The following is a 72,089-nucleotide window of genomic DNA, read 5'->3' as shown; positions in this document are numbered from 1 at the left end:
AAACCCTAAACCCTAAACCCTAAACCCTAAACCCTAAACCCTAAACCCTAAACCCTAAACCCTAAACCCTAAACCCTAAACCCTAAACCCTAAACCCTAAACCCTAAACCCTAAACCCTAAACCCTAAACCCTAAACCCTAAACCCTAAACCCTAAACCCTAAACCCTAAACCCTAAACCCTAAACCCTAAACCCTAAACCCTAAACCCTAAACCCTAAACCCTAAACCCTAAACCCTAAACCCTAAACCCTAAACCCTAAACCCTAAACCCTAAACCCTAAACCCTAAACCCTAAACCCTAAACCCTAAACCCTAAACCCTAAACCCTAAACCCTAAACCCTAAACCCTAAACCCTAAACCCTAAACCCTAAACCCTAAACCCTAAACCCTAAACCCTAAACCCTAAACCCTAAACCCTAAACCCTAAACCCTAAACCCTAAACCCTAAACCCTAAACCCTAAACCCTAAACCCTAAACCCTAAACCCTAAACCCTAAACCCTAAACCCTAAACCCTAAACCCTAAACCCTAAACCCTAAACCCTAAACCCTAAACCCTAAACCCTAAACCCTAAACCCTAAACCCTAAACCCTAAACCCTAAACCCTAAACCCTAAACCCTAAACCCTAAACCCTAAACCCTAAACCCTAAACCCTAAACCCTAAACCCTAAACCCTAAACCCTAAACCCTAAACCCTAAACCCTAAACCCTAAACCCTAAACCCTAAACCCTAAACCCTAAACCCTAAACCCTAAACCCTAAACCCTAAACCCTAAACCCTAAACCCTAAACCCTAAACCCTAAACCCTAAACCCTAAACCCTAAACCCTAAACCCTAAACCCTAAACCCTAAACCCTAAACCCTAAACCCTAAACCCTAAACCCTAAACCCTAAACCCTAAACCCTAAACCCTAAACCCTAAACCCTAAACCCTAAACCCTAAACCCTAAACCCTAAACCCTAAACCCTAAACCCTAAACCCTAAACCCTAAACCCTAAACCCTAAACCCTAAACCCTAAACCCTAAACCCTAAACCCTAAACCCTAAACCCTAAACCCTAAACCCTAAACCCTAAACCCTAAACCCTAAACCCTAAACCCTAAACCCTAAACCCTAAACCCTAAACCCTAAACCCTAAACCCTAAACCCTAAACCCTAAACCCTAAACCCTAAACCCTAAACCCTAAACCCTAAACCCTAAACCCTAAACCCTAAACCCTAAACCCTAAACCCTAAACCCTAAACCCTAAACCCTAAACCCTAAACCCTAAACCCTAAACCCTAAACCCTAAACCCTAAACCCTAAACCCTAAACCCTAAACCCTAAACCCTAAACCCTAAACCCTAAACCCTAAACCCTAAACCCTAAACCCTAAACCCTAAACCCTAAACCCTAAACCCTAAACCCTAAACCCTAAACCCTAAACCCTAAACCCTAAACCCTAAACCCTAAACCCTAAACCCTAAACCCTAAACCCTAAACCCTAAACCCTAAACCCTAAACCCTAAACCCTAAACCCTAAACCCTAAACCCTAAACCCTAAACCCTAAACCCTAAACCCTAAACCCTAAACCCTAAACCCTAAACCCTAAACCCTAAACCCTAAACCCTAAACCCCAAAACCCCAAAACCCAAAACCCTAAACCCTAAACCCTAAACCCTAAACCCTAAACCCTAAACCCTAAACCCTAAACCCTAAACCCTAAACCCTAAACCCTAAACCCTAAACCCTAAACCCTAAACCCTAAACCCTAAACCCTAAACCCTAAACCCTAAACCCTAAACCCTAAACCCTAAACCCTAAACCCTAAACCCTAAACCCTAAACCCTAAACCCTAAACCCTAAACCCTAAACCCTAAACCCTAAAACCTAAACCCTAAACCCTAAACCCTAAAACCCTAAACCCTAAACCCTAAACCCTAAAACCCTAAACCCTTTAAACCCTAAAACCCTAAACCCTAAACCCTAAACCCTAAAACCCTAAACCCTAAACCCTAAACCCTTTAAACCCTAAACCCTAAACCCTAAACCCTAAACCCTAAACCCTAAATACTATAATGTTAAAATCTATACTAAATAGGAAGAAGGAGTACAATTTTATTTATTGAATCAAGTAAATTTACTTAAATGAAGTTATATGAATGAAATTAACTTAAATCAAATTATGTAAATTTAATTAAATTGAACTGAAATAAATTTACTAAATATAAATTAAATTAATCGAAGTAAATTATCTGAAAGTGTGGAATAAACTAAAATTTAGTAAAATTGAACGAAATTAACAAAAATTATCTAAAATCAATTGAAATTTTAATGAATTTATTTTAATTTTATAAAATAAAGTAAACGAAATTATTTTATTATTTTCGGATTGGAACCAAATCATTATGATTTCACTATTTGAAAAATTGAATATTTGGATTTTCGGATCTAGATCATAAGGTATTTGGTTTTAGAACAACGAAAAACTTCTATGTTCATCGCTAATCTTAATAATAGGTTAACAAGGTCTGACCAAATTTAAAAAACTTTTTCAACTCATCTTGTACGAGAAGAACCAATGTATATGGGCCAATCAACTGGAGTAGTCTCACCATGAAATCATTGAAAATTTAAACAAAATAAGCAAATTTATATTAAAAATTCATAAACTAGGTATAGGGAAAACTTAACTCCGAAATAAGCACGAAATTTCCAAAGTTGTGGTTTAGGTCTGTTCACTAAAAGTCAAGCACTTTGTTAGTTGTTACTAATAGCGAGCAAAGGAAGCGATGGTTTAACAGGGTCAAACCTTAGTTCATTGTTAGTTTTAGCAAACAAATATTTGATTCTTGAACAATTTATAAAACACAATTTTTGTTCGCTATTATTAACAGCAAACAAAGTATTTGATTTTTATTGACTTTTTGCTTTGTTCATTGTTAGTAACAGCGAAATAAACCAAATCATGGCTTTGGGAATTTCGTGCTTATTTTGGGAAATAAGTTCCCCATTGACTAGTTTAAGAATTTAATTCAAATTTTCAAAATAATTTCATTTAAGAATTGAGCTCATGTCTTGTAATTACAAATCAAATAGCAAAAATGTGAAACAAAAGTAAGCAAAATAAAAAAAAATGAGCTTTAGGTAAACTTAATCTTACAAATATGCGTCTAATGACAATAGGAGGGACAAAAAAAATTAAAAACTTGTTTGTTCGCAGTTAGTAACTGTGAACAAACGTAATTTTCATTTTTTTGTCTCTTCTAACAGTATGATATTGTCTCCCTTTTGTTCGCAACTATTAACTGTGAACAAACAATTTGACTTTTTTTTTCCAATTTTTTTGTTCGTTTTTAGTAACTGCGAACTAAACTAACCTTAGGCTCAGATATAGAGACACTTATTTTTTGAATTAGTTTTACCCGAAACTCTTTTTTAATTTTTTTTTTTGTTAATTTTGCTTTTTTGTTTCACATTTTCTCTTATAGCTGACTCATAAGCCCATGTCTTGTAATGGGCTCAAGTAGAAAATTCGAAAAAAATAAGATTATTTAACAACTTAATTCCAAAAATAAGCTTTGTGAAAACTTATTTCCCAAAATAAGCGTCCGTACATCCAAGCCTAGCCTCGGGTTAAATCACTGTTAGTAACAGCGAAAGATCCCAAAAAAAAATAAAAGGCTAAAGTCGTTGTTAGTAACAGTGACTTTAGCCAATTATTATTATTTTTTTTATGAACTAAAGTAGCTGTCGTTAATTAGAAAAATAGCCGTTATGAACTTGAAAATAGCCGTTGTAATGATGTTCTATAAATAGCTCCATCATTTCGCATACTTCATTATATCCATTCTACATCATTCTTCTTCATTTCAATCAATTTTTAAAGGTAACATAAGGTATTATGTTAGTTTTACTCTGAATTTATAAATGTTAATATTATTTTTGAAAGTTCACTTACGTTACTATATTATATGTATTATGTAGATGTAAAAGGAGCATTGTATTGAAGAGCTTTGTGATTGTGGTTATGAAGTTGAGATTAATACAGATTGGAGCGACTTCGATCCAGGGCGTGAATTTGTTGCTTGCCCTTTCTACTTGGTTGACGGATTAGGATGCACATACTTTAGATGGATTGCTCCGGAGGGTACAAAATGGCAGAGAGACTTAATAATACGGCTTGAAAAGGAAAAAAAAGAGCTTAAAGATGAGGTATTTAATCTAAAGAGACAAATGGATGATATGGCACATAGGAAAGAAGAGATTGAAAGGATTATGAGAAAGTTTAAGAAGCCTTCTTAGTTAGCGACGGTAGTTTAACTTAACGAATGAAGTATGTAATTTGATATGGATTTGTTGAACATGATTGAAATTGTGTTGAATGTTCGGTAGCAACATCCTTATTTGAATATGATTGTCTGTTTGTTTTTGATTAAATTCATACTGCATTCTTGGCGGAATGATTCATCGCCGAAAAGTCTGAGTACGTAACATCATTTCATTCATAATAAACGTGTGATAATACAATAAAAATATATACATCTACATATATGTTACAATTTACACACAAAAGACCAAATGTTACAAATAATGAGTATGTACAAATGTTCAATATATACAAACAGTATTCTAATGCTAATCCTCCTTCTGTACCCTGTCTAACTGTGACGGTTTACGACGCCTCCTACGATAGTAAGAGGCCGTCGCATGACGCTCGGGTAGGAGAGGTGATTGATAATGTGATGATGTGGCACCCTGTGATGACCCGACACCGTAGTCTGGGCACGTTAAGTCAACCTCCTCAAGATGAACGTCGGGGTGATGAGGATATGACTCGTACTCGTACATAGTGGTGTGGGGCGCAGTCACTTCCGAAATGAAGTGTTGAAACTGCGTGCCTAGGAGTATGCCTTGGGCAATCTTCTGTACGGGCTCCTTTTGGGAGGAGCTGATGACTGATGAATGCCTTGTGCCTGCAGTAAGACTTAAGTATTAATGAAATGTATAACGTGTAAGTTCTATGGATAATAATCAATGTTGAAGAATACTTATAAAGTGTGTCATCGTCGGTGCTGCGGGAGCGTACTGGGCTGTCGCCATGATACCTCGTGGTGTCATCCATCGACGAGTGATGGAGAGGAACCACGGCATGTAATCCGCCATAGTAGGTGCGCCTACAGCGTCGATCGACACACCTTGGGCCAGCAACTCTAGCCTGTGCTCCCAACGAGCGACATGGCGCCAGTTGACCTATAGTCAGTTCTTGGGATCCCGACCCTTGCGAGAGTGGTGGAGCTCCGCCTCTGTGTCACATGGCGGCGGGATGCCCTATACCATCCCAAATTGGCGCAGTACGCGCTTAGGGAGATGCACTTCGACTATGTCGAAGCAGATCAGAGGTACAGATGCTCTCCACGCCCCTAACAATATGCCCAAGTGCTGAGCCAATGCAACGTATGCCTCAGTGGGGTAAGGGTCCCATCGAAAATAAACGTGAAAATTCGATTAATAAAATACGCAATGTGATAGTTACAAAACAAGTTGTAGTGAAGTTGTTACCTGGTCAGCTCGTAGTAGATCGAGTTGATCGCGGTAGAACCCCACGCCCGATCCAGTGTGGGTCCTTGTTCGTCTTTCAAAGGACCACCACGATCCATATGGCACATGCGGGGGAGGAAGCACTGGTGGCGCAAATGCACCATGTCCCACACTCCTCATCGGTTGACCAATGAGAATGTGCTCCCACGCCCAAAGCTATGAATTACCATTATAAGTAAGTAAAAGAAACACAAAAATATATAATAAATGAAACAAAACGGTAACATGTAAACTTAGTATTACCTGCAGAATAATCAGGGGCCCAACGATCTCCTTCACGTTCTTCCGTGAAGCTTCACAAAGTCTCCTGTACAGATACACTAGGGCTGCCGAACCCCAGCTGTACTCGGAGATGACCTCCTATGGCGCATCAAGCAACGTCAAGTACAATAGTTGTACCCGGTTGCCAGTCTTTTCGGAGAACAAGACAGCACCAATTAGATAAAAGAGATACGCCCTAGTGTATCTCTCAACGGTGGCGTCATCAGCACCTTCAGGGAGGTGCGAGAAGTTTTGTGCAAGCCATGTTATGCGCAGGCTACTCCCTTTGGTTACCTCTGCCGGAGGTCGGACTCCTAATAGTCTATGAACTTTCTCTTGCCAGCTTTCGAATTGGCGTCCATCGATGCACACGGCATGTCCCTTGATGGGAAGCTATGTAAGCACAGCTACGTCAAGTAATGTGACGGTAGCCTCACCTATAGGTAGGTGGAAGGTATGAGTCTCCTGGCGCCACCGCTCGACTAAAGCCGTGACTAGCGCCCGATCGACTCTCCCGCACGCGATTAGGTGAAAGTCATGCAACCTCGCAAGCTGAAGGTACGGGACGATCCGTGCGTCAATCACCCACAAAGCTGAATCGGGATGCCTGGTGTATATGATCTCTGTGTCGGACACCTAAATCCAAATATTATGTTAGCTTCAAGTTAAAGTATTATGAAGTACTAAATTCAAAAGGGGTAAGTTTAATAACCTGTACATCCCATAGCACACTGCTCCTATGATTCGCTGCATTGTAAGGACACTAGGGTCGAGAGGGCCTAGAGCTGCTGGATCCATCTCTGCTGCAATTCAACAATAACTAAGCAGTACTCAAATTGTTTACTTATGTTATTTATTTGTTTGATAATCTTTACGTTTATATACTCAAATACAGGTACTGTTTACCTTGACGTGCAAGTTCTAGTGTTGTGACCGTCACTACCACACCGTCGACAAGCGTTGCGTCTCCGCGATCCTTCGTCCATTTCGTTTGTGATCCTTCTGGACTTAGGTCTTCCTAATCCATGAATGTGATCTGGATCGTGTAGCACCTCAACACTGGTGTATTGAGGCTATGACCTCTTATCAATCAACGGCAAGAATATGGATTCATATGTGTTAACATATCTCTGGGTCGTGTAGCAGGAGTCCACAAAACGCTCGTAGGATAAGTGTCGTTTAATACATACGGCAAGAACATGAGAACAAGGTAAGTGATATATGGAGGGTTTGTTACAAGTGCATTTCATCTCTCTCATATCTACACTTTGTATTTTACCACCCTTGGCAGATCCTCTATTACCACGTCCAGTCTTAACTTGGAAAAGGCCTCGTCTGTAGTTAAATGCGACGATCTCATGGTAGTTTGCCTTCTCGGTGTTACGGGTGATAATCCTAGTGGCGTGTGAAGTGTATTTATTTCCCCTAATTAGCCACACGTTCGCATTCTCGCGTCTTTTAACAAAGTAATTATTTACACAATAGAAGGTGAACTCCACAAGAGTAGTTATGGGCAAGAAACGTACACCCTTCATCACGTTATTGAACACTTCGGCCAAGTTGGTATTAGTAACACCATACCTATATCCTCCATCATGACATATTGACCATTTACACATATCACCAACTTGATCAATCCAAAAAAGAGCCTCTCGATTAGCAACACCAATGGCCTTCAATCCCTTGATCACCTTATGTGGTTGTCTTTGCTCTGCAGTCCGTCCAAACATCTTCTTCAACTTCACATTACCCATTTGACAGTTGAAGTTACTTAACAAATGCCGCAAGCAAAACCTATGATGGGCGTTCGGAGGTTGCCATCCCGGCTCCTCCATGGTTGCTAGAATGCGCGCATGTCTATCAGAAATAACGCATAACCTTGGACTATGCATCACATGCTTACGAACACATGCCATAAACCAAGACCACGCGGCTATGCATTCTTTTTCGAGCAAAGCAAAGGCAAGCGGGAAGATTCCCTTGTTCCCATCTTGGGCAATCGCAGTCAACAACGTATGGCGATACTTACCATACAAATGTGTTCCGTCAATGGCAATAACGGGTTTGCAATACTTGAATCCCTCAATACTAGGTTGGAAAGCCCAAAACATGCGTTGGAAAGTTCTAATACTAGGACGGACATACACACCGACATCATTATCTTCCTTACAGAACCACTCAACTACGGTTCCGGGGTTTGAAACCTGCAGTGCCTTCAAGAATCGTGGAAGAAGAGGATAAGAATCTTCCCATGTACCATAGATGGAGAGAAGGGCTTGCTATTTAGCACACCATGCCCGCTTATAGGTCACTTTGACACCAAATTGGTCTTTTACCATTTGACGCACGACAGAGACCTTAATTGATGGGTCTTGAGCAACACAACTTCTAATAAGATTGTTAATCACGGAAGATGTCAAATGAATGAGTCCAGCTGACACATTTTTAGTACTTAATACACAACCCTCATGCTTCCCTTTATATGTAACAATCTCCCATGATGGTGAATAGGAGCTCTTCCTAGCCCTAAGCCTCCAACCACACCCTCTCTTACACTTCAACGTGAGCATAATTTGATTTGAAGTCTCAGTTCGGTACTCAACGTTCCTACAAATGTGATACAATCTAACCGCGTCTAACAAGGCATCCTTGTTATCAAACATCATACCCTTTTGAAACTCTCCTTCGTCGGTGTAGGTTGTATCACAATCCCAAGACCTCCAAGAGTTGTCCTCAATGTGTTCATTTAGAGGGGGAACCAGTGCATAGGGTGTAGGAGCTACGATTGTTGGAATGTTTCCTAAGGTCATGTCATTAGCTAGAGCCTCCTCGTCAACACCCAAATCGTCCTCAGAAGGAGCTTCAACGAATTCATTACTCTCACTATTAACAGCATCCCAAGGCTCATTTGTATCTTCTAAGTTAAAAGTATCATCATTTGAGACTTAAAATTGAAGTTGATTGCGTTCATTAGAAGGATAAGAGGAAGATGGCATAAAGGGATTTTGGGTTTCTTGGGTAGGGAAGGGCGTATGAGAAGGAGCAAAAGAAGTTATATTCATGAATGCATTTGTTTCCACAACATTGATATCTTCATTCCCTAGGGGTACCTCTTCTACATATAACTCTAAAGAAGGACTAGGGTAGACCTTGAATACTCCCACACTGCATCTATAGCCTCCTCATCCTCAACCGGAAAAGCTAACAAATCTCCACTCAGATTGCACTTAAAACTTAAATTAATAGTACTTCTTGTAGTGTCAATGCCAATCTTAGAGCATATAAAATGTTTAAATTCATTCAAATCCATGTATGAGTTGCATGCAAACAGTTTACGTCTTCCACCAACATACTTAACATTGTTACTAGTTGATCGAATTGAACCATTCCAAAAGCATACAATAGTCATACGAAATGAATCCATTTCTACAACAACACATACAAAATCAACATCACCATCATGTTCATAAATAGATGACCATTATACATTTTCAATTCAACAAAAAATTTACGAACAAACTTTTAATTATGAAGATCAAGGTAAATAAAAACTACATTCGACATATTCGTAGAGATTAAGTGTAAATGACCACTATACATGACAAACATTTTAAAATCAACACCAAATAAAAATTTTATAATAAAAACGTACCTCAATTAGTTGTAGATCAACAAAAATTAGTAAATTGCAAGTTTGTGAACCTACATTAATGTGAAAGGTGATTAAAATTCAACAAACCCTAATATTCCGAAAATGTAAAAAAAAACAAAAAAAAATACCTTAGGTCGATGTAGGAAGATGACAGAACTAATTAGTGGTACAAACTTGGAGTTTGATGAGTTTAGTTGAAGAATTAAGTTGATTACAAAAGTGGAATGAAGAAGGAGAACTCGTAAGTATTGCAAATGAAAAAACAAATCGTGAACTAAAATGAGGAAGAAGAAAGCTGAAAAAATAAAAGGACTTAAGTCGCTGTTAGTAACAGCGACTTAAGGAGTTGGCTGGTCAACTTCTTAAGTCGCTGTTACTAACAGCGACTTTAGCCTTTTATTTTTATTAATTTTTTTTTCTCTTTCGCTGTTACTAACAGCGACTTATACCAAACCTAGGTTTGGATGTACGGACGCTTATTTTGGGAATTAAGTTTTCACGGAACTTATTTTGGGAAAAAAGTTGTTCAATTGTCTTATTTTTTTCAAATTTTCGCTCAAGTATCAGAGTTGACCCATTATATTAGATGGGCCTGCCTGCATGAAGGGGACTTTTAACGTTTTTAATTCTTTCTCTTTGTTCACGCGTTTGTCGCTCAACAGAAAGTTCACTACAGCTTCAAGGGTTGAATTCCGACATCCGATTGTTAGGAATTGAGGTCTCTAATAGCGAGTCTACATGAGAAGCGCAACAGCAAGAGGTGGCGTTGTCGGTGGTGATAGGAATTGCGGTGTTGTTGTCTATATTAGTGGCCACGGTGTTAAGGCAAGGCCACCTATAATCACAGTGAATGAGATTACAGTCGCTTCAACGTCTCCCATGACGCCTCTCTATCCGTCATGGCCTCAAGTACGCCTTCAGCTTTGCGTTTTTGGATTACAGAGGTCAAATTGTTGGAGAGGCTCCCATTCCCGCTGGCAAAATATATGCCGACCTGACTGTTATGGTTATTGAATCCACAACACAGACCCTCCCTATGAAATCTATTTATTTTCAGTTATGACAAACACGTTTTATTATTGCTCTCGTATTACAATAATTTTAATGTTGTTGTAAAATAGGATATTCGGAATAATTTAAGTTTAATTATAGTATGGTTTTATATATACCGGAGGTAATTTAGTTGATACAATACGTCGCCAAAGTGACCTCTTTTGTTGAAATTAAATCATTAAACAGTATAAAAGGATGGTTCATATAAAATATATTATTATCGATCGGCTTAAAAGACGGTCCATAATTATATACTTGTGTGAATTTTTTAATTTTCAGGTTGTGATAAACGTGTGATAATTATAAGGATTACATATAATTATTTAGTCGTCCCAAATGAAGGTTTTATAGTCGACGTGTTATTTATTATCATTGTTTAATTACTGAAACATGATGTCACTAAGAAGTTAGTATTTTCATCCAAATATGGAATATTAATGGAAAATCGACAGCTTGTAATAAGATGTTACTATATTAAACTTATTATTATTAATTTAAGAATTAAAGTATGTGAGCTTATTATGTTAATTCTTTTGTTCTCTATCAGCCATGTCTAACCCTGCTAATATTACTTCCAACATCAATTCAGTTCCTATGTTGAATGGCTCAAATTTTAAAGAATGGAATGAAAATCTTTCGATTGTTGTAGGAGTTATGGATCTCGACCTTGCGTTAAGGGTTGACTCTCCCGCACCAGTTACTGATTTGAGTACCTCTGATCAAAAGAGGGAGTTTGAAAGGTGGGAGAGATCAAATCGCATTTGTATGATGATTATCAAAAGGGCCATTCCTGAAGCATTCAGGGGTACAATGTCTGATGACATAACTACAGCTAAAGCTTTCCTTACAGATATTGAAAAGAGGTTTGTAAAAAATGAAAAGGCTGAAATTGATACAATTTTGACGAATTTAATTTCAATGAGATTTAAAGGTAATGGTAATATCAGGGAGTACATAATGGAAATGTCTCATCTAGTTTCAAAACTAAAGACACTGAACCTAGAAATTTCCGAGGATCTAATAGTGTACTTGGTTTTGATATCTCTTCTTGCAAGTTTTAATCAGTTTAAGGTGAGCTATAATTGTCAAAAAGAGACCTGGTCTCCGAATTAGCTCATCTCCCATTGCGTATAGGAAGAGGAAAGGTTAAAGCTAGAAAAGACTGAAAGTGCTCATCTCACCTTTACCTCGAAATCTAAAAGTCATAAAAGAAAGAAGCTGCAGATAAGGATTCTCAAAAGAAACAATAAAAGAAAAAATCAACCGATGTTGAAAATAAGGGTAGTTTCTTTTGTGGAAATCTTAATCACATGAAGAAGCAATGCAACAATTATCACGCTTAGTGTGCTAAGAAAGGTATGCTTCTTAGTTTGGTTTGTTCTGAGGTTAATTTTGTTTCTGTACCTAGACACACATGGTGGATAGATTTTGGTGCAACCACTCACATCAGTGTGTCTTTGCAGGGTTGCCTGAGTTGCCAAAAACCAACTGATGGTGAAAGATACATCTATGTGGGAGACGGAAAAACGGTTGAAGTACAAGCAATTGAAAAGTTTAGATTATTGTTAAAGACTGGATTTTATTTGGATCTTAATGAAACTTTTGTTGTACTGTCTTTTCGACGAAATTTAATTTTAGTTTCTGCTTTGGACAAATTTGGTTTTTCTTGTTCGTTTGGAAATGAAATTTTTAGTTTGTTTCATGATTCAAAGTTGGTTGGTTATGGTTCTTTATTGTCAAATGATAATCTATATACAATTGATTCTATTGCTTTATATAATGAATCCTTACAATTATGTATAACCCAGGGACCATAACTGCTATATATATAATAACTTGTGACTGACATTCAGCCCATCATAGAACCCAATCATAAAATGACTCTCTACACATTTAAGGCCCACAACCTATTAATACATTTAAGTCTAAATCCTTTAACTTTAATTATCACTTTAATCAGAACATAAAAACAGTTTTAATTAATTATAATGAGATGGTCCAAAAAGCTTATACTAACTGTCGTGGCGGATGGTATACTTTCAAACTCAATAAATACAAAAGTGTTGCTATTGTTGCAGATTTATTTCAACAATTCTTAAATTTTCATTTCATCAAAGTTCAGGGAGACAAACTCTACATGTGAGTGAATTCTTCCAACTTTGCTCCTTATATTTTCGAATTTTAAGGGTTAAATTGCAGTGGTATACTTTTGTTCCATTTTTTCGCATATTTATTTTGAACTGTATGGATTGATTTTTTTTTTTTTTTTTTGTTTTCATTTTTGCTCATCTTAGTTTAGAATTTTCTGGGCCAAATTATTTGTGTTTTCATTTTTACTCATCTTAGTTTCGAATTTTTCTGGGTTGATTTGTTTTTTTTTTTTTTTTTTTTTTTAAAATTTTTTTTTAATTTTTTAATTTTTATTATTGCTCATCTTAGTTTTGAATATTATTGGTTGATTTTTTTTTTTTCATGTTTATCTTAGTTTTGAATTTTTTGGGTTAAATTTATTTTTGTTCTCATTTTTTTCTTATTTTAAAATTTTCTGGGTTAATTTGGTTCTTTTTTCTTCCACTTTTCTCATCTTAGTTTTGAATTACTCTGAGTTGTAATTTTTCTTTTTCTTTTTTTTTTTTTTGGCTTTTAGAGCAAGCACAATGTTGGCAAATGTTATGTGAAGTTACTAGACAGATATGCAAATTCTGGTTTCGCCCCTTGTTTATTTTTCTGATTCTGCCCTCACTCACTCACTAACTTTTATTTATTCCTAATTCTTGCAAAGAGGTTATTGTTATAAACAATAGATGACTTTATTTTTAGCAAATATATTGATTACATAATTTACTTTGTTAACGGATTTATTTTTAATGCATCAAGCAAATGTTGGTTTATTATTGACTATTTACCCTATGATATAATAGTCATCGATTACATAATTTTGTTAAAGTTTTATTATCTGTGCAAGTAATAAGTATGTTTGGTTTTGGATTGTTACAGAATGTTGTGACACCTTTATTAGAACCAAAGGAATATACATTGTGAAAACTGACTTTGCATTTGTTGCTAAGAGGGGGATTAATGACCAAATGACTGTAAGTTGTTTTTTATAACTTTGTAGTGTTTTCGTAATGTATTAGCATATGAGTGTTTCCCTATTTCTTTAACTTTAATAAACGAGAAGAGTGTAAGACCTACTTAAATGAAAAATATCTGAAGAGTAGAGAAGAATGTTGTAGCTAGTGTCGCTGAGAGCCTCTAGTTTTGCTTTCTCAATCCTCACAAATTGCGTTGATATTATGTAAACTTAGATTCTACTACAGTCTACATGGCAACCCTTTCCGATGTTTGATCTAACTTATCCTAGAATTTACATGATAGAAGAAGTAATCAAATTCTCCTTACTTCTACAAACCAAAATGATAGATATATTTAGATAAATTTAGGGGGACTAGATATTTTGTTAGACTTGGATAGATAGATAGAAAGACTCAAATAAGTAACTTTGATAATTGATAGCTAAATCAACTATACATTTAAATAGATAGTTAGACTTAGATAAGTTGATGGAATCTAACTTATACATATTGGTAGATAGATCATAGACTGGGATAGAGTAAGATGATTAGAATGATAAATTTTAATAGATAGATAAGTTGAAGATAGATGGACATAGCTAAATTGATAGATAGCTAGACTTGTATATATAGATAGATAAATATCAAAATTGATAAGCTTAGATTGAAGACTTGTATAGGATAATGTTACATGATTCGCTAAATTAACTCTAAAATAGCCCAAAATTGACCATAATTTGCTTCTTTTGATTCGAAATTTGTGTAAAAGTGGCAAATCACGTGGCACTTAAGTAGACCAATAAATTTAAATAAACATGAATCGATATACCTGTATAGACTTAAATATATGGACTTGCATAAACATAGATTGATAGACTTATATGTAGATACTTTTATAGATAGATAATTTCACTACTACCCTTAAAGGCCTAATGTAATAGTTTATCTTACTAGTTGTCTAAAGTTTTACGATAGTTAGATTCATTATAAAGAATGTAAGTCTATTGCAACGAAAAATGATACTTAGAATTTTATAAGAATGTACCATTAATGTGCTCTATTTGTTATATTTCTACATTAGAAGGCACCCTGTACAACAATCTGAATATTAAATAATACTACCTCCTATTCACCTTAAGAGTCCCATTTGACTTTTCACGAATTTTAAGGAAAGTCAAAAGTGGAACCCTAAGGGTAGGAAAGAGAGTGGTATTATGGGTTTTTAATGTAAGAGAGGAAAATTAGTATGGGTAATGAAGGGTATAATTGAAAATAGGATAAAGCTACTAAGGGTATAAAAGTCAAAAACCCATACCAAAAATAGAAATGGGACAATTAAGGTGACTTGACCATAAAAGGAAATGAGACACATAAGCTGAATGGGAGGGAGTATAGTAGTAATCATTATCAATTGATTTGTTGAATAAATGAAAATTAATATTTGGCGCTAAAATGATTTAGTGGCCAGTTTCCCTAAAATGTTAGGTCTGAAGCTTAGTTGGGACCAAGGTCGCACTCGTTACACAAACGACCTTTTGAGGTCTTGGCTTCCTTTCTAATACATCAAATGTTGTGGTCTAGCATTCACATAATCTTGGGGAATATAAAAAATATATACTTGCCATCTAAAAATATCATTCTTGTGAAACCCCTTTTTAAAGGGGTTGTTGGTGTAGCCTTTGAGGAGGATCATTAGTCCTTTTAGTTTGTTCAATTAACTACTCCATGGCTTTGAGTTTTGATATTTTCTAAAAGGGTCTCACAGTGGGAATATTAATAAGTCAAACTCAAAGAGATGTAGGGAGTATACAAGAGTTAAGAAGAATTTTAATGTATCTTTGAATTTGGATAATCTTAGATTAAGGCTAATGACTTCTGAAGACAGCTTCTAAGATAGCAAAAAGGAATATGTATAATATTCGGAGTGTGTTTTTTTGCTGCCTTTAAAGTTTATGTGATTTGGATTATTGTTGTATTTCATTATGTCGCACTTTGTTTTAGTTGTAATCTTTGAATCTTTAATTTAAGTTTCATTAATGGCCACTGTTTGCGATGTGGATGGCATCAAACGTTAATTTTTGTTAATTGTGGCATTGGTTTGAGATTATTATTATTATAATATTAATCTGCCTCGATTGCTTATTACGGAGCAATGAATATTTTTCCAAATCATACGCTGTCAATATTCAACATAAAATTTGTGCTATCGGTCGAGATCCTGGGTATTGGATGGATGAGAATTGTATTCATACCTATCTCACTCGTACCAATGAGGTATTTATCGTTTTTGTGTAATTTTTTAATTGACAATATGTATCGGGAATTTTTCATGATTTTACGTTTTTCAATTTAGGTCATGAAAACACCTTTTTTTTTTTTTAATTTTTGTTACTTTCTTTTCTCTCTATTCCTTTCCTATCATTTACTTTCCACTCCACTTTACTCCTTTCCTTTTCATTTATTCCCTTTCCATTGCTTTCCATTCCACTCCACTCTTTTCCTTTCTTTTTCATTTTATTTCATTTCTTTTCAAGCCTTTTCTTTTCATTCATTCTCTTTCCTTTTCTATCCTTTCTATTCCTTTCCTTTTCTTTCCCTTTCTTTTTCTTTCCCTTTCTTTTCCACTCTATTATATTCCTTTCTTATTTTCCTTGTTTTCATATTCTTTCCATTCCGTTTCTTTTCTTCCTAAGCCATTCCTTTCCTTTCCACTCCTTCCTTTTCTTTCCACTCTACTCCACCGCTTTTCATTCCTTTCCTTTCTTTTTTTTCTCCTTTACATGTCATTCCTTGCCACTTGACTCCACTTGTTTCCTTTCCCATTCTATATTCCTTTCCTTTCCTTTTCAATCTACTCTACTCCTTTCCTTTTCTCACCTTTCCATTCCGTTACATTTCATTTCTTTCCTTTCTTTTCCACTCCACCGTACTCCTTTTCTTTCAACTCTATTCCACTCCTTCCCATTCCTTTCCTTTTCTTTAAACTCCACTCCACTCCTTCCTTTTCCTTTTCTTTAAACTCCATTCCACTCCTTCCTTTTCCTTTTCTTTCCATTCTTTTCCATTCCTTCCACTCCACTCCACTCCACTCCATTCTATTGTTTTCAATTCCTTTTTTTCCTTTCTTTTCCTTTACTCTTCTTTATCTTCCTTTCTTTTGCATTTTATTTCTTTACTTTATTTTCCATTCCTTTCCTTTAAATTCTGAGGTACGGGCCAAATCAACATTGCTTCCATCTTCTTGATCAATTGCTATGCTTTTCCCTGTAATCACATGGCTTAAATAAGCCACTTGTTTAACCCCAAACTCGTACTTATCCTTATTGACAAAGAGCTGATTCTTCAAGGTTTCGAGCACCAATGACAAATGTTGAGAGTGTTCCTCCTCACTCTTGCTCTAAATCAGGATGTCATCAAGAATATAAGTACTAAGCGTCGAAGAAAAGGTCGAAACACCTCTTTCATCGATGCTTGGAAGGCTGTCGGTGCATTTGTGAGACCAAACAACATTACCAAGAACTCGTAATGACCTTTGTGTGTGTGAAAGGCATTTTTCGCAATATCCTCTGTTCTCATTCTGATTTGTTGATAACCCGACTTTAAGTCAAGTTTGGAAAAAATGCTAGCCCCAAATAGTTTGTCCAACTTCAACCACTAACTTCTCAATCTCATTTTTCGGTTTTTGCGGATATCTATATGGCCTTACGCCAACCAGATTTGAGGATTAAATCGCGACCGTGACCGTGAATATGATTGTGATATGAACGTAATGACCGTGACAGTTGGTATCAGAGCCAACCCGCGACCGTGGCTAATCCTTAGGGTTAGTTCATCTAGCGGGCATACAATGAAAAACGTGACTTGAGGATTTAGATGCTTAAGATAAGAGATAGGAACAGAAATGAATATGATTGTGGTATTAACCTAGGTGTTTGAGTTAGTTAGGTTTTCTTAGAAATGTAGGATGTGAGGTGTGAGGATTACGGGGTAAAATGGGAAAACGCTCTTAACGATTGATCGTGACGGCAAGAAGATTCAGTTTGACGATGCAATGTTAGAATTTGATTTCTGATGATACCAATGTCTTGTTGCTTATCATAGTTCCTTGTCGATTATCGTTTTAGTAGCTAGAATAGTATGTCCTAAGATTGCGAATCGTGTCACCTTGTTGCAAGCCCTTTTCTATCAGCTTTTATTTGTCGATCCATGATTATGATTATAGGTAGGTGCATAAAAGCTAGGTCATATGGTTGTGAAGTATGTATCGTTAGTGTTTCGTTATAAGTGAGTTGAACTTTGAATATGATTGTGACATAGTAGGAGAGTTAGAGAAGACAAAGTACTGCACATCATTGATAGAAAAGCTTAAGTTAAGAGCAATTGATATTGATTTTCAAGCCTAGTGATTGAGTTGCATATAGTGTTTATATTTTGACGTAAGCGATGAACTTTTAGTGTTATTGGATCTTGTCATACGTTGTAATCTATTTGAATATTGGAGCCTATAGATTTAATAGAGTTATTAGAAAATTGTGTGATTATCATTAAGAATGTACCAAGTTTCTTTTGTTGGTTAGAAGTGCAAATATAACTTAAGGATGGAAGGTCACTGGCAAACTTGAGGTTTTGTTAAGTACAAGAAGGTTGTATCAACATCAAGAATAGAAGTAGGTTTTCAACAAAAGTTGTTATAAAAGATTTTGAGTCATAGACTTAAGTTATCAAAATAGTATGGTTTATAGTCTAGAGATTTGGATGAAGATTGCAAATAAATGTTTAATGGAGGTTATAAACTATACTTTGGTTTCAGTATGGGTCAAGGAGACCCCCGTTCAGATCCTAGATAGGAAGGCGCGTGATACATGTTGAGGTAGTATAGCGCTTGTGTAGGTGCTATGCTCTAATCACGTTACCGAAGAAGCCACGTTGGAGGCAGTAGATGCCATGAGACGCGATTATCCCAGGTTGTTTGCTTAGGCATTTCTATGTTTATCGCTTTATAGCTATTGCATCTCCTTAGTCTTTGTGAGTTAAGTTCGAGGACGAACTTCATTCTAAGTTGGGTGACATAGCTTTACGATATGTATGTTAGCTAGATATTGGAATATATGCTTGAGACTTAGTTTAACTTCGAGGACGAAGTTTATTTCAAGTTGGGTAGAATATAACATTCGGGAAAATTAATATTTTAAGACGAGTAAGTTTAAGAGAATTATCAGTGCGAGAATGATCCTAAATACACATGACATAAAATATTCTTAATTTAACTTCTTCTCTTATTTTCCTTTTCTTTAAAAAAAAAAAGTTGTTTTTAAAAGATCTCAAAATTTCAACTTGAAATATATATATACTCGAGTCAAGTAATCTTGAAATTGTTTTTAAAAGATATTATATATACTTGGATAACTGGCAAAAGGAGTTGAGGACCAAACTTATCGAGAATTGCGATGATGTTGTGCAAGAATGATTCGATGCAAAGAGTTTAAAAGAAACATTTTGGGAATATTGAAAGTTATGCGTTAATTGTGTGTTAAGATTGAAAATCTATAAAGGAATAAAGAATGTAGAAATAGTATTTGTGACATGTTCAATTATGGGATGAAAAATTTTAATTAAGGAAAGTTATTCGTAAGGAAACAAAGGTTAATGCAATTAATAGTAACTTAAAGTTATGTTGTAGTAAGTTTGATTGAATGGCCTATACGTGTTGAGGATAATGTAAAATTATGATTGAGAAAGCTTTCAACGGTTTTTAATGAATGAATGATAACTTTGGGACTCTATAAAGGTTTTATTGATGGTAAAATGTGAATTAAGAAAAAAAAGGATCAATTGGAAGTTTAAGGAATACTTAAATTGTGAGAGGTTTGACTTTGTAAGTGAGGAAATGTTTGGTTATTAAAGGTTAAAAAAAAAAATTGGGATTGTATGAAACTATTAATGGTAAAACGTGAGTATAATAGAATAATGGTTTAGAAAAAAAATACGAATTTGAATGTCTAAAGGTTATTGAAGTTATTTCGGATGAATTTGTTATGGAATTTGAAGCTTTAAGCGTTAAATGAAGATTAGGGTTGTAAATGTTATAATTTGAAGTAAGTTGACAATGATCGAGTTTTGAGGTTTCTTTTAAGGTTTCCTTAAGGTTTCTTTCAAGGTTATAATTTGCTCCTTAAGGTTTCTTTTAAGGTTTCTTTTAAAATTACCCTGTTTACCCTGTATTTAGCTGATAATTCTCGCACTGATAATGTTTCTTTTAAGGTTATATCATGCTCCTTTCATCTACAAGGGGGAAGTTCTTAAGGAAGTTTGAAGACATTTTGATGTCTATCCAGAATTTGCTACCACTGAATTGGTATTGCCATAGAAGTTACTATTTCGTTTGGTTTTCCTGAACCTGATTCAATTCAATTAGTATCCCTTGTTTCTCTTTCTTTAACACCCTCTCAATTGCCTTTAAGGAGATTCGAGTGAACCCCAGAGATGGGCCCCTCTTAACTCGGCTATACCGTCCCCCCACTAAAACTTCATAATCTGCTCCTTCCAATTTGTCAAAGCCTCCCCTAATTTCTCCAACCATTGTAGCCCCGGGATCAAGTCAGAATTTCCTAAACCCAAGATCAAAAAGTCATCACAAATTGTGAGACCTTGCACCCAAATCTGCAACTGTCGACAATCACCATCCCCCTGAATTTTCTCCCTATTTCCCAACGTGACTCCTAAGTCTAAATTTATTATGGCTTGCATAAGAGATTTTCAGTCAAGTGACTGTGATGTAAACTCGGTCCAAGAACATTCTAAAGATATATTCCTAGCTAAGTCTTTCGAAGAGTCATCATTTGATTGTTAGGGGTTACATGGTCCTTTCATTACGAGTCTTGCTTCGACTTATATTTCAAAGTCTGGTAAGAATTTCAAAGTGTAGCAGAATTTTTCCTTAAGGGTGCAAGAGAGCTACGGTTTCTATGCAATAAAAAGGATGTTTATTTGAATTTCTTTCCTAAAATAATCAAGTCAAATCAGTCTTCAAATCAACTTTAATGGGGAATATTAATAAGGTTGTTATTTCCTCATTTATTCAGTGGTTAATTATGGCAATTAGTTCGTTCTATTCACTACATAGGAAAGGATATTTGCTGAATTTTTCCTTCATTGTGGTTGGATTCTTTCGCTCTTTCATTCCCCTTCAATATGGCCGATTTATCTTTCATCTTCAATGTTGGAATTTAAGAAGATTATCTAAGGGTTAAAAGCATTCTATGAACAACCAAGAGTTTTCGGATCTCAAGCATCATTTAATATCTTTCAATGGTTGGAATTTAAGGTGCATAATTATGTTTTTATTACTAAGGTTGTTTGGTTTTCTTTCAATAAGAATGTTGTAATTTCTGTATTAGAATTCTAAATATGTTTTAATGCATTCACTCGATTGCTTGTAGTTAAGTGAAGGGTTTTTTTTCTAGAATTTTCTTATGTTTTGTAAGTCTATATAAAGACCTTATTTTCGTGAATAATCAATCAACCAATCTGAATTCCATCAAAAGTTCTGTCTTATGCATTTGTTCTTATACTTGTAATTAAGTAATTGAATAAATAGTGAGGTTAAGCTCTCATCGTTGAAGGAATTTGTGAGTTTGTTGTGAGCTCTAAACATACTAATATGTATAATTAATTCGAGTGAGTGTTCCTCAAACTAAGTACACCGGTAACACCCCGAGATTTTAATGACGTAATTATTTAATATTTTAATAGTTTTTAAAGATTGTACAATTTTATTTAATTATTTCCGAATTAGTTTTAATAAATTTCTTGCATACATGAATTTAAATGTTAACTTATATATATATATATATATATATATATATATATATATATATATATATATATATATATATATATATATATTAAAAATATAGTTACAATTTCTTAAATAAAGAGGTTCGAATCAAAATGATTATTTTATTAAAATGTGTGAGCCCACGAAGGTGAGTCTCTTAGTTGGGTCTCGCAAGAAAATGAATCGAGATAAAAATAAATAAATAAATAAACCTAATAATAAATAAACGTAATAATAATAATAATAATAATAATAATAATAATAATAATAATAATAATAATAATAATAATAGTAATAATAATAATGATAAGAATAACAAGGATAAAACGCATAAAGCCCTCGTTGCTTAAAACCTAGCCGTCATTCTCCTTCTCCTCCTTTCTCTCTTCCCTCTTCTTTCACTCCCCTCCCTCAGCTTGAATAACCAGCAGCCGCGCCACTGTGACCACCACCAGCAGCGGGCCGCGTGTTTTTGTTCTCCTTTACAGGCGGCCACCGCAGCACAACCTTCTTCTCCCTCCTCCCTCGCTGGTGCAGCCGGCAGCCAACCCACGAGCAGCCGCCAGCTGCTGGCCGATTTTGGGCTTCTCTCCAGCCAGTTTGGCCCTTGTGCACCACCACCACAACCTTCATCCACCTCTTCACCATTTTTGCTAGCTTTAAACTTTGTAAGCCATCTCCTCTTCTTCCATTTAATTCTTCTTGTTTCAATTAAAAGTTTATAAGGGTTATGTGTGATGTTGATTTTTGTGTTAAGTTTATTGAATCTTTTTGTGGGTAAGAATATGATTGATGAATTGAACATGTTTATGGCTTAGGGTTTGAAGTGTGATTTGCAATTATGGGTTATGTGTTGATTTTGTATTAGTTTCTTTGAATCTTAGTATGGGTAGTAATTAAATATGTTATCTTTGAACACGAAATGATTAGAGTTTGGATTTAGAAATGAAATTACAAATGATGTGCGTTTATCCTATATCTTGATGGTGTGATGATTTATTAAATAACCTTAAAAGTTGTTTGAAACTTAGTTGGTTGATTTTTGTTGTGATAATTAGTAATGGTGATGATTGTAGTTGACTATGGAAGTGATCTTGGTTGTTAAATTGGGGATAATAGTTGCTAGTTGTTACGGTTTGATTGTTGTGAATTACAAGTATTCCTATTAGGTTGTTATTGAAGTCATAATGCATAATCTTAGTAAGGCCATGAGAATGATATCAACTTATTGTAGAAGGTTGTTAAGTTGCTTGTGGTGATGCTCGATTTTAGTCTCTCTAACTTTGGAGGATGTAGCGAAGAATGTTGCGATCCGACCACTTTAAGAATTGTCCTCATGTCATATTAGTGTTATATTTAACCTTGTGAAACTTAAGTGTGAATCGTTATAACTCTAAGTTAGTTGGTGTGAGGAAACAGTTGACATAATCCTTTTATTCTTTGTCGATGGAAAAACTTGTGTTATTGTTGAATTGACGATTATGCTTGGTGTTGAATGAGATGCGTACGTGCTAGAAGTAATTGAAAACTTGTCGTGAATGGATGATAGTGTTTACTTTGGTTTCTAGCTGGTATGACAAAGTAGTTAAGAGAAGTTATAAGTTCTATTCTCAACTTGTATAGGTTCCCAGTTTATAAAAGGAAAGTAGACCCTTAGTTAGGTGATTTTTGTAACTTGTGGTCGTGCAGTGACGCTTGCAGGTACGTACACGCAATAATTTATTATCATTTTTATCGTTACAAAGTATTATCAGTATTTCTTGATTATATACATCTTATTAGAATTATAGAGCGCCAAAAAGTAGCTATGCTAGCGTATAGTCATAATAGTGATATAGGCAAGTAGAATGAAAGCATTAGGAGACTATGAGAATAGATTTCTAAATAGTAGAGAACGCACCATGGTTATGTGTGGTATTGAAGTGATTTCCTACTTATTGAGCCTTGATTTATGATTTGTTGGCGTGACTCAACTGGATTATGTCTGGTTAATTTAGTAGTCCCCTTAGGTGAGGTTCGACGGGACCATCGTAAGGGGGTAATGAACATGCTTGGTTCATTGGGCGCCGGGTGGCCGATACCGCCCCTTGACCGAGGTGTTACCATGCGGGCCTTGCAAACCCCAATATGGTGACCTCTTCACTGGTTTAGTACCCCTGTGTGTTAGTTTTTCCCGAAGGTAGGACCCGAGAGGGTCAGCTGGAGCCTGGAGGGGGCATGAGCTCATACTTTGCCATGGGCGCCGGGTGGCTGATAATGCCCTTGGCCGTGTCACTATGCCATGAATAGAGAAAAGATCCACTACCCTTGAATATACTTCGAGAGATTAGTAGTTTGAAAGAGAAATTATGAGTAAATGGAGGTGTTTAGACAGATGAGTAGACTCGCTATTGCCATACTATATCGTTGTCTATAGTTTTGTTCAATGACTCTAATTGTTATAAGTTCATTAATTACTGACGTGTATGTGTTTGTTGTTTGCTCATGACTCTCTATGATGTTCCTGCTATGACACATCTGACTATATTCATTATGTTGAGCAGCAGGAGGATCATAGCTTGACATGACAGGTATAGGAGCTTCTTTTGCTTTGCACTGGGGGAAAGAGCGGAGTACGGTCGTAACAATTGTGTATAAATTGTCTAATGCTTGTAGCTTCTATATTCCTTGTAAAGTTTTCTTTTGGGATTGTATAAATTCTTTTGTATGGAGCCATGTGACTCCTCGTATGATCCATAGTTCCGCTGCGTAGTTTCTGGATGTACAGTAGTGGGAATACTCCTTTAGTGTCTGTTAGATCAATGCGTTAACACTGGAACCACGATCCTCGTTAGAGTTGATGATTTGTGAAGCCGATGATGATTCATCCCGTCGTGACGTATTTTTTTTTGAAAGGCATTAAAGGCCTTAGATTAGTTTTAACCGAGATGCTGCCGAAATTTCCACTCACTCACCTTTTTAATTAATTTTTAGCGTTTATTTTAATTATTTTTCCTTTTTTTTTTATGTAACACCCGAATTTCCTCCCTTCCTTCATGATTCTGGTTTCGTTTAAGGGGTTGGAAATTCAGGGGTGTTACAACACCCTAGCAAGATTAAGTGAGTGTTCTTTGCTTGCATATCCTTGAATCATAACAATCTAGTGAGTATTCCTAGTTTGTTTGGTTATTTTCCGAAATATAAACCAGAAAAAGAGTCTTTGAAACGTGACTCAAAACCTGGAAAAACCTGTTCCGGAATATCCGTTGAATCTTGTCCAAAAACATTGAAACCCTTGTCAAACCCAAAACAGTCTTTACCATTCGACATTTACCCACATAAATCCCTTAAAATCATTTCATTGTTATACCTAGACCTTCTAAGCCAAACACATTCCTTTTCTTAACCTTGTTACATTTGGAAAACCCCTTTTTGTTTATCTAATCCCTTTAGATTGTACAATACTGTGTGTAGTGATAGGAAGTTATTAGTAGCTCTAGGATCAAAAAGGATAATCACTTCCTCCCCTCTAACTGTGCCCTTCATCTTTATTGTTTGGGATTAGTTAAGCCCACTACCGAGCTTAAGGATATATCAACCTCTGGTAGGGTCTCCTTCTCAGCCTCCTCCCATGCTCTTTCATCTTCAAAAACCACCAGTACTCTGAGTTTTTTTTCTAACAAACATGACTTGGGGACCATTTGTCACTATAGGTAAAACATAACCCGTTAGCTCTTTTCTCAAGCATTTCACGATTGGATAGAGTTAGTCTTGGGTGCCTAGGTTGAAGGGTGTGGCTGTTTGAGTTGAAGGCAGAGGTGCACGTTGGGCATGTGCTTCCAGTGTGACGGTAAGTGGTCAAGAATCCATGTTTGTAGTCGACGGGAGTTCCCTAGCCGGCTCCAGAAGAGGCTGAACACAATGGAGACGGTGAGTTAGGGGATTTAGTCAAAATCTCCCTAAATTTAGTCACATGACTTACTAGTCTTAGAACCATGAAGCTTTTAGGAATAATTGGCGATGAAATAGTTGTGATAATAGGCCTAGGTTGTCAAAAGGTTGAGATTGGATAGTAAAGAATGTGGGAAGTATCGGGTGGTATAAGGAAATTGTGAGAAGATTCCAGACATGGAGTGTTGTGCGACAGCGGAAGCAAGGTCGATGAACAATAATGAAACAATAAAGAAATTCAACGCAAACAATAAGAAAATGACACAAGAAATTTAACGTGGTTCACTATCGATGTGATAGCTACGTTCACCGGCACCGAGATAAAATAATTTCACTATGATCGCAAAGAATTTACAAGATGAATTCCAATCACACTCACAAATTATAATGGCTCTCTTGTGATCTCTCTCAATTTGTGAATCATCCACCTTAGCACTAATAAGAGGGTGTTTATATAGTAAACCCTTCGTAAAAGATACTTGGGCATCAAAGAAAAATAAAATAAACCGTCAAAGACAAGAAAAAAACAAAATCGCAAAATTCGCGTTGAGGGTCGCGGACCGTACTAAATGTCGCGAGCCGCGACTGGACAAAACATCAAAACATAAAGTTTCTGATTTTGACTCGCGAGCCGCGAGCTTCTTCGTGAGTCGCGCCGTTCTTCGCATCTAGATCCCGTGTTCGAGACACACTAACAACAATTTCCACCTTGACGAGAACTCGTAGTCAGCAAACGATCCCATCAACACATAGTGAACATGTCTCAAGCCAAAACCCGATGTAAGACTCATGCATTAGTCATACATCCCGATAAGTCTCAAACCAAGACTCATCCCGACAAGTCTTCTACCAAGACTCATCACAAAGTCTTCTACCAAGACTCATCACATACTCCTCACCAAGTATAACAACTCATAATGCTCCACTTGCATCACAAGCCCCGGGCAAGCTCCACCTTAAGGCCAACATGCCTACAACAGGAGCTCCCCAACACCGCCTCTAAGGGCCTACTACATCACATAGTAATCAATATTTAGCAAGTCTAAGCAATGTTTAAAACTTACTAAATGGAATAGACTTAGTAAAGAAATCAACTGGGTTGTCAGCGATCCCGATCTTCTTTACCTTTACCCTCTTGTGCTTGGTACGCAAGAAATGATACCTGACATCAATGTGCTTGGTCCGATCATGGTGTACTTGGTCTTTAGCTAAGCAAATGGCACTTAGACTATCACAATGCACCGTAGCAAAATCCTGTGCAATACCCAGTTCACCTACAAGGCCTTTGAGCCATATAGACTCCTTAGCTGCAGAAGTTAAAGCCATGTACTCAGCTTTAGTAGTAGACAACGTAACCGAAGACTGCAATGTAGACTTCCAACTAACCACAGAACCACCCAAAGCAAACACATACTCAGTTACCGACCTCCTGGTATCCACATCAGCTGCATAATCAGAATCACTATACCCAGTTACCAAACACTCCTTACCATTCCATACACAAGACCAATATCAGCTGTCCCTCTCAAATAGCGAAAATCCTTCACTCCTTGTTAGTGCTTTCTCCCCAGGTCGAGCCATGAACCTACTCACAACACTCACAGCGTGTGTAATATCCGGCCTAGTACAGACCATAGCATACATCAAGCAACCAACTGCGTTGGCATAAGGGACCCTAGACATATACGCCAACTCCTCCTCAGTTTGAGGTGACATAGACAAAGACAATTTGCAGCTTACAGATGTTGGTGTACTTATTGGCTTAGATTTGTCCATCCCAAAACGAGACAAAATCTTTTCGATAAAACTTTTCTGAGTCAAGAAAAGCTTACCCCTAGCCCGATCCCTATAGATCTCCATACCCGAAATCTTCTTAGTTGGAACCAAATCTTTCATGTCAAATTTCGAGCTAAGCAACTGTTTAAGTCTAGTAACATCAGATTTGTCTTTGTGGCAAGAAGCATGTCATCAACATATAACAGTAGATAAATCATGGAACCATTATCTAACTTACTATGATACACACAACAATCATACGAGTTCCTATCAAAACCATGCGAAACCATAAAAGAATCAAAACTCTTGTACCATTGCCGAGGGGATTGCTTAAGTCCATACAATGACTTTAGCAGTCTGCATGCACAGTGCTCTTTTTGGAATCTCGAATCCCTCGGGCTGGTTCATCAAAATCTCCTCTTCCAAATCACCATGAAGGAAAGCCGTCTTAACATCCAGCTGCTCCAGCTCAAGGTCATAGTGTGCTACAATTGATAATAACACAAAAATAGAAGTATGTCGAACCACCCGTGAGAATATCTCCACAAAGTCAACCCCTTCTACCTGACTGAACCCCTTTGCAACTAGCCTAGCCTTAAAATGAACTTTCTCAGATTCGAATGACCCTTCTTTCTTCTTAAAAATCCACTTACACCCTACAAGCTTCCTCTCCTCTGGTACCTTCACTAGTTCCCACACTTTGTTCTTGTAAAGAGACCGCATCTCTTCACCCATTGCAGCAAGCCATTGCGCCGACTCACTACAACTGATTGCTTGTTTATACTTGGCAGGTTCATATGACTCTACATCATCAGCTACACTCAATGCATAACCTGTCAAGTTCTCAACAAAACAATTTCTTCCTTCCATCTCTTCAATCAACCTAACAGGCTTCTTGATAACTTGTCTCGGTCTCTCAAGAATGGTGTCAGATTGACTTGATGACCCCTGATTAGACTGCTCCACCTCCTCCCCAGAGTTAGGAGAAGATGGAACAACCTCAGGTTCAGGAGTACTCGGCACTGGAACCTCAGCATCATCATCAATAAATTGCACTCGAGGTAAATCAGCAATGGATGACTGATGTACCTCAAGTATTGCATCTGTCTGCTGCAAGTTCTCCCCTTCTTTTCCTAATTCAGAAGATTCGTGCTCTCCTTTGAATACATGGTGCTCATCCAAAGTAACATCCCTACTAAGAATGATTCGACCCTCCGAAGGTGAATAGATTCTAAACCCCTTCACACCATCACCGTACCCAACAAAACACCCCATCTTGGCTCGTGGATCCAGCTTACCCTCACTAACATGATAATAAGCAACACAACCAAAAATCTTCAAATTAAAGAAACTAGGTAACCTACCACTCCAGATCTCAAACGGTATTTTGAAGTCAATTCCCGAATGAGGACCTCTATTGATGATATAACAAGCTGCAATCACAGCTTCACTCCAATACTTCCTCCCAAGCCCTGCATTAGAGAGCATGCATCGAACTCTCTCAAGCAGTGTCTGATTAACCCGCTCTGCAACACTGTTCTGCTGTGGTATCATCCTGACGGTATGATGCCGACCAATACTCTCATCTGCACAGAAATGATTAAACTCCTCTTTGCAAAACTCTAGCCCATTGTCTGTTCGTAGCTTCTTGATCTTCCTACCCTGTCGATTTTCCACCAAAGCTTTCCATTGCTTAAAAGCTTTGAAGGCCTCATCCTTTGACTTAAGCAACCTAAGCCATGTGTATCGGGACTTTTCATCTACAAATGACACAAAGTAGCGAAAACCTTCCATACCTTCAACCTTAGATGGACCCCAGCAATCTGAATGGATATAATTGAGCACATCATTAGTAATGCGAGCACCCTTGCTGAACTTTGACCTGTGTTTCTTCCCAAACACACAATGCTCACAAAATTCAAGGTTGGCAACCTTGATCCCGGATAGTAGACCCCTCTTAGACAATAGCTGTATCCCCTTCTCCCCCATATGACCAAGTTCATGTGCCAAATCTTGGTCATCTCCTGGTGAGACACCGATGCGCAAACCGCAGAACTAGATAGTGTAACACCCTCAATGACATAGAGGGTGTTTCTTTTGATACCCTTAAGTACCAACTCCGAACCTCGGTAAATGGACAACTCCCCATCCGAAAACACTCCGTTGTACCCCAAATCATCAAGGTACCTAATGAAATCAGATTCTTCCCCAAAGTGGGGACATGCCGCACCCTAGTTAATGTCAACTTTCGTCCATCACTAGTCCTCAATCTCATGGACCCAATACCCGTAATCTTACAAGGTGCGTTGTTACCTACAATAACTTTACCCCTGTTGTAAGACTCATACGTGTCAAACCAATCTCGACGCGGACTCATATGGAACGAACACCCCGAATCTAGAACCCAATCATCAGAAAGATCCCCAGACTTAGTAGAACTCACTAACGCCAAGTCTTCCTCCGCATTATAGTTCTCCTTCGGTTTTTCCTCAACTGCAGCAGCTTGGGACTTGCCCTTCATCACCGGACAATTAGCCCTAAAGTGACCCGGTTCCTTACAGTAATAACAGGTCTTCCCCGCAGTCTTACCAGATCCCTCATTGCTGTTTCCAGCACCCAACCCAGTATTGTTGCCATTGTTAACCCCTTTCTTCCTTTTAGATTTCCCGGACTTAACAAACAACCCACTGCCACTTTCCCCGTTATCACCTATAGCTTTCTGACGAAGTTCTCTAGTATGAAGTGCCGCCTTCACTTCTTCTAAGGTCAAAGAGTCTTTTACCAACAACAAAAGGCTCAACAAAATTCTCATAGCTAGACGGTAGAGACACAAATAAAATCAACGCAACATCCTCATCATCTATTTTAACATCTAAGTTACGCAAATCCAATAAAATAGAGTTAAGTTTTTCAAGATGTTCCCGTAAGGGAGAGCCTGACTGCATTCGAAGGCTGAACAACCGCTGCTTCAGCAATAATTTGTTGGTCAGTGACTTAGTCATATAAAATGACTCCAATTTCATCCATAATTCCGCCGCTGTAGCCTGATCAGTGACCTCCGTGATGATATGATCATCCAAACTTAGCAAAATGGTAGAATGAGCCTTTTCCTCCATTAGTGCTAATTGCCCGTCAGTTAATCTGTTTTCTGACTCCGTAGTAGTACTCTTTGGAGCCAACGGACGCTAGATTTGCTGTTGTTTCAACAGAGCCTTCATCTTTATTTGCCATAGTCCGAAACTATTTTTCCCGGTAAATTTCTCGATTCTTATTGTAGAATCTCTAGCCATTGTTTTCACTCAAAAAACTCTTCAAGGACTTAAACCTGAGCTCTTGATGCCAATTGTTGTGCGGACAGCAGAGTAAGGTCGATGAACAATAATGAAACAATAAAGAAATTCAACGCAAACAATAAGAAATGACACAAGAAATTTAACGTGGTTCACTATCGATGTGATAGCTACGTTCACCGGCACCGAGATAAAATAATTTCACTATGATCGCAAACGATTTACAAGATGAATTCCAATCACATTCACAAATTATAATGGCTCTCTTGTGATCTCTCTCAATTTGTGAATCATCCACCCTAGCACTAATAAGAGGGTGTTTATATAGTAAACCCTTCGTAAAAGATACTTGGGCATCAAAGAAAAATAAAATAGACACGAAAAAAACCAAACTGCAAAATTCGTGTTGAGGGTCGCGGACCGTACCAAATGTCGCGAGCCGCGACTGGACAAAACATTAAAACAGAAAGTTTCTGATTTTGACTCGCGAGCCGCGGTTCTTCGCATCTAGATCCCGTGTTCGAGACACACTAACAACATGGAGTTTGTAGCGGTTTGAAGCTGTTGTTACAAGGGTTGGAGATAGAAGATGACTTCTTATCCCTTCCTTTGGGGAACTAAGACATCATATTGAGAATTCAAACAAGACATAATATTGGGAATTCAAACAAGACATTTTATGTTTTGAGATGGTTATTATTGTCTATTATGTTATTTTTGTTATGTTTGTTAGGCTAAATGTACAGCTGTCTAAGGTAGTTATGAGGGGACATGCTTGGACTATATAAGCCAAATCCTTGTATTAAGTGGGATTATCTAAAGAATTAAATAGAATTGCAGACCTGGAGTTAGGCAGACTTGAATATTGCCATCACTTTCTTCAAACATTCTGTTCTTAGTCATCACTGTTTGAGTTTTGTAGTTTATAACAAATCTCAATTCGTTGGAACAGCAAAACCTTGCTATTTCAAGCCACGGATGAAAGACAATTCAAACAAGAAAGAACGTGAAAAGGATGTTCAAATAGACAAGGAAGATTTGATTCTTGTTGAAGAAGTACTGCAATTTGTTATTCCAATGAGCTTACCAAATAAAAAGATTGCTGATATTTCTGTAGATGCAAGCTTATTTTTTTTGTGTATATGGTGTTTTTGTTTCCTACATCTAATAATAATTGATGTATCTAGTTTAACAATTATTATCTGGATGTATATTTTATGTATCTGGGTTTCTACTTTTGCATATATTGCTTTTTCATTTTTGTTTCTGGTATATAGAAATGATAAGTCTTCAAAAAAATTAATGCAGGAGACAAAAGAGCAACTAATGCTATTGTCCAGAAATGCTACTGTTATAATAAATGCAACAAGAACCATGATCGAGGACCTCAAAAACAAAGGAAACATATTGTAAACAAGCTGACGAAAAAGGTAAAGATGTTGATGAAATTGAGGATTTTTTTTCTATACTTTTACTTATAAATGCAAAAATATCATTCTCTGCAAGTATAGTTATTATTTGTACGATTAGGAATAAAATTTTCTTTTGACCATTATTCTGCATGAAAAAGCCAACACAACAACATATAAGATAAGAACAATGAATAACAATATAATTACTCTTGTTTACTCTCATATTATATAGGAGTCTGGGTTTTTAAACTATGCTCTCATTAAGTTTTCCAAATCTCACAACTTATCCACTCATACCTAATCGAGCTTTCATGAGTAATGAATGCACAATTAGGTTTCCAAATCTATAGATGTGTATTATTGTAAATAAGAAGTATGAAGGTCAACTGGTTGATGAATGCACTTGATTAGCTTATATGATCAATTGATCCATTTTTTTACTTGGGAATTGGGAGGAATTTCTGTCCGATACATTTTGTGCGTCTTTTTAAAAATATAAAAAAAGGAAAAATTACTCTGAATAATATGAACTTTCGTTATTTCCTAACAATAATACGGACTTTCAATTAACCATAAATAATACGAACTTTGATATATGTTTTCCGCTGGCATACCAATTTACTTGTAACCAGTAAACTTACTCATTCTTTAAAATTTTTTTTTTGCTGATAAAATTAAGTAAAAGAAACAGAAACATTTGCTTCTCCCTCACGCAGCCACTGTTTCCTCACCAATCTTCCTCAAGCTCGTGATTTTCATTGATTCTTCTCCCTCTCGTTCTCACACATCAACTACAAAGATATCATCTCATTCATGGTTAGTTTATTCTTCTCAATTGCAATATTTATCCCTAAATTTTGTTTTAATCCCAAAAATTAGGGCTTGTATCCATTTAGTCGAAAATGGATGAAGCAAAAGACCTGACAATTTTTTTAAACTGGTGTTCATCTGATTCAATCGCTGTAAGAAATCTCAATGCTGCTAAATCATCTTCTTCTGATCCATAAGTACAGCCTCACAACAATTAGGATGTGTAAAGAACTTTAAAATTCAACTGTGAAAAAGCATTATGCGATGAATAATCTTGAGGGCATAATACCACAATGCACAGCAAGAACATTAAAATTCAACTGTAAAGAACAAAGTATGTTAACTAATCATATCACAACTAATCACCCACTGGCTTCCGGAAAACAATGCACAACAATGATAAGTAAGATTTAGAAATCTAAAATCAATTATTTTAGTGAAGTTCAAAAGCAAACATTCAATTCAAGTTCTTCTGATAAAAGAAGTGGTTTTCTTTTGCAAAAATATAAATTGAATTTAACTTCCAACATTTCTTTATCCAGCTTGTAACAACCCCAACTTTCACATATAGGTAGAGATTATTTCAATAATTTGATCCAACATTGTTTGATTTTCCATGTTAAATATCAAATTACTTTAGAGCTTAAAATGGAAATGGAAAAAAAAATTGAGATTGTTGGAAGAAGTAATTAAATTGAAAGAGCAAAGTGAGCAAATGAGAAAGATGATGCTGCTGACCTGCTGTCTATATACCCATTAAACTGATGAAAAAATGGGGAATTTACCGTTTCTCCAAGTCATGAACTGGTCAAGTATGCCAGCGGGGAACATATATCAAGGTTCGTATTATTCATGGTTAATTGAAAGTTCGTATTATTGTTGGAAAATCAGTGAAAGTTCGTATTATTTAGGGTATTTTTCTTAAAAAAAAATTGATTGACCAATAACCATGCATTCATTTCCACCTACAGGCTACAGTACAAGTATATTTAAACATGTTCAAGTACAACTAATTAAATGGATGCATGCATTGCATGCCACAATCCACATGCTTGTGTGAATTTAAGCAAAAATCAATCCAGAAATGAAACCGGAGTACAAGTCATCAGTAATGTCTAATTAGAAAAATTTAAGATGTTGAAATAGAAGAAGAGACTAATTAATTAATAGAATAGTAGTTTAATTGGAACAACATCCAGAATTATTAATTGCAGATACATCATCCTTGGAGCCAATGTTAATTGTCTGTCCCTTAGGTAAAACGGCTAGATCATCTCCAATGTCAAGTGCTTTTCTGCTGACAACATGATATATTTGAGATAGAACTTGTGTGAAAGCACTCTCCACATTCAATGCTTCCAGGGCTGATGTTTCTATGAAAAATGTGTTCTCCCTTTCAGCAAAACCTTTGGAATCTTCTATCGAAACAGCACGCAAGTGACGTAAATCGGCTTTGTTCCCAACAAGCATTATCACTATGTTTGAATCTGTATGATCTCTCAGTTCTTTTAGCCATCTTTGCACATTTTCAAATGTCACATGTCGGGTAACATCGTACACAACTAAGGCACCAACTGCTCCTCGATAGTATGCACTCGTGATTGCGCGATACCTTCACCAACAAAATTTAGTATGGATTAATAACTCCCAACCTATTTTTTTCGTATTGATAAATAGTGGCAAGATCATGTAAAAACATCTAAAGTGGTGAAAATTGAAAACCCACATTAAGATATACATATAGTTGCAAAAGGTGTATATACCGTATTAAAAGGTGTATATATTTTTTGAATAAAAATTTGTGTTGTTTACAAAAACGTCACCCATATATGTATGCCTTTTAAATATGTATGTACACTTTTTAGGAAATATTCAATTATTTACAAAATTGCCACCTGAATGCGTACGCCTTTTAAGTTTGTATGTACGCCTGTTTTCAGTTATCACTACTTTTTAAATCACGTGAAAACCAATTAAAGTGGTGAAAACTGAAAACAAGTGTACATAAAGCTTAAATAATGTACATATTTCGATGACAATTTTGTAATTTATTGCATATTTTCTAAAAGATGAACATAAATGCTTAAAAAGTGTACATATTTGGATGGTAAATCTGTAAATAATATAAACATTTTCCTTCACTAAAATATGTACACCCTATAACACACCTGTTACCACAATATGTATATGTCAGTTTGGCTTTCAGTTTTTACCACTTTAGTTGTTTTCACCTGATCCTGCCTATTTTCGCCTGATCCATATATATATATATATATATATATATATATATATATATATATATATATATATATATATATAGGATCAAATAAATAGAGGATCAAATAAGAAGGATTTTAAAATGAGAAGGATTTTTGTTTGATTTTGTTTTATTACTATATATACAAAAAAAGATATTATGTTATAAATTAAGAATATTTTAAAAATTATTTCATAGTTACTTTTTAGTGTAACATAGTTACTTTTACAATTATGTGTTTTTGGTTCAATTGTGACCATAGATTTTTTTAATTTTAGTGAAATCAAGGGTGTAGAGTCATCCTTCTCATTTTTAACCCCTTTTCATTGGATCCCTCCCTTATATACTATGACATAAATTTGAAGAGTGCTTTAATTTATAACATAGTATTTTTTTTTTTGTATATATAGTGAGTAAACAAAAATCTTTCTCATTCTTATTTTAAAATCTTTCTTATTTGATCCTATATATATATATATATATATATATATATATATATATATATGGGAAAAGTGTTAAAAATACCTAATAAATTTTTTTTTTCAAAATATACCTAACCAAAAAAGTTTTGTCAAAAATCTAACAAAATTTTTTCTTTTCCAAGAATACCAATTAACGTTTTTCTTTAGTTGACCGTCAAATATAACGTTGAACTGGTCAAAATCGAAAATTTTTCTTCCTCTTCTTCAATTTCTTTTTCAATTCAAGTTTCTTACTGTCTTTTTCCTCTATTTTGACTCAAAATCGAAGTTAAATTGGAAAAGAAATTGAATATGAGGAAGAAGAATTTTCGATTTAACCAGTCAATTGTTATATTTAACGGTCAACTGAAGGAAAACATTAATTGGTACTCTTTGGAAAAGAAAAAGTTTTATTTGATATTTTGAAATTAAATTTTTTCCAAGCTTAGTTTTTAAATTTTTATCAAAAAATATTTACTTATTTTAACTTTTTCCAAATATAGTCCAACCTCATCAAACATCTACATCATAATTCATATACCTTTTCTTCTCTTAATCTTCTACTTTGTATCAATCGATATGAACATGATGTTTGTATAAAAATTCTGGGAAGAAAAGAAAAGGAAAAGGAAGGAAGAGAAAGGAACAGAAAAGAAATGAAAGAGAAGTAATTCTTGCGTATTTAAGAGGGAAGAGAAAGGAAGGAAGGAGTTTTCCCTCCAATTCTTTTCAACTTTACAAAAATTAATACATTAACAAAAATCATTCATTCAATCCCTCTAAATCACCTTCCTTTTATTTTGTTATTTCAAATAAATCTCTCATCCCTCCAAATTTATACCTCCAAATTTTTTCCCTTCCTTTTTCTCCATTTCCTTTAATTCAAACACATTCTAACACTTTGTTTGGATAGAGCATTAGGATGGAAAAGAAAGTGAGGGAAGAAAAAGGGAGTGAAAATAAAGAAAAGGAAGGAAAATAGAAGGAGATACTTTATTTGTTTATGTAGGAAGGAAAGGGAAGGAAGATAAAGGATGGAAAAGATGAAATTTTTGTACATAAAAATCTTGGAGGAAAATAACATAGTTTTATCCAAATTTGAATGCAAAATGGTATGGTATGGGTAAGTCATTTTATCATTTTGAATTTTTGATGGTCACTTTACACTTTTTCTTCCAACTTTTTCCAAAAGTAAAAAGATTTGACTATTATCAAAATAAAAGATTAAACCCCCTTAATCTCCTCAAATACCTTCTTTTCAAACCCTTCCCCCTTCAAAATTGCTATCTAAACAAAAAAAAATCACATTCATTGAAATCCCTTCCTTTTCTTTCCTTCCAAACTTCTCAATCTGAACGGTGTAAATAATTTTTATCCTCTACGAGTAGTTCTTGAAGTTGGCAAAGTATAGTACACTCCTTGTGCTACGCTTTCCACAACATTGCTAAAATATATAATGTTTGGATCACATTGACTCGATACTTTCAAAACATGAGTTAATAATTATAATGTTTAGGACAAATTAGTTAAAGAAAAAATTATTTAGAATAATTCAATTTTTTTAATACTTTTCCGATAATAATTTTACTTATTGACTAACTATAAATAATCCCAATTTTAGAGTGTATTAGCCTAGTAAATTCGTGTAATCGGATGACCTATTATAGTAGGTAATTTACTAAAAAAATAAACTGAAAATAAATGTAAAATTAGAATTTTTTTAACATTTTAAACATTTTATTTTAATTTATTTTTTTTTAAAAAAAACTTGCAATAACAAGTCATCCGATTACAAAGTTTATTCTAGAAAAATACTTCAAAAACTGAGATTTTTTATAATTAATCAATAGGTGAAATTATTGTAAAAAAATCATGAAAAAATTGAATTAATTTAGATAATTTTTTCTTAATTAAATTGGATGTCATTATACTCAGTGGATCTATAGTTTCCACCATGATGCAAATATAACATAGGATAATCAAAATTATTTCATCAATAGTTAAACATAACAAATAACAAAATGAAAACGATAATATGTGGAGTACTAACAATGATGAAGAAATGAAAAAAAATGAAACCTTTCTTGTCCGGCAGTGTCCCAAATTTGAGCCTTAACAATTTTATCATCAACGCTAATGCTACGAGTTGCGAATTCAACACCAATGGTGGATTTTGATTCAAGACTGAATTCATTTCTGGTAAAACGAGAAAGAAGATTAGATTTTCCGACACCGGAATCCCCAATTAAAACTACCTTAAACAAATAATCATAATCATCATCAGCTCTATATGCCGCCATTCTATTTTTTTTTTCTCCTTATCCTTCTAACTTAATATACTATTATTTTTATTTTATTATTTATTATTTTATTATTTTATTTTCTCTCTCTATATCTTTTTCTCTTCCTCAACCTATATTCCTTTTTTTCCCGGGAGTTTGCTGCAATGCTTATTGAATATCAAATATGTTGATGAGGAATTTACGTCCAACCTCTGAATATTTTTACTTCCATATTTAGTTTTGTAGATAATGGACATTTGAGAAACATAAGAAAACGCATATATTGGATTTGTTTTCCCAAAATATTGAATATTGATTATGTTTCAATGTCTAACTTTAGTTTTGATATAATTACTTTTATTGAAAAATTTTTTTTCATTTTCTTTTATTTTCGTCTATCCTGCTTTAATATCATTCACACAATTTAAATGATTTTATCATTTATTAATCTTTGTGTTAAATGTTATTGTTGTAATTTTTTAGGAACTAAGGAAATTATTAATTATCAGTGATAATCATATTACACTATTAGATTTATTAAAAAAAAAGCCAAAATTAATCCCCTTAGTTCTTTCTGCAAACCCGTCAGGCAAGGCTGACTCAAGTGTGGGATAATCATCAGGAAGCTTCAGAGCGGCCAAGAAGGGCATATCTGTGAGTTACAGGTGAATGTGATCTGTATATAGTAGTATTATATATCAGCATGCAATGCATTTCAAAAAGACAAGTACCTTTGAGCTCGAGTCCCAAAACAAGCTCTTGAAACTGATGAATTGCAAGTGAAGATTCGCTCCCAAGTGCACAATACAGCACAGTGTCTTTACCAAAACCCTGTAACCAAGTCTTGAAATACTCATCAAGTTGATCATCAGGCAGTTGAGGCACCACTGGTCCAGCTAGCAGCACTAGTTTTTTTAAATGCTTTTCGACATAATCACAATAAGTCCCTTCCATCTCTCTACAAGTCTTGACGCCAATAGCATCACATTCTTTGAAAGCTACTTCCACTCTTTCCAATAGTGTTAGTGATTTCTCTTCACCTCCGAATACCGTTTTAGATGAGTTTGCTAGACTACGAGCCTCATGGGCTTGCAGCCTGATGGATGGCATTGGATATCCTGGTGGTGGCTGCTTTAATTCTTCCTCTGTGAAGCAGTTGATAGGAAGATTCCTTGGTTGAGGGAGCAAGTAAGCAACCGTCGACAAGTAGACTGTGGAATAAAATACAGACTTAGTCTGGTGTTTACGGGCTATTTTTGGTACCCATTCAGCAAAGTCAAAAAACACGAAATCAGGTTTAAGATTTGAGAGATGGGTATCAATTGTTTCTGGGATTCGCTCTACGGCAGACATTATAAGGTGCCGGTTAGAGTCAGACACATCTGCAGTTGTTTCAGCTCCAATGGGAAGCCCATCAACAGCTGGGACTGTGATGGGAATCAAATCAATAAGGTGTGGGTGGTGGTTGTGGGAGACAAATTTGAGTTTGGTTTTGGTAGGAAGGAAAAAAGAGATTTTGTTACCCTTCTCAGCTAGTTTGTTTGCTAAATGAAGAAATGAGGTAATGTGACCAAAAGCAAACCATGGGCACATTGCAATGTGCAAATTGCCATTGCCATTGTTTTCTTTAGACATTTTTGCTATATTAATTCTGATTACGTATGTCTTTTGAATTACCTCCGGTTCACCTGTATGGATGTTGTAGTCTGTTATAGCTGTTAGATTTTGTGTGCAGCATGTGTAGCACGTGTCTTTTAATTGATGATGTGTCATTCAATCTGTTTTAGCTATCTAGTGTACAAATATGTACTCTTTCCATATTGTAATCAATCAAGATAATAAATATCAGTTCTTCTCTACTTGTTTTTCTTCTACCTTCTGTTCTCTTTTTCTTTTTTTCTTACTTCTGCTTTCTTGCCGTTTCTGTACAACCAAGACTCAAACCATTGTTGCTGTTTCAGCATCATAAGTGTTTATCAATACTGTATTAATTTTCATAATTTACAGATCCAATATTTATACAAGGATTAGGACCTAATTTAGGATAGAAACTAAACTTGGTAAATCAGGAATTACCCTAATTACAATGATCTAAATAAACCAACTAAATATCTTTAGAATAAATTGATATTCCCAATGCCTAACTTGGATAAAGTAGTTTTAAAGACTTCAGCTGAAACACCTTTTGTGAGAATATTATCCGCTAATTGATCTTCTGATTTTACATGTGGAATACTGATGATCTGCTTCTCCAATTTTTCCTTTATGAAATGTCTATCAATCTCTACATGTTTCGTTCGATCATGCTGAACAGGATTCTCTGAGATACTAATAACTGCTTTGTTGTCACAAAATAACTTGCATGCTTCTTTTGGTGGGAAGTCAAGTTCATGTAAGAGCTTTCTTAGCCATAGTATCTCTGTTATTCCTTTTGCTACTCCCCTAAACTGTGCTTCTGCACTTGATAATGCTACCACCTTCTGTTTCTTACTCCTCCAAGTAACCAAGTTTCCCCCTACAAGAGTGAAGTATCTTGATGTAGATTTTCTACTATCTCGATCGCCAACCCAATTTGCATCTGTATAGGCTACAAGGTCGAGATGCCTATTTTTCTTAAAGAAGACTCCTCTATTGCTCGTACCTTTCAAGTACCTCAAGATTCTCAGCACAACTTCCATATGTGAGCCAACTTAAGTCATCATCTGTAGTCTCCCCCTGAGGACGAAGCTGGGAGTAAAAATAAGAGTGCTCAAAGAAGTCACAATCCATCGTAGTATACAGTTTGTTTTGAGTCGGGTCAAAGCAGCAATATCCCTTTTGGTTAGTACCATAGCCCACAAAGATACACTTGACGGCCCGGAGTTCAAGTTTATTCCGAACAGGTTTTGGCAAGTGAACAAACACAACACACCCAAAGATTTGGGGGGGTAAGGAGTGGAAAGAGGGAACAATGTTGTAGGTATGAAGGACTTCAAGAGGAGATTTGAACTGAAGGGTTTGGAGGGTAGTCTGTTTGTGAGGTAGGTGGCAGAGGCAATGGCTTCAGGCCAAAAATAAGATGGGACATGGGCTTCAAACATAAGAGCTCAGCCTATTTCTAGGAGAGTGCGATTCTTTCTTTTAGCTATGCCATTCTGTTGTGGGGTGTAAGGGCAAGAGGTTTGGTGAATGAGGCCATGGGTAGTGAAGAATTTTTCCATATGTTGGTTTATGTATTCCCCCCCATTGTCAGATCGAAGTATCTAAGGTTTGGCTTTAAATTGGGTGACAATCATGTTGTAAAATTTGACAAAAACATCAAACACCTCAGACTTGTGTTTTAAGAAGTATATCCAACACATTCTAGTACAATCATCAATAAAAGAAACAAAGTATGAATAACTCTGTTTATTAAATTCAGGAGCAGGGCCCCAAACATCAGAATGTATTAAAATAAACGGTTCACTGCTATGATTTGAACTAGGAAAGTAGGAATGTTTGTGACTTTTTGCAAGAATACAAGCTTCACAATCTAAGACTACAGTACTTTTAACTAATGACGGAAAAAGATGTTTCAGATACCCTAGTGATGGATGTCCGAGACGTCTATGCCACGTCCATAACTGATGATCTGTGAACCCTTGAGCAAGCAAAGTGTGACCCGTTTGAATCGCCTCGTCCACATAGTATAGACCGTCACGTTCAGTACCACGACCAATAATCTTCCCTGTCTGAGCATCCTGCACAACACAACCAGAAGAAGACATAAGCATAGTACAGTTTAATTCTCGAGTCAATTGACTAATAGACAATAACTTGTGAGATAAGCTAGGAATTAAAAGACAATTGTTAATTTTGAGAGAGGGAGAAATAGTAACGGGCCCAGCTTGGTCAACACTCACGCACTCCCCATTAGGAGTTTGAATGTAGGTTCGGGTTTTTGGATGAGTGGATAAAAGATCACGGGGGTCAAAAGTCATAGTATCAGTGGCCCCACAATCGAATATCCATGGGGATGATAGACAAGGTTTGCATAGTAGACCAAGTCTATGGGTATTGTAAGTGGGTTTGTGAGTGTTATTAAGAAAGGGCCGGTTATGGGGTTGAGAAAATATGGGCCGGTGGGTTTTAACGGGCTTAGGGTTATTTGAGGGTGAGATTATAAAAGAGTGGGAGTGTGAGTGTTTCCCTTTCCCTTCCCCACTTGTTTCGGCTTCCAGATCCTTCCCCTCCTTCCTCCTTTCTCTCTCTTCTGATATGTCTCTTTGTGCTTTTTGTTTCGTTTCACCTTCAACGCTATTTCTGTCTTCCTTTGCTTCTGTGTGAGTGGTTGGTTTGTTGGTGGGAGAAGAAGCGCTGGCGGCCAAGTGAGCCTTGCCTCCAGTTCTTGACGGAGCCTTGGTGGCGGCTTTCCGCTGCCGGTGTTCCTCCCACCAGTCCGGGAAGCCAATGATTTTGAAACATCCTTCCTTTGTATGACGGCTCCCTCCACAGTGACTACATTTCAGGTGAGTTTTATCCTCTATATTACGTCGGAATGAGACATCCGACCGGTGTTTAACGGCCAACCCACTCCCTATCTCTGAGGGAATTTTTCCCGGTGATGAAGTGTGACTCATAATCCCACGCCTTGAGATTTATCGTCTGATTGTAGCATAGGCCACTTCCACTGTTGGAAGTGGGTCTTGGTGTAGCAAGTCACGCTTTTCTTTGTCAAACGTGTCATGGATTCCGGCTAAGAATTGAAATAGCTGTTGCTTTTGAATAAAGGTGTTAAAGATTGTTATATCCTCTGCATGTATCATGGGATTTGGTTGTCTTCGATCTATTTCTTTCCAGATAGTGTTAAGTTTTCCATAAAAGACCTCTAAAGGGTCTTGATTTTGTTTCAAATTATTAGCTTGAGAACTCAGATCAAAGATCTGGAGTTCGTCCCTTCCACTGCTTAATAGAACTTCGATCCCTCTCCATAAATCTTTTGCAATAGTGTAGTCTAAGAATTGGTTTATAAGGTCTGTACTGATATTCGAAATAATCCAAGACAAGACTATCGAATCTTTTTGTTTCCATGCTCTATAATTTGGATCTGAGATGCTAGGAGGATCGTCGATGATGTGATTGAGACGTCCCTTGCATTCTAAAGCTATCTGCTTCATTTTGCACCAAGTTGTGTAATTTTGATAATTTAGTTTTTCGGCCAATTTCAGGTCAGGTGATATGGTTTCAAGGTTTGTGTTTGGTTTATTCATTTGTTGAAACAGTTTGAACATTTGTTCCATCTGTTCCATGGTTATGAGTTGTTTTGGGTTGGTTTCTGCCATTGTTCTTGGACAGGTATGTTTTTAGGGTAGATGATGATAACCAATGGTGTTGTCGGTCCCGGAAAACACCTTTGGCTCTGATACCATGAAGATTTAAGACAATTGATTTTAGGGTTTATGAATACTGTTTTTGTATTAATTTTCATAATTTACAGATCCAATATTTATACAAGGATTAAGACCTAATTTAGGAAAGAAACTAAACTTGGTAAACCAGGAATTACCCTAACTACAATAATCTAAATAAACCAACTAAATATCTTTAGAATAAATTGATATTCCTACAGTGCATGTATCCTAACAGGTGATACCTGTTACAATGGATGACTTATATACTTTAAAACCTTGCGTCCAAAAAGATACCCTTTTTACATTGATGTATATGGCTTAACCACTTTTGGTAACTGGTAACCTCTAACAGATTTTTAAGAATAGCAGCAGACAGCAGTACATGTAATGATGTAAGGATGCACAATTTTCATAGAGTATCAAACATACAAAATTTACAATTTTCTTTTAAGAGTTAGAAAGAGTATCAATCGTCTGTCATATTTATTTTGCATCATTTTGAGAAGTAGTGTGAGAGTTTTTTCTCACTCCTAGAGTATCGAATTAAACATGCAAATTGAGGGAACATGGGTGTAATTTATGAAGGAGTTAGAACGCTTGCTATCAAACACAAGTGCGATCAAATCAAGCAAGTGATGTATTATATACGATTTGGCAAATCAGAGCTTGTGTCACTGCCATAGATAAGATAATTGAAAAATGGAGTATTTCAGAAAATATGATTGCATCATCCATTCTTTTCTAGTTTTAACTGATTCGAGCTTTTGATAAAGTTATAGCTAATAAAACAAGTATTTTCTCAAACAAGAAATAAAGTGAGATTTTTTGTTAAAATGTAATAGTTGATAAAATTGATTATAACAACACACTGCAGGCTGCAAGATTTTTTAAGTTATTGTATATAAATTTTAACTTTGGCTTTTACTCTCCATGTAATTCTATCAACCTCTCTTAATCTCTTCCGAAAAGTTAATCCCCATTGGTTTTAGTCATATTTTGTGTTAAAAAAAATCGATGGATGGAGTAGTCATTGAGAAGAGAAGTGAATGTGTATGTGCTGGAACGTGACCCTTAGTATCATCAAGACTTTGAAAGAAGAGAAATCCCAATCACCATCATGAACAAAGGACAGGACAAAACAACCACGAACCTTTCAGAAGTTTCAACTCTCTGGGAAAGATGACTTAGCCCCTTAGAGGACCAAACTCACTCCTCAGCCAAGATTCAGGACGATAGGACTCACAGAAACAGTAGGGTCATATCAAAAGGACCCTGACAGAGAAACAAGAACATAAATACCTGCAGGATGGTTAACCCTGCAGAATGATGGCAACAGAAATGATGATGTGGCAGGACGCAACTGTAGTTATGTGCAGAAAAGTTGTCAACACTTGTATAAGGCAAGGCACCATAACTACCTCGTACCCTACCCATAAAGGTGTACTAAAAGACAAGGAGGGGGGACTATGGTGTAAGGATCAACAAACCACCAAGCGCCACATAGGCTTACGTAATATTCTCCATTGATCTCGAGAAAGATTCCATTAAGGTAAAAGCCTAAACTACCATTAGTATTTTGGGAAACCTCCCCCAAGGCCTACGCTATAATATATGATGCCATGCATCACCAAAGGTACGATAACTTTTTGCACCGACACCTAAGCATTATTCTCTCATGAAAAGATAGCTTAAATTCCTTACAAGCTTTATCAGCAACCCTTGGATAACCCTTACTGACTTAATCATCGTCGGAGGACCCCCGGAGGACCCCTCTCCAGCCCTCGTTTGCTACCTTGTGCAGGAATACAGAGTGAAACAGTCGGAAAAGCAACCCAGACCTCCCTAGTAGTTCATATCCATTGTGAACCTTAAAACACATTCTCTTCAACTTTGCTGAGAGTGTTGATTGTTCTCTCCACAGGCGAAACAATTTGTCGCTAGAAGGAGGGCCTATAGTTCTTTCTAGCAACGTTTCATCTAACTTCCAAACAAACCACAAACTTTAACCAAAAATGAATAACCCCAAACAAAGCTTTCAATCCAAGTAAGGCGAGCGCCGACAAACTGAAGTTGGGGGACCCTTGAACCCTCAACAAAATCAAGAGCCTCGTTATATCAGTAACCCAAACCTTCACTATGAACAACACTGGAATCCCATTCCCACCCATGACCCCCTTGTTGTTGTGGTTGCACAAGAATCAGAAGACGATAAAGCAACACCCTCTGTAGTGAAAGCACCTCCTCTCATGAGACACGAGTTTACCACTCTGCCTAGTGGAGGCTTAACATCAGAAGAAATGACAACCTTAGCACATGGTCTTACCCAGGCTATTATTATCGCTCGGAGCAACCCAGTCATAACACCCCCACCTAAACACTTAGCGCTGAGCAACCATATTCCTTATCCTCCCTACGCGGAGGATAAGACAAAAAAAAGACCTCGTGCCACTGAACATGGAGAGGCAAAACAAAGGACTTGCAGCGTAAAGGACAGACTGGGGCCTAGAATTATCCCTGCAAAACAGAGACTAGGTTCTCGACAAAATATTACTGGTTCTCAGGCTCAGAACAAGAGCTAAACAAAAATCAGCTCTGTCCCTGAACAAGAAGCTCAAAGTAGCCTAAAAAGCTATATACAAATAGAATCAGCTGCATCTTCAGAATAGAAGAGATGAATACACTATAGGCTGGGACCTAAAGGCTCCAACGTTAGAGAAAGGTTAGGTCCAAGGAGAGAAATGGCCAAAGAAGACCCTGAGCAGAGACTCAGGATGCCATGTCACACTCAGGCCTCTTGGTCTAGGGGCATGAGAGTAAGGAAGGAAAGGAAACCATCAGGCATCGACAGAGGCAGTCTGACATCTCTTTAGACGAGACAAAACCTGCCACAGACCAGATCAGGCCAAGAAAGGTCAATGAAGAAAAGACAGCCTATTTGAGAAAGGAGGACCGTAGGCAGAATTCAAAAGGCAGGAGAAAAGTCAGAAAGCAGCAACTGCCTCTTTAGCCCAAAAAAATTAGGATATCTAGCACCTCACCGTTTTCCCCTGAAATTGTGAGTGGGTCAGTAGACCGGGTAAAACTACATGGATATGTGAGATACGATGGAAGTACAAATCCCACAGAGCACCTTAACGCTTACACATGTCTCTAGGAGCTCACAGTAACGCTTCCCGGTGCAAGAATTTTGCTCTAACTATGGCAGGGCTGGCTCAAACTTGGTTTCAGTGCCTCCCTGAAGGTTCTTTCACTATTTTTGACGATCTCGCAGCAAGATTTATGAGTCAATACGCACCATTCGTTAGACGACCCAAGCTCCATTGAAATGATGAAATGTAGATAGAGAAAGGAGGAATCACTTAACGAGTACATTGCACGATTTAGAATCGAATGCTTAACAATCACTAAGCCTGAAAATTCCATCATTCTCTTGGCTTTCAGGTCAGGATCGAATGATGAAAGATCTGACGGTAGAAGATTCAAAGAAGATAATGGTTGGATTAACATTCACAACATGGATCACGTTAGAGAAAGGGTAGAGAGGTTCACAGCCTTAGAGAATTTTAGACTTATTGCTGCTGGTCTCAAAGGAGAAAGACATGAGAAAAGAAACCATAGCAACCACAACAACAATAATCACAACAATAGGGAGTCACACCCTGATTGTCTTCAGAATGATCAAGATAGGAGGAAGAGGGAAAAAGGACCTGATACAGGAAGAAATCATAGAGATGAAACCAGGAGACCTGCACTCCGTACCTTTGCCCAGTTCACACCCCTGAATGCGCCTAGGGCACAAATTTTCCACCTCCACCAGAATTCCAGATTGTGGGAAAGACCCCCTCCATCCCCCAAGTCAGGAAACAACATGAATCAGTTCTGTGATTTTCATGGAAGTCCAGGACATTCCATAGAATCGTGCAGGACCCTGAAAAACAACCTGGAAGACCTGATCTAGAGAGGTTACTTCAAAGATTATGTAAAGTGGAACGATGAACAGAAAAACAAGGCAGAAGCTGAGAATAAAAGAAATCTAGGCCCCAAGACGAAGGTGAAGCCAAGAGGCAAAAGAAAGCACCTGTATTCGTGATCTTCGAAAAATCCGGGGGCATAACTGATGGAGAGGCACATTTGAGAGCTGTCACTCAACCCGCAGCCAGGATTTTTGAAGTTCACGAAGAAGCTGAAATACCAAAATACCCTGATATGACTTTTACCATAGAAGATTGTAAAGGGATCTCTTTTCCTCATTCTGATCTCCTAGTCATGGTGGTAGAGATTGCAGAACAACCAGTTTACAGAGTCCTGATAGACACAAGAGCAGAAGTCAACGTGATATATAAGAGCTGTTGGGACCGAATGAATGTTGAGAGTTAACATCTGGTGAAGGCAATAACTCCTATAGTTGGTTTCTCAGGCGAGTTAATGAGGTCTGAAGGAAAGGTCACCCAGCCAATAACCATCCAAGATAAGAAACGAGTCACCATTACCTCTTCACGAGAGTTTTATATCATTGATGCCCAAACAAGGTACAACTACATCCTAGGCAGAAAACTGTTGGGAGATATAACAGGAATTCCCTCTTCCTTCCATCAAACACTCCTATTTATAGGAGAAAACGGGAAAGTGGGTAGAGCTAGAGGCTGTCAGCAAATGGGGAGGATGTGTAACATGATCAATGCTGTCAGGACCCACAAGTAGAGGCCTAAACGGGAAGAAGAAGGAAAGGAGGAAAGAAACAAGAGAATGTGTATAGAAGAAGCAGCAAGAGATTTACGGACAGTCTTAACTCTCAGGGAAAGGGGAATAGCTGAAGTAGACCCTAGGCCCTCTTATGATGATGAATCAAGAAGCAAAATACCTCCCAGGACCCTCGAGCTTGAGGAGACATAATTAGAAGAGATATCGTTCATCGAAGGGACAGATAAAACTATCAAGATTGGGAAAACCTTATCACTTGCAGTCAAAATCGAGCTAGCTCTATTGATGAAAGAAAATGCCGACCTTTTCGCATGGTCTACAACAAATATGCCTGGTATTGACCCTGCTACCATCACTCACAAACTGAATGTGATTGAGGGGTCAAAGCTCGAGAAACAGAAGAAGAGGAATATGGCTCCTGAAAAAGAAAAGGCTATTGAAGAAGAGGTCGAGAAACTTTTGGAAGCAGGGTTCATCGAGCCCTACCAATACCCCGAATGGCTAGCCAACATTGTATTGGTATCAAAGGCTACAGGAGGATGGGGGATGTGCATTGATTTCACCAACCTCAACAAGGCATGTCCCAAAGATTTCTACCCCTTGCCTAGAATTGACCAACTGGTAGATTCTATTGCAGGACATGCATTGCTCTGTTGTATGGACACCTTCTCAGGGTACCACCAGATATTTACGGACTCGTCTGACAAGGAGAAAACTATATTCATTTGCTCAACAGGAGTGTACAACTACAAGATGATGCCATTCGGCCTGAAAAATGCTAGTGTAATCAGCGCCTCATGGACTAAATCTTTGCTAGCCAAAGGGGAAGAAATTTAGAAGTGTATGTGGATGATTTGATTGTCAAAAGCAAGAAGGAAGAAGACTTCATTCCCAACCTAAGAGATACTTTTGGGAACATGAAGAAGCACAACATAAGATTGAATCCTAAGAAGTGTGTGTTTGGAATCAAATCTGGGAAGTTCTTAGGATTCATGGTGCACAAAGAGGCATAGATGCAAACCTAGCCAAAGTACAAGCTGTCCTGGATTTGGCATAATCGAAATCTAAGAAGGATGTGAAGAGACTTACCGGGAGAATAGCAGCTCTCTCTAGATTCATAACCAAATCAGCGGAGAAATCTTTGTCGTTCTTCAAAGTACTCAGGGGAACAGGGATTTCTTCTGGGAAGAAGAACAAAAGAAAGCCTTCTAAGAGTTAAAGAATCATTTGCACAGCTTGCCCACCTTGGTAAGGCCTGTCATGCGAGAAACACTGTACCTATATGCTGCAGCCAGTCAAACAACTGTAAGTGCTACAATAGTCAGAGAAGAAGGAAAAATTTAACAACCTATATATTTTGTAAGCAGGATCCTGCTAGATGCTGAAACTCAATATTCCCTAATCGAAAAAACAGCCTATGCAGTTGTGGTGGTAGCTAGGAAACTCAAACCTTACTTTGATGCCCACCAAGTGATCGTGCTGACTGATTTACCCCTTGAAAAATCTTTGGACAAGATAGAAAGATCAAGGAGATTGGCCAAATTGGCCATTGAATTGAATGGGTACGGGATAAAGTATCAAGCAAGGACTGTTATCAAAGGACAAGCCTTAGCAGATATATTTGCAACGTGCGCCCACAACCCTGAATTGAGAAAAGATGCTCTGGTTTGGCAGCTGCTTATAGATGGTTCTTCCAGGAATATAGGGGCTGGGGCAGGAGCTGTTCTGATCTCCCCAAAAGGAAAGACCATAGAATACGCCCTGAAATTTCAGTTTAGAGCTACAAATAACAAAGTTGAATATGAGGCAGCAATTGCAGGTCTGCAACTTTGTAGAGCCTTAGAGGCCAAGGATGTCAGACTAAGAATGGATTCCCAGTTGGTAGTTAATCAGATCCTGGGAGAATAAGAGGCTAGAGAACCTACAATGCAGAGATACCTGGCGAAAATCAAAAGCCTAATTGCACTCTTCGAGGGCTTTGAAGTGGAAAGACTCCCCAGGTCACAAAATGAACATGCTGATGCGCTTTTTAAGTTAGGAAGCACCAGCCAGCACGAGATGAAAAGGTCAGTTCTTGTAGAGGTAAAACCCCTAAGCGCAATTCATGAAGATGCAGCTTCAGTCTTTGCCATTAACAGACAGAGTCTCCCCTCATGGATGGAAGAGACGCTGAAGTACAAGGAAGAAGGTGAACTGCCAGAAGATCCCAAAAAAAATTAAAAAAAAAACATGGCACCATAGTTTGCAGTCATCAATAACGAACTGTATAAAGTGGCCAAGAGTGGTCCTCTACTGAAGTGCGTCACCCTTGAAGAAGCAGAGTATATTCTGAGAGAAATTCATGAAGGAGTTTGTGGTCATCACTAGGGCGCTAGATCTTTGGCTCACAGAGTTTTAAGGGCGGGATACTACTGGCTAAACACTTTTTCAGATGCAAAAAGCATAGTAGAAAAATGTGAAAAATGCCAAAAATTTGGCCGAAGCATCAACACACCTTCCAATGAGCTGAAATTCATCCACAACCCAATTCCTTTTGCTCGATGGGGCCTAGACCTCTTGGGGTCATTTCTTGTGGCTCCAAGAGGGGTTAAGTTCCTCATAGTGGGTATGGACTATTTTACTAAGTGGGTGGAGACTGAGGTTACAATCACTTCCAAAAAGGTTGAGAAGTTCATATGGCAACATATCATCACTAGATTTGGATTTCCCATTGTCCTGACAATGGATAATGGAAAACAATTTGATTGTAACACCCTGAGAGAATATCTCAGGGACTTTGAGATCAATGTTGCATACTCATCAGTCTGCAATCCTCAGTGCAATGGTCAAGCGGAAGCAGCTAACAAACAGATCTTGAATGGGCTGAAGAAGAAACTCGATGAAGCAAAGGGAAGGTGGTCTGAAGTCCTGTATGATGTACTATGGTCACTCAGAACTACTCCCAAGGAGGCAACAGTTTAGACCCTGTTTAGATTGGTGTACGGTACAGAGGCTCTACTCCCAATAGAAATTGGCGTACCAACCCTGCGTACTCAATGTTATGAAGAGACAGAAAACCTAGAATCAAGGCTGCTGGACCTAGAACTTATTGAGGAGATACGAGAAGAAGCTGGTCTGTAAATGGCAGCCCACCAGAACAGGGTGGCCAGGCTCTACGACAAGAAAGTTAGAGAAAGAACCTTTCAGGTAGGAGATCTAGTCCAGAGATATGCCCAAGCTTCCCAAATTCGAGACCATGGGAAGCTCTCTGAAACATGAGAGGGGCCCTACGTAGTAACCCAAGTTTTAGGCCATGGGGCTTATAAGCTGAAAAAGCCCGAACAAGAAGAATTCAGGCACAATTGGAACTCTAGGGTCATAAAGAAATACTACGTGTAACTCTATTGTAATGTAGATTTGCTTCTTGTAATGAATATGATCTTTGTGTCTTTTAATGAATCAAACCGATTTCTAGCATGTGTGATATTATATGAACTGTACTAAGAATACGACCTGCGGATCCATTCCAACCCTTAGAATCTAAGGATAAAAGTCCAGGATGTTGTTCAACAAGAGATTCGGGTTAATGAAACCTATTACCTTAACCTTGAAAAAAAAAGCTTTTCAGTTAAGAAAGACGCTAAGGTCCTGATTGTCATCAGACCAGTTCAACGCCAAAAGTTCAAAGTAATTCTGGCTCATTTTTCTTGGGACAAACGCAACAGGAAAGCACTTAATGCCCTGATAAGATAGTTCCTTGTCCCAAACAGGTTTTCGCCATCCTTTGGTCAAGCATCTCTACAGGAAAGTTATTCTAAGCACCTAAAGAGAATGTTTTAGAGTCCAAACAGTAAAGGCTAATAATCCTTGGGTCAACACCTTTCAGGACAGACTTGTTACCCCTTGAAGAGGCTGTTTCAGATCCCAAATAGATAAAAAACAATTCCCAACACCTTACATTTCTAAAATAACTAATAATTCTATAAGTCAAATAGAGAATCAAACACTAGTCCAACCTACTTAGATTACAACGGTATAAGCTCAAGTTAACATACCAAGGTTGTACCTCCTAAAGGAGACAGTAAGTATGAAAATTACAAAACTAGCTCATACCCTTTAGCCTAAACTAAAGCACATGAGCTAAGGGGCATAATATACACTGGAACAATACTGCCTACAAGGATGCAACAACATAAAAAAAGGAACATAAAGGAAATGTTGAAGAAGTCAGTGAAAACAGTAAAACAAAGACCAGAAATCTGAATCAACTTCTCATTAATCATAATATACAAGCTTACAAGGATAGAAGTACATAGCCAGATGAAAAATGAATATCTATAGTTAATACAACAAACAAAAAGTTAGGCGTTAAAGCACAAGGAGACTCGTCATTTCGAAGGAGGAACAGAGGCTGGGCTTGAGGAGACTAGCTTCTGGGAGGAGGACTCTCCTCCTAGGGTGGTTTGGAGAAGAGGGTCACTTTTCCTGAGCTGATTTACTTTACGCTCAATCTTAGGGGCCTGGAGATGTCGCCTCACTGCACTCCAGTCAAAGTTTGGTTATTGAATAAAACAGGCATTGAGCATCATAACCCTGGCTTTGGTAGCAGCATCTCTCTGGTGGAAAGAGGCAACTTTGGCGATCTTCTCCTTATGATTTTTATGCGCAAGTTCAAGAGCAGATCAAGCTGTAACAATTTCCTCCTTTCACCATCCAACTTAAGTTTTAGGCTTTTGGAGCAAAGTATATATTTATTAACGTGAAGCTTGGATACCTGGAGATCTTTCTCCAGCCTAGAGAGACAAAGCTGATACCCCTTGCATCGCTCCTCTAACTCAGAAACCCTCTTCTCAGCATGGTCAGCTCTAACAAGAGCATCTTCAAAAACAGAGGTTAAAGCCCGGACACATGCAGGGAACGTAGAAAAAGTCCCGCCCATAGTAGGAGGCCCAATAGCTTTCACCAAATCCTGCATAGCCTTGAGTTGGTGTTGGAACTGATCTTCGAGTCCAGCAATAGTTTTCTCCTTAGCTGCAAGCTCTAACTCAAGATCAGCTATTTGGCATTTCAGCTCATCTACCTCCTTGGCTTTAATAGAAAAAAAAAAGACAAGGACTCCTGCAATTGCCTCTGCAGAGCCGTAAGTTGAGACTCAGAACTCAACTTTGCATAAGCCTCGCCCTTGGCAGCATCTTGAACCTCTAGATCCTTGATCTTCTGTGTAAGCTCAAGAGGAGCTGCTGCCTTAGAGAGCTTCTTTTTCAGCTATTCAGCTTCCTCAACAACCAAGGGAAACCTGGACTTTAAGTCCTAGCATTAGGTTTCCCTGAGCTGGAGGGCAACCTGAGTCCGAAGGTTGCTGACCCTCGACTTATTGAGTTTCTCGAGTGGGCGCAACCGTTCAACATGAACGGCTGTGCCTACCTGTACAAAATGACTCCGATGAGTCTGCAAGACAGAATGCACTTGAGTTAGGAACAAGTGAAAAAAAAGAAGAAATATAAGCTTGCAAAAAGTAAGGAAGATACCTGTTTAACGGCATTTTCAATCTGACTTAGAGAGGAAGCATTAACTCCTCCCCCTCAGTTACCAGAAGCCCGATGGGCTCATAAGCCTTCTTTTCAGGAGGGTTGGAACTCAAGAAGGAGGCAACTTCCTCATCAGTGACAGGCTTGATCACTGACGAAGCGCCTATATCCCACCTCGAGTCCAAGTACATCCAATCTGAGAAAAACGAAAATCAACGTAAGAAAGGTGACCATTTACAGAGAAGCACAATTTGATTAAAGTTAATTCACATACCAGAACGAAGAGGAGAGGGAAGTGAAGGAGGTCTCTGCTCAGCCACCACCGGAGCCTTACCCTTACTCCTCCGACGAGTAGTTCAAGCAGGAACGAGGGCAGGAATGTCAGCAACAGTCTGCGCAACAGAGACCGCAAGGGGAAACACCACAGGTTTAGAAATGACGGCTTCAGGAGATATATCCTCCACGGTGGCCCCCTCTAACTCAACAGGTGGCTCAGCTACTGCAATAGGAAATGCACAACCATACACAGAAGAGAGATTCAGTCCTGCACACCTTAGAAGTTAAGAAAATAAACATAGACCTGATATATGATTTACGAACCTGCAGTAGCCAAGTCAGGATAGAGAAATCCTTCGCCGTTGTCATCTGATACATCGACGAAAAAATCAAAATTGACGAACTCATCATTAGGGAAGATGCACTTCCCTGAATCAAAGACTTCAACCGAGAATAGAATTGTAAGGGGAGAGCAAATAAAGGATATTATAAGCAGGTCAGCATAAGCCTGTAAAATGTTGTTACCTGAAGACGCAAGATCAGAAGCAATAGTGGAAGGGTGGTCACGTCTTCGCTTGACCCGTCGTTCCTGGGAAGGATCGACAGGAGGAAGAGGAGTGACCCCAACAGAATGAGGGTTCTCCCTCTGTTTCCTCTTCTTCCTCACTCCTGCCAAGGACAGGCCCTTAAAAGAGGCCACCTCCCCATATACAAGGGCGGTGGATGGAAGAGCCCTAGAAGAAGACACCCTCTCATCCTCCCTAGGTAGAGGAGGAGGAAGAGCTGGAACAGCTGGGGCAGGCAGCTTCAACCCATCTCTCTCTGGTTTCATTAGAAACTCCTGAGAGAGAAGGTTAAAGTTAGGATGCACCTAAGCTGACACATCATTGAACTTGCTCTGGAAGTGGGGGACCTTACCCACTCCACAGAGTTGTCGGTGTTTACCAGGAGGCACAACCTAGTCAACGTCGAAGGAAACGACCGCCCTGTTACCCATCAACGGGTCCTGATAGTAATCATCAGCCAAGTGCTGATGAAAATCGGCCTTTGTTACTTGGGCCGGGGCCTTGGAGATCTGGTCCCAGAGTTGGTAGTCATTGGACAACCTCCTCTTCCCATCTCTAGGACACTCTGGAACACTCGTCCTGAAGAACTCCCTAGAAGGGGTTATACCCAGGTTGGTATAATGAACATGAACTCCAAATTCTGCTGGAAAATAACCGGGAAAAAGGGTTAGCAAAGATTAAAAAAAAACATCAGAAACACACTCAAAATAAAGGTAGTCATGATTACCAGAGGTAAGGAAAGTTGACATTCCCATTAGGGATAAAGCTGGCTCCCCGCGCAGCACTGTCTCGTGGCAAAGCCACTTATGATCGTACTCCAACCCAGTGGACTCATTGGTCTACCTCTGGAAGTGGAGAAGGCAAACCTCTCTAAGCGAGTCAGTTTCCCGACTTCATCCATTGTTAAGGGAGGATGAAGTACAGGAGTAGTCTAGTAGACAAGAGGGTCATAACGGTAGGGATGGTCAGTTGTAAGTGGGACCCTCACCCATATTGTCCCATAAAGTAATATTTTAAGTCGGACAAATCAGGGAGACCTAAATAGGTTTAAGGTCAAGGGTAACCTATGAACTCACAATGCCATATGAAAGAAATGATCTTCCTCACGGCTTGAGGCATCAACTGATTCAAAGAAAAGTCGATAGAAACACAACAACTTCTAGAAACCAATGCATGGGGAAACAGAGCCCAAAAATAAAGTAATATAAGTTCACAGGAATGTAAACGTCCGTATACGAGAAGTAGTGACAATAACTTGGTGTGCCTGAATGCCAGGCTCCCCCAGACGACACCAATATCCTTGTTCACGGGATAGGCGAAACCTATCCTCGATAACAAACTGTAACCGCCCTTCCACCATGATATCCAAAACCTTTTCAGAAAGAGTAGATTGAAGCAACTTACCCTCAGACTCATCTACATCCAAAATGTTAAAGGTCATCAAGGCCTTAGCGAAAAGATCTAGAGAAGCTTAGGCTGGGAAAGCATCATCCCAGTATAGGTGCTCCCACTCAGCGCGCACCTAACCAAGAGGAGCCCTATCTGAGCCCTTAACCCTATTGGCCAAGGGGAAAGGATGACGGACTTGGCTGTCTGATTTATTCAAGTGAAAGTCATATGTTAAGTCAGTAACAACGACCATCTTCTTCCCACCCATATTTTTAAGAAAAAGTAAAGACTGAGAGAGTCAACAAGGCAATACGATCGAAGAGCAACACAAAGATGGCAAAATCGCAAACAAAAAAAATTCAAAGAGTTTACTTAAAGAAGAAAGAGAAGTTCAAGAATAGAGAAAGGTTTTGAAGTGGAAAACCAAGGGGTATTTATAGATTTCTCAATAAATGCATCAACTATAACTGTTGAGAAGATGAACGACCACGATTAAAGGAAATTTGAAATCACTGAAATAAAGAAAAGCAAATGGGCAGGAAAATGAAACAGTACAGCGCTGTAGACTCAATTAGGAACGGGAACAGCAACAAGAGGGGGGATGAATTGTTGTTGCTACTAGTTTAAGCGTTTTTGCCCTGTTTTTGCGGAATTGAATAAAATAAATAAAGCTTAAACTTAGAGCGAAATAATTAAAAGAGACAAACGATTTTTACGTGAAAACCTTCTGGGCCTAAACAAAAGGAAAAACCACGACCCCTCGGGATTTCTAAATACTCCACTATGTTTAAGGCAATTAGTTACAATCACAATAAACACCTTACTTTACTCGAAGCGAATCAACTAGGCCAACTCTACTCTCTCAAATTGCTTCACTAAAAGCAACAAACTTAGCTTCACTAAAAGCTAAACTCCACACTAGCTTCACTCAAAGCTATCAAATTCCCCCTTAGACTCACCCGAGTTTAATTACAAATTCTCTCAAAAACCCTTACAAAAAGGATAAAAATTCTCTAAAAATAAAATCAATAAGTTGCACAATAAAATATTATAAATTAATTGGCATTTTTAAAACAAAATTTTCTTGTAAAAATTCTCCCAAAATTACGTATGATTTAATGGCTCATACTAAGGCAAGTTTTGAAGAATAACCGAGTCCACTATTTATAGAGCTAAAATCCCTAATAAAAATGGAATATTCCAATCCATTATTCCTTATCCAAAATAATCATGGGAATAATGTGGATTTTAATATCCAAGGTCATCTACGGTTAGTCTTTAAAATAGGTATTAAACTTGACAAATTCAAGCCCACGGTTATTTAATAATAACTACTGTTCCTAGATACTAATAATAGATATTGTTCCCTTTAGCAGCAGTTCCCATATACTAAAATTAGCTGCAGTTCTCTTTTCCAATAATAACCACGGTTTACTTTAGCTAAATTTAGATACGGACACGGACACGGACACGGACACGGACACGACACGGGTACGGGAAAACGCCAACTTAAAAATGGCGGACACGGGGACACGAAAATGGTAATATAATAAATATATCAAATTAAAGATAATTTTACAATCTTTCATTTGATATTTGTAAATAAACACTTTAAAAATATAAAACTCACATAACATTCAAATAAGTACCAAATAAACAACATGAGTATTTAAAAATAGTCATACAAACCAAATCAAAGAAAACCAAATAAGTAGGTTGGAATGAGAAAGTAACTGAAATAACGAAGAAGACTTAAGTCCCTGTTACTAACAGCGAATTTAAAAAAAAAAAAAATTTTTACTTCGCTGTTAGTAACAGCGACTTACACCAAGCCTAGGTTTGGATGTACGATCGCTTATTTCGGAAATAAAGTTTTCACGGAGCTTATTTTTGGAATAAAGTTGTTCAATACTCTTATTTTTTCAAATTTCTTTTTATATCAAAAAATATCATTAGGCCATGGGCTTTGTCATAAAGACTAACAAGAGAACTTGAGAACAAATTTGGACCGTAGGATGCAGATATAAAAGGCTGAACATTTCCAGATAAGTAGAAAGACCCTCACACTCTATCCCTCTTCCCCTTTCTCAATCTTACTGTCGTACTACCTCTACAAATCCTTCTGAACGAAGGTAATCTCTTCCATTAATCCAATCTTGTTTTATTTTTATCGTGTTTTTCAAATCTTATTATTTTGATGTTTCGAGAACCTTCTGCCTGCTGTAGTACTCAGTTTTCAATTTTTTATTTTTTTTTTATTTTTATTTTTTTAAAATAACACAGGTGTCCTTGCCGTGTCCTTTGCCGTGTCCGTCGCGTGTCCTTGCCGTGTCCACGTGTCTGAAAAAATATTAAAATATTGGACACTTCATTTGGCGTGTCGGACACGGATTTTCACGTGTCCGTCGCGTGTCCGTGTCCGACACGTGTCCGACACGCGACACGCGAGTTGAGTGCCGTGTCCGTGTTTCGCAGGGGACGGTTACCTATTACTAATATTAGGGACGGTTACCTTTAGCTAATAATAGCTAAGACTCAGCTGTTGTTCCTATATTTAGCAAATCCAATATTTACTAAATATAGATCCTAAATAATGCTAAGTAAATACGAAAAATCATTTTGGAAAACATTTTACCAATTAACTTTAATAAATTATTAATGCAACAAATTAACTTTAATTAACACATCAACTAAAAATAATAATTAAAAATAAATAACCAGAATTTCCAGTTAACGTAGGCTGACTTCAGCTCAGGAACAGTGCGCTGTCTCCAATTTCCAGTTTTGGACATCCAACTTAGGAACAGTAGACCTGCTGTCTCCATTTTACATCCCAAGCGATATACTTCTTCTAACATCTTTCGGATCCTTTTGACACGTACATTTCCATGAACCAAGCCATAGGTACTATCAACGATCATAATTACGACCGGATATTGAACTGCACATAATCTCTAAAAACAAATTTGTTTAAATAAAGTGTAATCATCATCAAAACTCAAGAGGTCCAACAAGCGCAAGTGGCACCACGCGTCCACACAGGATTTAATTCGCAGACAGTCAAGAAAAATCCACCAAACGTGTGTCGAAGCGTCCCCAACAAGCTAAAATTCTCGTCACAAGTTAAATTACGAAAAGGGGCAACATTAAATATTATCATATCCATACCCCCATTTCCCAATATAAATACTACCAAAGCTAAGCAACCTGAAAATTTAGCAAACCATGACACAACGGTCATATGGAGCTACCAATATCGTCTTGAAAAACAAAACCTTGTAAATATCGTCCTGAAGCACAACACCTTGCAAACATCGTCCTGAAATACAACACCCTGAAGATACAAACCTGACACAGATGCAAGCGAGTATAGTCTATGTCCTTTAGCATTTCTGCTAAAACACATGCACTAGGGGTAGGGATGGTCATGGGGCGGGTCTGGCCAGACCCTGACCTGGACCCTTTTATTTTTTATAGATCCAGACCCGGATTTAGACCCTAAGGGTCCAAAATTTTCAAACCCAAACCCAGAGCCTTCGAATCTGATGGTTTTAGGGTCCTTAATGGGTCAAAAAAATCTATTTGATTTGTCACATTTGAACTTTTTATAAGTCATTAGCGTGGTTTACAAATATTAAATACTAATTATATAAATATATATAAATAGGAAAGTCACAAAATAGTAAGAATGTAAGACAATATAATACTAATTTTGTACTAATTAGCATATATTTATATATTATAGATATAAATGGAAAGTAAATGGGATATTAGGGTGGGGCAGAATTCAGATTAATAGACAAAAGTCACAAAATAGTGTAAGACAATTTAATAATTACAAGGGTTTGGGTCCCGGTCTGGGGGCGGGTCCAGAGTCCAAGTCTAGAGGTAGGGTCTGGGTCCGGATTCGGGTCCTAATCCTCGGACTTGGACCCGGACTCCCCAATTATTTTTTAGATCTAGATCTGATCCGGATCCAGTGGGTCTTAAAAAATAAGACCCAAACCCTTAAAAAAGGGGCGGATTTAGGGCGGGTCCAATAGGGTCCTGGACCCATGACCATCCCTAACTAGGGGGCATGTATAGAGATAGTGCCATCACACATCTCATAAGAAACAAGTAAAGAAATGAAAATTTTCTTTCAAAAAACCTATAGAAATAGACACCAATCTCTAAAGAGCACTCATAGAAGAACGTAAACCAGAATCAGACCTGTTGACTCCTTCTACCATGACTCAACAGGCCTGAGGGGCAAATTGTATGTGCTAGAACGTGAGCCTTAGTACCAAGACACTGAAAGAGGAGAAACCCCAATCACCCAATCACCAACATGAACGAAGGATAGGACGAAACAACCAGAACCCCTTCAGAAGTACTCCCTGGGAAAGATGACTTAGCCCCTTGGAGGACCAAACTCACTCCTCAGCCAAGATTCAGGATGATAGGACTCACAGAAGTAGTAGAGTCATATCAAAAGGACCCTGACAGAGAAACAAGAACATAAATACCTGCAGGATGGTTAACCCTGCAAAATGATGGCAATGAAAATGATGACGTGGCAGGAGGCAACTACAGTTATGTGCAGAAAAGTTGTCAACACTTGTATAAGGCAAGGCACCACACCTACCTCGTACCCTACCCATAAAGGTGTACTAAAAGACAAGGAGGGGGGACCATGGTGTAAGGATTAGCAAACCACCAAGCGCCACATAAGCTTACGAAATATTCTCCACTAATCACGAGAAAGATTCCATTAAGGTAAAAGCCTAAACTGTCATTAGGGTTTCGGAAAACCTCCCCCAAGGCCCACCCTATAAATATACGATGTCATGCATCACCAAAGGTACGATAACTTTTTGCACGGAAACCTAAGCATTACTCTCTCACAAAAAGATAGCTTAAATTCGTTACAAGCTTTATCAGCAACCCTTGGATAACCTTTATTGACTTAATCATCGGAGGAGGACCCCCGAGGGATCCCTCTCCGGCCCTCGTTTGCTACCTTGTGCAGGAATACGGAGTGAAACAGCCGGAAAAGCAACTCAGATCTCCCCAATAGTTCATATCCATTGTGAACCTTAAAACGCAATCTCTTCAACTTTGCTGAGAGTGTTGATTGTTCTCTCCACAGCCGGACCAGAATGTTTTATTGGATAAGAAAACATGGGTTAATTATAGGGAAAAGTTATCAGAAACTACATAAAACAAGAATAAGGTTTTTGTCAAAAATTATTTAGAAATTTTTTTGTCAAAAAATATCAAAACAAAGTAATTTCTTTGTTAAAGACTACCAATTAACAATTGACATTTAAATTTTTGTTAAGTGTAGCATATGCAAGTCACATGCAATTAACTAAGAAATAACTCGTAATCTTTAAAAGAAATAACTTTTTCTAAGTTGTTTTTGACAAAATAAAAAGTTCTCACGCAAAGAGAAGGAGCAAGGCCAGAACAGATCAATACATCCACAAAGGAAAACCTTCTTCCTTCGTATGCTCATCATATTGTTAGATATTCTATTGTGATTAAGAGGTGACTTAGGCCTTTAATCCATATTAGATATGTAGTGGTAAAGAGGTGAAAAAAGGATAATTTGGATATAAGGTGAAAAGGATTTAAAAAGGCAAAATGAGGTTTTGAGGCAAAAGTAAAAGTTGACGTGGCTTTTTCCCTAGCCAAAGAAAAGTTGTCTCGACTTTATATGTTGGATGTTTCTTTCGCTCTTTTTTCTCGGCTTTTATTGTTTCATAGGATTGTATTGTATATGTTGACCCTATATGTTATAAATAGGGATCAACACATATAATTCACTCTTATGCTTTCTAACCCCTTCTTTCTCTCCTGAACTCTTTCAATTTCTCTTAATTGTGATCATCATCTATTGTAGTTCCTTGAAAGTTCTTTAAAGGTAATAAAGACATCTTTGCTAAACCGTGAACCACGTAAATTATTGTGTTTGGTTTGTTTGTTCTCTCATTGCTTAGATTAGAGTTTCTTGATTAGTGTTGCATTGATTCTGTTTTTGATTTTGTTTTGAGTGTTGTTTGTTCAATCCAATTCTTGAGACTTAAACATTTAATCTTAGGGTAGTGGGGGCTTAATTCCTCATATTTCAATATTCTATCCAAAGCTTGGTGTAGTCGAAAGAGAATGAGAAGAAAAAGAGAAAAAAAATAGAAATTTTCGAGGATCTAAGTCGCTCGCTCAAAGTTCTCAAAAGTACCTAGAAAAAAGTTATTTCTTTGTTAAATGACTATAGATATTTCTTAGGTAAACTGCATGTGACTTGCATATGCAATATTTAATTAAAATTTGAATGTCTATTATTAACTGGTAGTCTTTAACAATGAAATTACTTTTTGATGTAGTTTTTGACAAAAAAAAAAACTTTAGGTTGTTTAAAAAAAAAATCCTATTTTATAGGTAGTTTCTAACAATTTTTCCTATTAATTGTTATAAATTGGCTAGATCAAAATAAATCATGCAATTAGTTTAGTTGGTACATAGCTGTTTTGGTAAACATGGTCAGTTTGATGTTATTGTTTCTATATGTTTGCTTTGTCATATTATTTGCATTTCTAAGATTAAGGCTCTTACATGTAATGATGATTGGTTAGATTATTATTATGATTGATGAAATATGCATATATCAACTTGGCCATAAAAACAATCCGAGTGTTACATTCACTGTTACCCCATTCAATCATTTTCAATTTTCATAATTCATAATACCTTGATCACCAGCTAATTATTTTTGCATCTACTATAATGTTTGTAAATTGCTATGATATCATACTAGTTTTATTAAAGATTAGTTTTTGCAACGAACATTAAATAATAAAGTTTGGAAACATATAATGTGAGAAGTTTAACATGATGTGAGAAGACGTTGAAGACTATGAATGAAGGCAGTGATGTAAGCATCTTCAACCCCTTGTTTGAGCAAAAATTCCTTCCATTTTGTATGGTTAGTTTTCAGCTGTTTTCCCAATATATTCTGTGTGTCCATAACAATCATGACTGCCTTACAAAGTGCTTCTTTAGTAAAGAAACCGTCTTCGTCTCTCTTTTGAATCTCGAGTCCGAGTTTCAAGTCGAAGCTCATCATCCTTGCATTGACAGATTGATCCACAACAAGAGGTAACATGACAAGTTGACAGTTGGTCACCATAGCTTCTGATAAAGAACCAGCTCCACAATGTGTTATGAAGCATCCCACTGAGGGATGTTGCAAAATAAGGTGTTGTTGAACCCAACCAATGTGAACTATTCCTCTCCCCTTTGTTCTTTCTGCAAACCCGTCAGGCAAGGCTGACTCAAGTGTGAGGCAATCATCAGGAAGCTTTAGGGCGGCCAAGAAGGGCATGCCTGTGAGTTACAGGTGAATGTGATCTGTATATAGTAGTATTATATATCAGCATGCAATGCATTTTAAAAAGACAAGTACCTGTGAGCTCGAGTCCCAAAACAAGCTCTTGAAACTGATGAATTGCAAGTGAAGATTCGCTCCCAAGTGCACAATACAGCACAGTGTCTTTACCAAAACCCTGTAACCAAGTCTTGAAATTCTCATCAAGTTCATCATCAGGCAGTTGAGGCACCACTGGTCCAGCTAGCAGCACTGGTTTTTTTAAATGCTTTTCGACATAATCACAATAAGTCCCTTCCATCTCTCTACAAGTCTTGACGCCAATAGCATCACATTCTTTGAAAGCTACTTCCACTCTTTCCAATAGTGTTAGTGATTTCTCTTCACCTCCGAATACCGTTTTAGATGAGTTTGCTAGACTACGAGCCTCATGGGCTTGCAGCCTGATGGATGGCATTGGATATCCTGGTGGTGGCTGCTTTAATTCTTCCTCTGTGAAGCAGTTGATAGGAAGATTCCTTGGTTGAGGGAGCAAGTAAGCAACCGTCGACAAGTAGACTGTGGAATAAAATACAGACTTAATCTGGTGTTTACGGGCTATTTTTGGTACCCATTCAGCAAAGTCAAAAAACACGAAATCAGGTTTAAGATTTGAGAGATGGGTATCAATTGTTTCTGGGATTCGCTCTACGGCAGACATTATAAGGTGCCGGTTAGAGTCAGACACATCTGCAGTTGTTTCAGCTCCAATGGGAAGCCCATCAACAGCTGGGACGGTGATGGGAATCAAATCAATAAGGTGTGGGTGGTGGTTGTGAGAGACAAATTTGAGTTTGGTTTTGGTAGGAAGGAAAAAAGAGATTTTGTTACCCTTCTCAGCTAGTTTGTTTGCTAAATGAAGAAATGAGGTAATGTGACCAAAAGCAAACCATGGGCACATTGCAATATGCAAATTGCCATTGCCATTATTTTCTTTAGACATTTTTGCCATACTAATTCTGATTACGTAAGTCTTTTGAATTACCTCCGGTTCATCTGCATGGATGGCTTTTTACTTTAAAACCTTGGCTTTTATACTTTAAAACCTTGCGTCCAAGAAGATACCCTTTTTACATTGATGTATATGGCTTAACCACTTTTGGTAAATGGTAACTGATAACCTCTTGACAGATTTTTAAGAATAGCAGCAGACAGCAGCACATGTAATGATGTAAGGATGCACAATTTTCATAGAGTATCAAACATACAAAATTTGCAATTTTCTTTTAAGAGTTAGAAAGAGTATCAATCGTTGTTATATTTATTTTGCATCATTTTGAAAAATAATGTGAGTTTTTTCTCACTCCTAGAGTATCAAATTAAACATGTAAATTGAAGGGAACATGGTTGTAATTTACAAAGGAGTAAGAACGCTTGCTATCAAACACAAGTGCGACCAAATCAAGCAAGTGATGTATTATACACGAGTCGGCAAATCAGAGCTCGTGTCACTGCCATAGACAAGATAATTTAGATATGGTGTATTTCAGGAAATATGATTACATCATCCATTCTTTTCCAGTTTTAATAGATTTGAGCTTTTGATAAAGTTATAGCTGATAAAACAAGTATTTTCCCAAACAAGAAATAAAGTGAAAATAATGGATCATCACTATTGTAGGATTATCAACATTAGGAAGGTAGCTTCCAAGATCAATTATCCTATTCGTACTTTAATATTTGTATTTTACAAATTTACAATTCCCACAATTCTCAACTCTAAATTTTATTTTTCGAAAATATGGAAAACTTTGATGAGAAAACATGTTAGAAAGTAAATTAGTTTAGGAAATATTAGTTACTATTTTTGAATTGTATTCTCCTTTAATAGTTGTTATTATTTTTGAATTGTACGCAACCATTGTATTAGATTGTATGATATGATATGATTGTTAAATCTTTTTAAAAACTTACATGTAAAATTTTTCAACAATTTTATTAGATTGTATGATATAATATAATTTTATACACAAATTATTATGTGAGACGGTCTCTCCGAAAGACGCATTAAATATATAGGTTAAAATTCCAAATAATACAAATTAAAGAAAAAATAAAAATGTGGATTTCTTATTTTGAGGTTGTCTCTTTGAGAGTTGGTCTTTCATTAGAGTAGCTGAATTTTATATGATTGTAAGATGATATAATTTCTCTTAGCTTTATGTTTTTGACCTATTAAATATTTTATGGGCGCTCAATGGTGTAAATTAAATGTACGGATATTTCATGATATACCACTGAATTTCTTCGAAATTCACCATATACCACACGAAATGTTTTAATTCACCATATACCATTGAGTTTACGTCCGTTAGCACAGAATACCATTAATAACAACTGTCGTCAGTGTGCCGTCAAGACTTCCTTCCTCTAGGGTTCTCTCCATTGAATTCCTCCATTTCCCTCTCTCTCTCTCCTCATCGAGAAGGTACTAATTTCTCTTTAATTTCTGAATTTATCATCAAGAAAATTAATTTCAAGCTTCCACAATCGTTCCCCATAATGGTTGGCCTGAGATTCTTCCTTTTTTATTCAATTGTGTTTTTTTTGATGATGTTAATTTGCAGGAGAGTTATTTCTTGATAATTGCTCAATTGTCTGAATCAATCGGCTATACTTTAATGGTTGAAAAATAGAACCCGAAATGCCATTCCAATAAGCTTTCCATTCAGTTCAGGAAGGACTTTCCCAACAGCCTACACACATGTGATTTACTATAACAAACTGAAATGTTGTAAAATAGTTCACCTACTTAATTTATCCTGATATTCAAAATGTGCTAAACCTTATGCCCCCTATCTTTTTTGTTCTATAGGTATCATACATACCTTTGCAGCACCAGTAGAACTAGGGATAATATTTTGACCAGCACCACGGCCTCCACGCCAGTCCTTCATTGATGGTCCATCAACAGTTTTCTGAGTAGCTGGAAAATCCAAAAATAAGGTTCATCAGCAGTCAAAAGATATCAATGGGTTCCATTACATTAAAATGATGCGCATGATCATAGGTTTAAAGTATAGCCGATTGATTCAGACAATTGAGCAATTATCAAGAAAGAACTCTCCTACAAATTAACATCAACAAAAGAAACACAATTGAATAAACAAGGAAGAATCTCAGGCCAACCATTATGGGGAACGATTGTGGAAGCTTGAATTTAATTTTCTTGATGATAAATTCAGAAATTAAAGAGAAATTAGTACCTTCTCGATGAGGAGAGAGAGGGAAATGGAGGAATTCAATGGAGAGAACCCTAGAGGAAGGAAGTGTTGACGGCACACTGACGGCAGTTGTCATTAATGGTATTCTGTGCTAACGGACGTAAACTCAATGGTATATGGTGAATTAAAACATTTCGTGTGGTATATAGTGAATTTCGAAGAAATTCAGTGGTATATCATGAAATATCCGTTAAACGTAATATTCAAGGTAAAATGGAGAAAATGCCATTGGGAACAATGTCACTGAATAATCCATCCTATAGGTCTAGGTATAACCTTTTGTTACCAAACGAGTTTTGTATCTTTCAATAGTCTCATCAATGAGATACTTAATTGTGAATAATCATATGTACCCTACTTCTTTCTTTCCTTTTGGAAGATTATATTTATCTCATGTTTTATTTTTCTATAAATTAGTAATTTCTTGTTTCATTGTCTTTCTTCATGTTTCACTTTTAAGAGTCTCTTCACTGTTTCTGAGAGTATTAACGGAATAAAGAGCAATGTTAAAGCCAATAAATGTTTTTGGTAGTTTCCCTTTAGCAATTCGATTAATAGGATATTTTCACCTTTGAGCCTCAACTCCAGATCATATCGTCGCAAAGGAATTCCCCTTGTATTCTTGAGAGGTAATTGATACTTATCAAAAACTTCATTATCAGTTTGCTCTTGTATTTGTGACACAACATCACTAATAGTTTCATTATCAGCTTGCTCTTGTACATGTGACACGTAATTATTTGTAGTTTCAATAACCTCCCCCTTAGTGTTTTCTAGAATATATTAAAATAACCTCCTTCACCTCGATTTTGGAATGCTCGTCAGATGGTATATAAATTGGGTGGCTTAGAGAAGATTGTATTACATTATCAGAGATAATTGTGAAGGTGTCTCCTACTTGCTAGGAGGATTCTGAACTAACTCTACAAAATATGTCAACCAACTTAGATCATCACTAGAATTCTCCCCCTGAGATCAAAGGTGGTAATAATAGGAATTTTTTTTAAAAAAAACACAATTCATAGTAGCATACAATTTATTATGAACCGGATCAAACATCTATATCCTCTTTGATCCGTGCCATACCCAATAAAGACATACATAACTACTCTACGCTCTAATTTGTTACAATTTTCTTTTGGCAGATGGACATACATTGTGCATCCAAAGACACACGGTGGTAAGAGAGTGAATAGGTGGAATAGACATAAAGGATCTAAGAGACTCAAGAGGAGTTTTATATTTAAGTTTCTTTGTGGGAAGACGATTTGTGAGATAATTAGCAGTAGCAATGGCTTCGAGCCAATCAGAGGTAAGTACTTAACTCGATGGCAATTGGCATTAACCCGGGTTAATGCTTTTTTAGAGGAAGCTTAGTCGGGACATCCCCGATGGTGATGTGAGTTAGTGTTTAGGCTTGGAGTAAGCCTTGAGGCATGCATGGGGGAGGAGTTTGATTGTCCACTATGTGTGTGTTGTAGCCTGCCTCATTTTGGAGTTCTTTGTTTTTATTTTTGTGTTCGAAGTTATAAGGAGGTGTTGCTTAGTTGTACCTATGGCTAACGTTTGTTTTGCTCGAGGACTAGCAAAAGGTTGGGCATGGGCGCCAAAAATTTGATAGGTGATTTTATTTTATCGCAAGCGCACGGTGTACGTGGTAGTTAACATGTCAAACTAGAGGAAGCATGATTAATTGTGGATTTATCAAATTCTATTAATCACGATTGGTAACAAAAATAGGTGATAAATGAGAACCACTATGACTAAAAAGGATTAAATTTCAATATAATAAAAGACTAAAGCTACAGGAATTCCCACTACTACACATGAATCCATGATAGGCGTTCAATAAGCAGATAATTTATGGACAATTGATTAACTACTAAGGCTAGATTAATTATAATCGTAACTCCCGCATATTGATTAATAATTAACAAGGTTTTAACTTTATTTATTAAGACAAAACTAAATCTCAATTGCAGCTCCCGCATCTTGATAAAAGATCAACAAAGAATTTAACTTAATAGGTCAATAATCAACCAATTAATCTAATCAATCTAATAAACAAAAACAATACTTTTATCCATCAATAATCTAGCCATGCGTTATAGGGTTCATCCCTCTACCTTAGTAAGAAGACTACTCACTAATAGAATGTACAGAGACAAGTAAATGAAACAAATAAACAAAACTAACAACGATAAAGATAATCAAAGAGATTGGAAAGCAATAATACCTTAATAATGAAGGAAGATTAAGACTAAAACCATAATATATTTGAAGTATCAAAGGTAAATTATATTTAATTTTTATCAAATTTTCTTAAAAATTAAGATTGCTTGGGGGAGCACGTGTCCCACCAACTAGTATATTAAAAAAAAGTCTAACAATTGAGAATTGAAAGACAATCTCCATTTTGTTGAATTTGGGCCCAGACAAAACGTAAACCTTGATCGAAAACACAAATTTTCATTTAAGGCGGTTTTATCGTGATATAGACTTAAACTAATAAGTTAAATATTCCAACTAAATTAATTAAAACATCTATTTTCGTTTTTAAAATACTCACTATTAATTGTTTTAGGGATCCCATTGTTTTATATTTAAAATGCCATTTTTTTCAAAAAACGAATGTCGCGATTATGCTTATGGATATCGTTATGATGGATAATCGCGACATTGGTTTTCTGAAAAACCATCATTATGATGAGTAAAACGATGTCAAAGTGCTAAGACACAAGGGTACTATTCATAATTAAGAAAATCAAAGGTGATTAGGGATTATCAACGAAAGTCCAAAGTGATTAGTAATGATTGGGTGGAGTAGCAAGTGACAATACTTAAAATAAACCTAGTTGTGTCGGTTGAATAATCACCTTTCACACTTGATGTTAGAGGTCAAACCTTGTCATTTGGCAAGAATTTGAATCTCACTTATAATTTTTTTAATTATTTTTGAATTCGCACCAAATAGTAATTGAAAACATTAAAAAGTGAAAGATTAAAATCGTAGGAAACAAAATAAAAAATAAAATACTTGGATTAACAATCTAATATGACCATAAAAACGATAACTAAAAATGAAAATATTGATAATAAAAATAAATAAAACTGATACGATAAAAAGAAAGAAGGGAAAAAGAAGTGTATTTTGGGTACGTATGCACCTTTATGAGTGCCCTTGCAATAAAAGTTTAATCTCAAATAAATAAATACATGTTAAAAAATTTCTATATTATCTCAAACATGTTCAAAAAATAAATTATAGGAGATTACACGACCAAAACTTAGTTTTCAAGAGAAATAATCTCTACATTGATATCATTTATTATTGATCAAAATTTAGTATTATTATAAAAAATAATAAAAAATTGAATTATTCATAATAGTTTTTTAAAAAATTATAATATAATAACAAAATGTTTCATATACCAGTAAGTGTAACACCTTTGAATTTCCAACCCCTTTAACGAAATCAGAATCGTGAAGGAAGGGAGGAAATTCGGGTGTTACATAAAAAGAAAAGGGAAAATAAGTAGAATAACGCTACAGATTAATTAAAAAGGTGAGTAAGTGGAAATTTCGGCAGCATCTTTGCTGAAAACTGAGGATGTAACATAAATAATCTAAGGCCTTTAATGCCTTCAAGAATACGTCACGACGGAAAGAATCATCGTCGACTTCTCAAATCATCAACTCTAACGAGGATCGTGGTTCCAGCAATAACGCATCGATCTGACGGATACTAAAGGAGTATTCTCACTACTGTACATCCAAAAACTACGCAGCGAAACCATGGATCATACAAGGAGTCACATGGCTCCATACAAAAGAAATTATACAATCCCAAAAGAAAAATTTACAAGTAATATAGAAGCTACAAGCATTAGACAATTTGTACACAATTGTTACGACCGTACTCCGCTCTTTCCCCCAATGCAAAGCAAAAGAAGCTCCTATACCTGTCATGTCAAGCTATGATCCTCCCGCTGCTCAATATAATGACCATAGTCAGATGTGTCATAGCAAGAACATCATAGAGAGTCATGAGTAAACAACAACAAACACATACACGTCAGTAATTAATGAACTTATAACAATTGAAGTCATTGAACAAAACTACAAACAACGATATAGTATGGCAATAACGAGTCAACTCATATGTCTAAACACCTCTAATTACTCACAATTCCTCTTTCAAACTACTAATCTCTCGAGTATATTCAAAGGTAGTGGATCCTTTCTCTATTCATGGCATAGTGACACAGCCAAGGGCATTATCGGCCATTCGGCGCCCATGGCAAAGTATGAGCTCATGCCCCCTCCAATTGACCCTCTCGGGTCCTACCTTTGGTAAAAACTAATACACTAGGATACTAAACCAGTGAAGAGGCCACCATATTGGGGTTTGCAAGGCCCGCATGGTAACACCTCGGTCAAGGAGCGGTATCGGCCATCCGGCCCCCAGTGACCCAAGCATGCTCATACCCCCCTTACGGTAGTCCCGTCGGACCTCACTTAGGGGACTACTAAATCAACCGGACATGATCCAGTTGAGTCACACCAACTAATCATAAATCAAGGCTCAATAAGTAGGAAATCACTTCGATACCACGCACAACCATGGTGCATTCTCTACTATTTAGAAATCTGTTCTCATAGTCTCCTAAGGCTTTTATTTGACTTGCCTATATCACTATTACAACTATTCACTAGCATGGTTTACTTTCTAGCGTTCTATAATCCTAATGCAATGCATATAATCATGTAATATTGATAATACTTTGAAACGATAAATATAATAATTAATTACTGTGTGTATGTACCTGCAAGTGTCACTGCGCAACCACAAGTTACAAAAATCACCCAACTAAGTTCAACTTTCCTCTTATGAACTGGGAACCTATACAAGTTAGGAATAGAACTAATAAACCTACTTGTCTCCACTTAAGAGCATCTAACACCTACAACAAGCTATCATTCACCCATTCAAAGTAACTTCCACTTATTCTAACGCATACTAAACCAATTCATATTACTCTATCTATATTTGTTCATAAGTTATAACATTAACTCAACAATTAAAGAAGCTTTTACATCCACTAAACCAAGGATCAAATAAGCTTTCACAATAACAAAGTGTACGTTAAGACCATTTCTTTAAACCTATGGGACTCGAGTAACAAAACCCTATCACCATATCATGTCATCAACAAATAATACTTGTACAACAACACTAATACTAATAACTTGAATAATGTTGATGTTAGTGATAACCTCAAGTTGTCGTATAACTCACTACAACATACAAAATTACTCACAATGGCTAAGAACACGAAAAGAAACACTTCCTCTAATAATTAGCAACAATAATAACAATAGTTTCTTTCGACTTCCACAACGATAAAATTCAACTCTAATAGCAACGATCGTAACATAATTAACTAGCATTTATCACCATTCACAATAACCACCATTCAACTCAATAATATAAACAATAACCACCATCATATTTTTTAACAATACAAGTGACAATTAACACCCACTTTTGGGACTAATAACTTCAACCATCTAATCTAAATTTATCACCATTCACATTATAATCACATATTCAAATCTCATACCAATTTATTAAAGTTATAAAACATCCATAAACACAAAAGTAGTACAACTTTCATTTATATTCATACTTTAAACCTTAATTCATAAATATATTCAATTCATAAATCCAACTCTTACTCATAGCAAGATTCAATAAATAAAAGAAAGAAATAATACAAAAAAATCATCATAAGACTCATAAACTTGATAAAAATCCCAATTAAAACAAGAAGGAAAATCAATTAGAGGAAGGTGAGATGTCTTACAAAGGGGAATTAGAAATGGGTGAGAGTATAGGTGGTTGTTGTGGTGGTGAGGAGCACAAAGATGGTGGCGCGCACAGAGGCAGCACTGCGCTCGTGGAGG

The 72,089-nt window shown here is 36.9% G+C and overlaps 4 protein-coding genes and 1 long non-coding RNA gene across 5 annotated transcripts; 2 read left to right on the top strand and 3 right to left on the bottom strand.

The window, feature by feature from the left end:
* Positions 1-12,541: 12,541 nt before the first annotated feature.
* LOC130823865 (uncharacterized) lies at positions 12,542-34,077 on the top strand. The gene is made up of 4 exons (XR_009046646.1): positions 12,542-12,692; positions 13,551-13,645; positions 31,769-31,890; positions 33,939-34,077. It is a non-coding gene; the product is annotated as an uncharacterized LOC130823865 (long non-coding RNA).
* LOC130823864 (ras-related protein RABA1f-like) lies at positions 33,862-38,258 on the bottom strand. Its single transcript, XM_057688679.1, has 2 exons — positions 37,480-38,258; positions 33,862-34,294 (listed from the first exon to the last, which is right to left on the bottom strand). Exons 1-2 carry the CDS (start codon positions 37,698-37,700, stop codon positions 33,862-33,864), a joined length of 654 nt encoding a protein of 217 aa, XP_057544662.1. The 5' UTR covers positions 37,701-38,258.
* On the bottom strand, positions 38,058-39,317 carry LOC130823489 (cyanidin 3-O-galactoside 2''-O-xylosyltransferase FGGT1-like). The gene is made up of 3 exons (XM_057688106.1): positions 38,414-39,317; positions 38,265-38,334; positions 38,058-38,082 (listed from the first exon to the last, which is right to left on the bottom strand). The coding sequence occupies exons 1-3, from the start codon at positions 39,315-39,317 to the stop codon at positions 38,058-38,060; spliced, it is 999 nt and encodes a 332-aa protein (XP_057544089.1).
* Positions 39,318-46,249: 6,932 nt separating this feature from the next.
* LOC130823488 (uncharacterized) lies at positions 46,250-47,752 on the top strand. The gene is made up of 5 exons (XM_057688105.1): positions 46,250-46,351; positions 46,395-46,906; positions 46,954-47,013; positions 47,089-47,383; positions 47,441-47,752. Exons 1-5 carry the CDS (start codon positions 46,250-46,252, stop codon positions 47,750-47,752), a joined length of 1,281 nt encoding a protein of 426 aa, XP_057544088.1.
* A 14,379-nt stretch (positions 47,753-62,131) lies between these two features.
* Positions 62,132-64,182, bottom strand: LOC130823863 (cyanidin 3-O-galactoside 2''-O-xylosyltransferase FGGT1-like). Its single transcript, XM_057688678.1, has 2 exons — positions 62,938-64,182; positions 62,132-62,858 (listed from the first exon to the last, which is right to left on the bottom strand). Exons 1-2 carry the CDS (start codon positions 63,848-63,850, stop codon positions 62,359-62,361), a joined length of 1,413 nt encoding a protein of 470 aa, XP_057544661.1. The 5' UTR covers positions 63,851-64,182; the 3' UTR covers positions 62,132-62,358.
* Between the last annotated feature and the right edge of the window lie 7,907 nt (positions 64,183-72,089).

The sequence above is a fragment of the Amaranthus tricolor genome, chromosome 9 (genome assembly GCF_026212465.1).
Source record: "Amaranthus tricolor cultivar Red isolate AtriRed21 chromosome 9, ASM2621246v1, whole genome shotgun sequence".
Taxonomy (NCBI): domain Eukaryota; kingdom Viridiplantae; phylum Streptophyta; class Magnoliopsida; order Caryophyllales; family Amaranthaceae; genus Amaranthus; species Amaranthus tricolor.
Note: the sequence above shows the minus strand (reverse complement) of the source record. Positions and strands in the feature narration are given on the sequence as shown.

Bases quoted from the DNA above. Each gene is read 5' to 3' on its own strand.
- LOC130823489 (XM_057688106.1), bottom strand. From the start codon at position 39,317: ATGTCTAAAGAAAACAATGGCAATGGCAATTTGCACATTGCAATGTGC. The intron at 38,335-38,413 runs GTACTTGTCTTT...TGTAACTCACAG, and splicing joins TTTGGGACTCGAGCTCAAAG to ATATGCCCTTCTTGGCCGCT. The intron at 38,083-38,264 runs GTTTGCAGAAAG...ATATTAAAGCAG, and splicing joins GAGTCAGCCTTGCCTGACGG to GATAGACGAAAATAAAAGAA.
- LOC130823488 (XM_057688105.1), top strand. From the start codon at position 46,250: ATGGCAGGGCTGGCTCAAACTTGGTTTCAGTGCCTCCCTGAAGGTTCT. The intron at 46,352-46,394 runs GTTAGACGACCC...AAATGTAGATAG, and splicing joins TGAGTCAATACGCACCATTC to AGAAAGGAGGAATCACTTAA. The intron at 46,907-46,953 runs GTCAGGAAACAA...ATGGAAGTCCAG, and splicing joins AGACCCCCTCCATCCCCCAA to GACATTCCATAGAATCGTGC.
- LOC130823864 (XM_057688679.1), bottom strand. From the start codon at position 37,700: ATGGCGGCATATAGAGCTGATGATGATTATGATTATTTGTTTAAGGTA. The intron at 34,295-37,479 runs GTTTCATTTTTT...TTGTTGGTGAAG, and splicing joins GACACTGCCGGACAAGAAAG to GTATCGCGCAATCACGAGTG.
- LOC130823863 (XM_057688678.1), bottom strand. From the start codon at position 63,850: ATGGCAAAAATGTCTAAAGAAAATAATGGCAATGGCAATTTGCATATT. The intron at 62,859-62,937 runs GTACTTGTCTTT...TGTAACTCACAG, and splicing joins TTTGGGACTCGAGCTCACAG to GCATGCCCTTCTTGGCCGCC.